The sequence below is a fragment of the Spermophilus citellus genome (genome assembly GCF_964194105.1).
Source record: "Spermophilus citellus genome assembly, chromosome: 3".
Taxonomy (NCBI): domain Eukaryota; kingdom Metazoa; phylum Chordata; class Mammalia; order Rodentia; family Sciuridae; genus Spermophilus; species Spermophilus citellus.
In genome coordinates this window covers 777,378-830,878 of record NC_138184.1, presented here as the reverse complement: position 1 = coordinate 830,878, position 53,501 = coordinate 777,378, and the positions used below count along the sequence as shown (strand labels likewise).

At 59.8% G+C, this 53,501-nt stretch overlaps 4 protein-coding genes across 18 annotated transcripts; 1 reads left to right on the top strand and 3 right to left on the bottom strand.

The window, feature by feature from the left end:
• Positions 1-4,803: 4,803 nt before the first annotated feature.
• Positions 4,804-15,068, bottom strand: MIDN (midnolin). Of its 6 annotated transcripts, none has more exons than XM_081285278.1 (9): positions 14,055-15,068; positions 12,117-12,776; positions 10,970-11,057; positions 10,713-10,775; positions 8,581-8,709; positions 8,192-8,494; positions 7,892-8,048; positions 7,372-7,644; positions 4,804-6,741 (listed from the first exon to the last, which is right to left on the bottom strand). In XM_081285278.1, exons 2-9 carry the CDS (start codon positions 12,347-12,349, stop codon positions 6,464-6,466), a joined length of 1,524 nt encoding a protein of 507 aa, XP_081141404.1. In that variant the 5' UTR covers positions 12,350-12,776; positions 14,055-15,068; the 3' UTR covers positions 4,804-6,463. The 6 variants fall into 6 exon arrangements, with proteins under 6 accessions (XP_081141404.1, XP_081141401.1, XP_081141403.1 ...); XM_081285275.1 differs by having other exon boundaries at positions 7,892-8,051; positions 14,055-15,066; XM_081285277.1 differs by lacking the exon at positions 14,055-15,068 and adding an exon at positions 13,487-13,641 and having other exon boundaries at positions 7,892-8,051.
• On the top strand, positions 13,480-30,553 carry CBARP (CACN subunit beta associated regulatory protein). 5 transcript variants are annotated; one of them, XM_081285272.1, is made up of 11 exons: positions 13,480-13,615; positions 24,496-24,596; positions 24,675-24,814; positions 24,945-25,009; positions 25,149-25,202; positions 25,460-25,537; positions 25,658-25,829; positions 26,004-26,144; positions 26,599-26,839; positions 28,211-28,391; positions 29,272-30,553. In XM_081285272.1, the coding sequence occupies exons 1-11, from the start codon at positions 13,608-13,610 to the stop codon at positions 30,221-30,223; spliced, it is 2,133 nt and encodes a 710-aa protein (XP_081141398.1). In that variant the 5' UTR covers positions 13,480-13,607; the 3' UTR covers positions 30,224-30,553. The 5 variants fall into 5 exon arrangements, with proteins under 5 accessions (XP_081141398.1, XP_081141396.1, XP_081141397.1 ...); XM_081285270.1 differs by lacking the exon at positions 13,480-13,615 and adding an exon at positions 13,694-13,825 and having other exon boundaries at positions 25,197-25,229; positions 25,393-25,537; XM_081285271.1 differs by lacking the exons at positions 13,480-13,615; positions 25,149-25,202 and adding an exon at positions 13,694-13,825 and having other exon boundaries at positions 25,393-25,537.
• Positions 17,035-19,483, bottom strand: ATP5F1D (ATP synthase F1 subunit delta). The gene is made up of 4 exons (XM_081285282.1): positions 19,259-19,483; positions 18,359-18,512; positions 17,600-17,688; positions 17,035-17,452 (listed from the first exon to the last, which is right to left on the bottom strand). The coding sequence occupies exons 1-4, from the start codon at positions 19,397-19,399 to the stop codon at positions 17,330-17,332; spliced, it is 507 nt and encodes a 168-aa protein (XP_081141408.1). The 5' UTR covers positions 19,400-19,483; the 3' UTR covers positions 17,035-17,329.
• A 116-nt stretch (positions 30,554-30,669) lies between the features above and the next one.
• STK11 (serine/threonine kinase 11) lies at positions 30,670-53,185 on the bottom strand. 6 transcript variants are annotated; one of them, XM_081283630.1, is made up of 11 exons: positions 52,164-53,180; positions 39,777-39,860; positions 39,235-39,324; positions 38,447-38,579; positions 38,228-38,364; positions 37,599-37,726; positions 36,832-36,889; positions 35,227-35,423; positions 34,783-34,842; positions 32,401-32,615; positions 31,403-31,541 (listed from the first exon to the last, which is right to left on the bottom strand). In XM_081283630.1, the coding sequence occupies exons 1-10, from the start codon at positions 52,451-52,453 to the stop codon at positions 32,419-32,421; spliced, it is 1,374 nt and encodes a 457-aa protein (XP_081139756.1). In that variant the 5' UTR covers positions 52,454-53,180; the 3' UTR covers positions 31,403-31,541; positions 32,401-32,418. The 6 variants fall into 6 exon arrangements, with proteins under 6 accessions (XP_081139753.1, XP_081139754.1, XP_081139755.1 ...); XM_081283631.1 differs by having other exon boundaries at positions 31,406-31,541; positions 32,382-32,615; positions 52,164-53,181; XM_081283627.1 differs by lacking the exon at positions 34,783-34,842 and having other exon boundaries at positions 30,670-31,541; positions 32,401-32,610; positions 52,164-53,182.
• Positions 53,186-53,501: the final 316 nt, after the last annotated feature.

Here is a 53,501-nt window from a genome sequence, read left to right as displayed (position 1 = left end):
AGTGGCTTCTGCCTGGGGCTGGGTGGTTTCTCTGTGTCAACAACGGAGGAGGGACAAGTGGAGATCCAGTCCTCTCCCCCACACCCTCAACCTGGGGCAGCTATAGGGACTCACAAACAAGCCAACGCTGCGTGTGGCAATCCAAAGTCACACAGCATCTGCCCACCCCAGAGGCTGCAGGGCCCCCATACAAGCAGATGCCTAGAAAATATGTCCATGCACCCATAGATCAGGATCTTTCCCTCCAGGGTCACACAGAACCAAGGGCCAGCTGAAAAGTGGGTGACAGGCAGCAGCACCTCTGGGGACAGGGGAGCTTGGGTTCTCTCTTCTGCATGTGGCAGTTCACAGAGTACTGTCACTCAAGTTAATTTCCTTCTTTGTCTGTATTTCCAACAGTAACCAAAAGGCTCCTGGCTGAAGTCAGGGGACAGCTGTGAACCGCCCCCCTGTGTGCACCTGTTTCCCACCCAGACCAGAAGACTGCAGTGGCCAGGGGGGGGGGGGGGGGGAAGGGAAGGGGAGGGCCTAGGGCCTAGGGCCCAGAGCTAGTGGCCAGTGGTTCTTAGCCCACTTCTCCCACTGTGTTTGTTGGAGGGTGCTGCATGGTGACTTTTAATACTAGGGTTTTAAGGGAGGTCTTGGCCCAGGGCAAGAATGGGGATACCCTTCGTTTTGAGGGTCACAAAGTTGATTGAGGGATTGTGGAGGAACCAGTGCGGGCCTGGGGCAGGTTTATGGGTGTGTGTGTGGGTGTTGTGTACTTAAGAGCCTGGCAAACAGATGGCACTCAATAAACACCCTTAGAGCGCTGAGGGGTGTGCTGTACACACGGGTCGTGTGTCTGGTGGCCGGGCGGTATGGGGCTGTTTGGGGCGTACTGCTTATTCTCCAGGAGGGCTGAGTGTGGGCAGCGTCCTGGGTGTGGGGTGGGTGCTGGGCAGTAGCAGCCCGCATTCTGCGGCAGCCGGCAGGGTGGCCGCCTCCTGGGTGGGGGCCCCGCACACATTCCAGAGGGGTCGGGGTGCCCTCCGGCCCACCCGCTCCAGACCCGACCCGGGCCAGAGCCTACTCCCTCCCCGGCACCCGAGGCAGCAGCTGGCTCCAGGGAGGGGCGCGGGGCGGGGGAGGAGGCTGGAATGTGAGCCGGGGGTGAGGGAGGGGGCCGAGAGGGGGCGGAAGTAGGGGAGGGGCGGGGCGGCCGAGAGGGACGAGAATAGAGGGGGACGGAGACCGGACAGAAATAGAGTCTGGGAGACCGAGGAAGACCCACAGAAAGAGAAACGGGGTAGACTGACAGCGCCAGAGGGAACCGGACGCGAGCGGGAGGAGGCAAGAGGCAGACGCGAGGGAAACAGAGGCAGGAGGCAGTGGAAGGAGGCGCGCGGCCCTGCCCCACCGCTGGGCTGCTCACCTGCTCCCAGCGACACTGGAGAGAGCCAGTTCTCTGCCCTCCCAGGGCTGGGCAGCCGCGAGTGGGGCTGGAGTCACGACTCCGGGGTAGGGCCCCCACGCCCTCGGCCGCGGGAAGTGGCAACTCCCATTCCCAGGGCTCTGCGAAGGAGGGCGGTTCGCGCCAGGCCCCGTGGAGGCTGCGGCGACCCTCAGTCCCATCTCCCCAAGGTTTCTGGCCAGGGGCCTGGCTTCTTCCTGCCACCCACCGCGAGCCACCTCCTGACCAGCCGTGGTCTTTGCCATCCCCAGACCTTGGAGCCAGCTCCAAATGCTCCTTTGGCTACCCCCAGGGCACTCAGGCCTCTGCCAGAAAGCCCTGACCTCCAGTGCCTTCACATCCCACAGCTGCCTTCTCACCCACAGAGCCTGCCCACCTAGGAGGTCACCCCCTTAGCTGAGGCAGGCAGGTCCCTCCTGCTTGGGCAGCCACTTCGTTCCACTAGCTTCAGTCTCCCTCTTTACTCCTCCTCCTGGACTAGCGCCAGAGGCCAGCCTGGGGCCAAAGCTTTTGGTTAACATCCTCCCCACTTGGCAAATACCCACCCCTGTTCACTCTGACTGCTGCCTCTGTAAGCCTAGTTAAAACCAAAACTGAACCCAAGGCCGGGGGCAGCTGGCCCGGAAATTCCACCTCCTGGGTCCTCAACAACTCCTGAGCCATTGCCAGCCTCTCAGCCAAATACTCAAACACACAGGCAAGCAAACCTTTCCCCCTTCCCCAAACTCTAGGGCTCTCAGCAGCCCTTGCCAGAGGCCTTCTGTGGACAGGAACCCAAGCCAAGCCCAGGTTCTCCTTCAGGAAGATACTACCAGGGTTTCCACCTATCCCTTACTCTGGCCAAGCGCCTGTCCAGCCACCTCCTGGATGTCCTGGCCTCTGTTCCGGTCTTCTCAGGTCACAGACCTGGGGACAGCCCTTTTGGGTCCTTGCCAGCTTGACCTTTTCCTCTCATCTTTGCTTTCTCTCCACCAACTTGCCTTCCCCGCTGCCCACAAATGCTCCTTCTTTCATGTTTCCAGGCCTCTGCACACACCGTACTTCCTACCCTGGGCACACCTTCCCTCTCCCTACGAACTCATATTCCTCCAGCAAAGCCTCAACCCCTTCCTCCAGGTAGTCTCCACTCCCTGAGCTCCGACTCCTCCCTCAGCCTGGGAGTTACAGGAGGGCTGGGCGCAGGGGTGGGGCACTGGGCACTGGAGAACACGATGAAGAATTAAGTAGAAAATGCCTGAGCATAAAAGGAGAAGTGCACGTGAGCGTGCCCATGCGGGGGGGGGGGTCCACGTGCGGCGCCCTCAGGTACGCCCCCTCTTCCGTCCAGGCCCCACCGCAGCCATCAGGCCTAGGTTGCATTTCCCGCCCCCAAGCTTGCGGGTGCGCAGGGAGAAAGGAGGGGCTGCTGTGCTTCCTGGCTCGGGCTTGCGCATTCGATCCAGCTGGGCTGAAGTCCCGCCTCCAGGTAACTATGGACGCTACTATTGGCCTTTGAAAATAGCGAACGGCGTGTCCGCCAATGAGACTTTCCCGAGGGTGGGCGGGGCCTGGACCTCCCCACTAGGTGACGGGGGTGGGCGCGCCCTCCCCGCAGTGACGTCAGGCTCCTTTCGTGATGCGTTGCCCTGGAAACCGCGTTTCCATCTCCGCGGGTTTCCGGGGGGCCGCCCCCTCCCATTCAGTTTTTTCCTCAATGGGGGAGAAAGCGGTGCAGGGCCAACTCCGCCCCCTGCGAGCCTGGTAACCCCCTGCGCGTTTTGTACCTCAGTTTACCTCTTCGCTCCTCCAACTCAACGCAAGGCCACCACTTGCTTCACCGGGCCGAGCACCTCCCTGGGCAAGTGTGTGTAGGTGCTGGGTGCACGTGCAGGGTGCACGGAGGGCTGGGGTTGTTTCTCTAGGACACCTAGAGATCTCTCTCACGCCCTCCGGGAGTTTATTCCTCAGAGCCCCAGAATACAGCCAGACCTGGGCCTCCACCCCCAAGGCAGGCCCTGTCCCCCACTCCCCAAGGCTTGGCCTTGACTCCCTTGGGGCCTCAGGCTGGCATGCTAGGGGGCGGTTCCTGGATTGTAGGTACAAACATCTCCTGTGAATCAGCAGGCCCATTGTGGCATCCTTCTTCCTCATCCTCTCAGTCCTGGGCGGCAGATGATGGCCAGGGTGAGGCTCCTGACTCAGGGGCTGGGGCTGGGGCTGCTGTTCCTCCTGAGCCTTCCCTTTGCACCTCCACCCCGTGGCCTCCAACTTGGGCGTGGGGGGAAGAGGACATTTCACCACGACCTTGAGGCCTGGGGATGGGCTGACGGGGCATCTGCCTTCCTGCCCTGGGTGTGGGATGATCTGGGGACTGAGTGGTGGGAAGGTCAGAAGGTCCAGGAAGATGTGTCCTAGGCCACCCTGTAAAAGGGACCTGCCCCTCCCCCCTGGGGGTTCTTGGATCAGGGCTGGGGAGGGCAGAAGCTTGGCCATGTGGACCTGGAGGAGGGTAAGGGGTCACAATTAAAAAAAAAGAAATCCTCTCACCCTGTTGGCCAAGTGCTGTTTCTGGACCTCTTTTCTCTATAAAATAGGAGTGTAACTACTGGTAACTCACAGCTTGCCGTGCTTTTTAAATGAGGAAATGCATGTGAAAGATTAGGTGTGGGATGATTGCTCCCTCTGCCCAGCCCCAAAAGACATAGATGGAACCCCAGAGGACCTTAGCTGGGTCCTTGGGGAGCCCAAGGCTGGCAGAAGGGAAGACAGAAGGTCAGGGAGGGGCATTCTGGGTAAGTTCCTAGGCTGAGTATGGGGCAGCCAGGAAAGAGGTGTTCCTGCTAGGGCCTTTGTTAAGGCCAGGGCCAGAGGTGGAATACAACACTAGGGTGTGGCCACAGGGGCCGAGAGGCCATCCTGGGCTGGGTCTGCTGCACACCTGACTAGTTACCCAGGTGAGGCCTGGGGCTGTAGGAAGTCTAGCTCCTGGGAACAGTGGCTCACCCTGGTGCTCATCCCTGGGCAGTCTCAGGATCAGCAAACCAGTGGTGAGACTCCAGAAGTTCTGGCAGGGCTGGAGCCACTAGTGTTGGGGTCAAGCTCAGGTCTCCCTAGACACAGACTCCCAAGTCCCTGTTCCACTGCAGATGGAGGAATGAGAGAAGCAGGGTCCCTGACTGGGTAGGTAGAAGTGGGCAAGCAGGTCCATGCCCACACCCTGAGGGACTTCCGGCCCTGGGTACCAGGAAGTGGCCGGCTCCTCCCTTCACTGCCCTAGTGGCTTCCTGCCTACCCCAGAGCTGGGGAGAGGGTGTGAGAACCAGGAAGGATACCAGGGCACCCCCCCCACCCACTGACAGGCAGAACCAGACTGTTTCCTTCTGTTTATTACTTGAAGTCCTGTTGCTTCTGCAGGTCTTTTCAATTTGTTTCATACAGGAGACTCACGCGGGGCGGCACCCCCACAGCCCCATCTCCAGGGCAGGTAATGCTTGCTTGGGGGGCCCTGGGAGGGCACAGGGCTATGGGCCATTTCCTGCCTGGGCCTCCACCCTCAGACCCGCAGAGGCACAGACGTTATTTAAAAATTGTTAAAAAACAAAACAGAACACACATTTAAATAGGTATCCAAGACAGTTCTTCAAAAAACAAAATGTATCCCTCCCTTCTCCTCTTTTTTTCTTTTTTCTTTTTTTGGAAAAAACAAAAATAAAAACAAACCAAATCCTTGACCTCTACCCTCTGGGATCCCTCCCTACCCACCCCCCCCACAAAAAAATTTACAGCTACAGTTAACACGTGATGTTCACATCTGAAACCATTAACTTTGAACACAGGAAGGGACAAGGACCTGGGGTCTCACCTACAGAACAAGGGGGGACAGGCGGCCAGGACTAGACTGACAGGTGGGGGCAGCAGGGCCAAAACACCCTGTCATTAAAAAAATAAAAAGTGTGGGAAAAACAAAAATCCACCCCCTCTGAAATGGCCCCAGCAAGGGGTTTCTCCCTCAGTCCCTAGGGCCAGAGACCCGAAGGGCCTGGGCGCTGAGTGGGGAGGGTCCCAGTTAGACCAGCAGCGGACCCCAGGGGGGGTTAATGCTACACTTGCCCCCATCAGGGCATTCACAGCTCAGCACCCCCTCCCCATGCTGGGCAGGAGAGGCCCCAGAAGTCCACAGTCCCACATCCCTCAGGTTGGGCTGGAAGGAAGGTGTGGGGGTGCCCCCCACCCACCACCATTTCTCTCCCAGTTCTTCAAGCTCCCAACCACTATTGGCTCAGTCAGAAAATTAATAGTCTATAAATAGTCCCCAAGCTCAGGAGGGAGGTCAGGGAAAGGGGTGGGGCAGAACAGCACAGCTGTGGCCAGTGACTGGAGAGGGCGGGGTGGGCTCTTCCTGGTCTGCTCTCCAGCCAGGAAAGAGTCTGAGGCCCGGCCCAGACCCAGCACAGCCCCTGGCCAGACCCAGGCTGACCAGCTTCACATGGAGAAAGACCAAGAGGAAAAGGGCAGAGGTGGAAGAGAGACAGTCCCCTGTGGCTTCGCTCCCCAGTGTCCCGTCTGTCTGGGTCCTGTGGGGCCCGGGGTGGAGGCCAGAGTCTGCAGTGGGGGTGGGACGGACTCTCCTCTCCACAGCCCCTCCCCTCATCTGTAAAGTGCATAATGAGGCATCTACTTTTTTTGACTTAAACCTGAATAGGGTGGGGGGAGGTGAGGGTGGGAGGGGAGGAAGGCAGAGCGGAAGGGGTGGGGGCGGCTTCCTCGTCTCCCTCTCTCAGCCATCTGGAAAGGCTGCTACAGATTTGGAGCTGGGGAAGGTGGGAGGGGAGGACCCAGCAGAGAGGCTGGGGATGGCGAAGGAGGAAGAGGTGGGAATGGGAGAGAAGCAGGAGGTGCGATCAGGGTGAGGCTGTGAAAAAGAAAGGCTGGGGGGTGGGCGGGGAGGTGGCCGCCTGCCCTCCAGAGCCGAGCTGTGGCTCTGGGTGTCTGGGCTGCCCGGGCAAGGCCACAGGGCGAGGGTGCCAGATCCTAGGCCACCACGAACTCCGACTGGATGTCAGGGTTGACCTCTGGCTTCCACACCGAGTCCTCAAAGTCGAGGCCCAGGCCCGAAGCCTCGCCGGTGCTGCCGCCTCCTGCACTGCTGCTGCTGTCACTGCGCCCGGCCTTCCGGGTGGGTGGCCAGTGGTAGGGGCCACGGGCATCCCGCCGGGCCTTCCTGCGCAGCCTCTTCTGCTGCAGCAGGAGCTGCAGCCGCTCCACCTTGCAGCGCGTGGCTCGGTTCTCAGTCTGCCGGAGTCGGTCCCCTGTAGAGGATCAGCATCCTGTGGTTACTAAGGTCCAGGCCCCCCAGGTGTGCTGTGGCCTGGGGGCCAGGGCTCTGATGGGGAGGGCTCTGCACCATGTCCCTGGTGGAGCACTGCACTTAGGTAAGAGTCACTCAGTGACCCAACTAGAACTTGAATGCCTCTGGCTGCATCTGTGGCCCAGGAAAACACTGGGCTCATGCCTCAGTTTCCAGTTTTGATTCCCAGGGCTGTGGAGACTGACTGATGGCCAGAATGCCCGATGGGCAGAACAGTGGCCAGGATTCATGGAATTTTGATGGGGAGTAAACCAGCCGCTGGGGAACAGTGGGTGGGGGGCGGTGATTAGGGGGGCTTCTTGCTTTCCCAAGTCCTCAACGCTGGGGGCCCTTTTGCCCTGCCTCGCCTGCCAGAACTGAGTCATTCATGCAGGCGCCAAACACCATCTGGACAGGGTGCCTGGGGGGTGAGGAGGAAGCGGGGCCGGAGCCCCCTCGGGAGCACACAAGGACACTTTGTGCCCCGACACACACATGGCTCCTTCTCTCCTGGCTGGGCGGAGCTGGGGGGTCCGGCAGCTGCTGCCTGTGCCCACCAGCACACAGAGGGGCCTTGAGAGTCAGCACTCACCAGGGGGCTTGCACATGCGGATCTGGCTCTGACCCTGCAGCAGGGAGGCCGGGGGCACTGCCGCCAGCTTCTCGCAGGAGGTAGTTTTAGGGGCAAGGTCGGGGGCTGGTGAGGCAGGCGAGCACTGGGCATGGCAGCGGAGCTGGGTCAGCGAGGGGGGCATGCCCTGGTAGTGCCTTGTGGCGCTCAGGAGGTCATTGAGGATCTGCAAGATGGTGCCGATGTCCCGCCGTGGCCGCCCACTGCTGTCCTGGCAGTTGGGATGCAGCGTGCCTGCAGGGGAAAGTGGCTTTGAGCTGGCAGGATGCCCCCGGGGCACCTGTGTGCAGGCATGAGGTGGGTCTTGGGGTCAGGTCACCTGACCTGCCCAGGGACAGGCACTTGTGTGCCTGGAGGTTCCTGGGGAAGGGTGAGGCGCGTGCAGCACGCTCAGCCCCGCGTGAGTGCCATGGTGGCGTGGATGTGACTGCATGCGTACGTAAAGTTGGGCATACACAGCCTCGTCTGACATGACACCTACCAGAGAAGGTCCCTGAGAAGACCCCTGGGGCATGGTTCACGAAGCTCTCAATGACGGCGCCAGGTTTACGGGATCGGGGAGTAGGGCTGCCCCCTGGGGTGGACGCAGTGCTGGCACCAGAGCTGACACTGCTGCTGGCAGCAGGGGAGCAATCCATCTGCTGGTGGGAGGAAGCACATGGGCACAGGGCCCAGGTCAGGTGCCAGAGCTGACGCACAGGATGCCTCTGGGGGCAGAGCTCTGTGGTCTCCAAGCCCACCCCTTCCTTCAGGTTCCAAAGACACCCCTCCCCATTTTCACCTCAGGGCAGGTGGAGGCTGCGTGGGATCGGAAGGAGCCAGCTGTGACAGGTGAGGGGGATGTAGGAGGGCTGGTGGGCACTGGGGGGACACGGGCAGCACTGGACACTGGCCGGCAGGAAGAGGACACCGGGGTGGCTAAGCTGGGGTCTCCACGGGCGGCGGCGGCAGCAGCAGCGGCGAGCACGTGCCTATGTTGCAGGGGGGCGTGCTGGGCAGCCAACTGCAGCTGGACGAACATCATGTGGTCCCCCACGCGAAGAGCCAGGGTCAGTGGTGAGCGACCAGACAAGAAGTCACTGACCTGCCGAAAGAGGGACCCTTCAGCTGGGGGGCCCTGTCTGTAGTGCCCCCAGCCCAGCCCAGCCCAGCCCCCCCTCATCGTGTGACCTGGGGCCTCTCGCCGCCCCTCTCTGGGCTCTGGGGTCCCTGTCGGTGCCACGGACGCTTAAATAAAATGAATCTGTATTTCCGGAAGCCGCCTCCGCCAGCCCGGCCCGGCCCAGGCACCGCTGAGGGCTGTGGGGGACAGAGGCGGGTCAGACGGGGGCCTGGCTCTCCCTGGCCAACTTGGTTCTTTCAAGGGGAAACTGAGGCCAGAGGGGGTGGGGCCCAGCTGGCGGTCACTGTCCTCAAATAACCCTCACCTCATCTCCTTCCCCATCCTCCTGGATCCCCAAGCCCTTTCTTCCTGAGAATGTGGAAGAGGGGCGGGTCTCAGGGCCCCTCCTAGCTAAATCACCCAGCCAGTGAGTGGGCGGAATTCCTGGACAATCCTTCCTCCTAACCTTTGCTTTCTCAAGATAAATATTTATCTGTCCTGGGCGGGGTGGAGGCCAAGGGGGCCTAACGAGGTCCCCAGAGCCTATGTCCCCAGGGCCCTTAACACACCCTGGTGACCAGGAACCCTCAGACCTGCCCCTCTGTGGCGGGTGGATTCATGAGTAAGTATATCTAACCCTATCTACAACAAACCCCCTTCTGGGGCCGGGCTCAGTGCCTTGTTCTCCCCAGGGACAGGGATGGGGGGGCGGAGGTTTCTGAGAAGTGACATAGACTGGATGACTCAGAGCCGACCGCCTCCCAGAACTCCCTCCCTGCTCTTCTGGCAGTGGCTGGCTGGCGCAATCCTCTCTGCTGGGGGCTGAGGAGGGGGAGAGGAGGCAGGGCACAGCCCCACCCTGACCAGTCTGCACAGCACCCTCTGCTCAAGACCCCTGGCAGGCAGGGCCCTGGGGTGGCTTCCCAGAGCGGCTGGAGCCCCCTAGCTCTGCCCGCCCAGCAACTTCCTCCCTGGGGAGGGCGAATGGACGGGCATGATTTGGTGCCAGGCAGGGAAGCAGCCCGGGGAGCCCAGTCACTCGCCCAGTGCCCCCCCATCTCCCTCCTGACGCAGGCACCCAGGGAGGATGTGAACCAATCATGCCCGGCCCCCCTGCCAACCCAACCAACCGCAGCCCCCAATGGGTAGCAGGGAGCAGTTCACACTTGCCCCAGGAAGTCACCTGCAGCCTCCACCCCGGCCCCCGACCCCTGGACCCCTGTTACCCCCCATCCCACAGCCACCCCCATGATGGCAGACCACCAGCAGCTCCTAGCCCCTCAGCCCCCCTCCTCTGTGCTGCTTGAAAGGCAGGATGCTACGTGTCAAGAAGGGGGCGAGGGCCTTGGGGCAGCAGGAGGGAAGACCAAAGCCGCCGAGCAGGTTTCCTGTGGCCAACAGGGAGGCCCGGGAACCTGCCCACCCCCTTGCTGGGGCGGGCAGTAGCCTGCTCCCCCACCCTGGCAGCTTGCTGAGGCCTGTGTCACCCTGCTGGGAGGTGGCCAGGGCCCTTTTCTGGGGAGTGCCCAGCCTCAGCCAAGAAAATGAGGAGAGGAGGAGGGGGAAAAGGCCTGGGCAAGACCTGGAGCCAGACTCAGGCCGGCCCCAGCCCACCTCCTGGCTGCCTACTAAACGTTTCCCAACATCCTGTGGAGGCCTCCCTGGCCCTGGGCTGCCTGCCCCTGCCCCCACCTTGGGGCAGAGAACAAAGGCCAGAGAGAGGAAGGGGGGGTGCTGTGGTGACTCCCTACCCCCTTGCAGTGGGGGTCAGGAAAGCGGAAGGAGTGTCACCCTGGCTGGCCAGCACTCTGCACCACAGCAGAAATGTTAAAAAAAGAAACTGGCCCATCCCTTTGGGAAAGCCTCACTGGCTTGGGGACTGGGTCTCTGGAAGGGGAGGGACCTAATGCTAGGCTGGAGGGACAGGCCCCGAGTGAGCTCGTAGCTCTGGGCCAAGGTCATCCCTCAGGCAGACAGGCTCAGAGAAACTCAGCCCCTTCCCCCTCCTGGCAGCCACCGTGGGAGAGAACCTCAAGGTCAGGTGGCTAGTGGGGGGCAGGAAGAGGAAGCAAGGTGACCAGGCCAAGCTGGCACCAGGCGGGTGTCCCTCCCCACCCCCACAGGCCTCTGGGGAGCAGACAACCCAGTCTCTCTGGGATGGCCGGCCTGCAGATTAGGAAGGGGCTGGCGCTGGTCTTACCTGGGTCTCGGTGAGGCTCTCTAGGGCTTGCATGACAGACTGCTCCGGCCTCGAGGCCTGGGACTACAAAGAGAGGAAGGAGGACCCGCCTAAGTGTGGGTTTGGCACAGTGGGTTTGAGCAGGGGTGGGGAGGGCCCTACAGAGGAGGAGGCTGTGCACTGGCAGTGATGGTGAACAGCCCACCACCGTCTGTGTGTGTGGGAGCAGGGTCTGAGGTCTGTAGGGCCTCCAGGACACACCGCCCACAGCCATTTACCATGAGGCCCGCTTCCACGGTGGGCACCAAAGTCAGCTTGCTGCCATCCCCCACGCCAAACTCCTGCAGCTTCCCCGAACTGAGCCGGCTGCGGGGAGGAAGGAAGACGGTGAGACGGTAGAGACAACACTGGGACGCGGAAGCAGCGGCAGCGGGGGAGGAGGGCTGTCCGTGTGTGTGTGGGGGGGGGGAATAGAGAGACTGGAGTCCTTTCTGCCTCCACCCGTTCCCAGCTTCCAGATCCCGGCCGCGCGTGTGGGGAGATTCCTTGGCCTTAGGAGCTCCCATCCTGGAAGCTCAGATCTCCCACGATCCCCATCTTCCGACTGGGGCACCCCTTCTGCTGCTCTACAAGGCACTTTCGCATCAACTGGGCACTCACATGCCCTTTGCCACAATCTTCCGCACCCCTCAGGGCAACCCCTGCCTAGGATTCACTAACTCTTGCCCAGACCTCTCTTTATAGGCACCGAGGGCCTTCAGCTCTGAGTGAAGCCTTGGGGGGCTGCTTGGGGCGAGGCTACCCCTCCATCCCCTCGTTGGCGCAGGGCGCCGCCGCTCAGACAAAGGAGACCCTCCTCCTCCCGCCCCTCCCCCACCGGGGCCCCTCCGCTGGGGATGGACATTGCCTGTCCCCGGAGGCCCGCGGTGGGGGGGGGGGTGACTGCCGGGCCTGGAGACGATTTAAATACCAGGAGGGAGGGGGAGGCTGCAGGGAGCGCTCAGAATCGAGAACAAAGGGGGGCAGAGACACAAGGTGGGGGGAGACAGCCAGACGCAGAGGGGGCAGCTGAGCAGATACGGAAGCTGGTGAGGACGCAAGCGAAAGAGAGAACGGCTGTGGCTCTCACTCCCGTAGCTGAGACCTCCGTGTTGCCCCAGGACGCCTGCTTCCACCGAGGGGAGCCAAGGAAACCCCTCTGGGCACTCTCGCCTCGGCTTTTGTGCGGCGACCCCCGGCGAGGGAGGAGGCCGAGGCAGTCAAGGCCGAGCAGAGGGCGCCCGAGAGCGCGCAGCGCCCCCCCTCCAGTCTGGCCGCCCCCTGCTTCCTTGCGCGGCGCGCTCTTTGTTCCCGCCCGGGGGCCCGGGCCGGAGGGGGCGGCCCGGCGCCGGGGGCGCACGGGCGGGGGCGGCGCGCGGTACCTACGTGTCTTTGTGGAGCAGCGCCAAGCGCTCCTTGGGCACTTTGAGTCGCTGGGACAGCCGTTTGCGCAGCCCTTCCACTGTCTCGTCCGGCGGCACCGACAAGTCGTAACGGGTCCCGGTCGTGCTGTGGATGGCCAGGCTCATGGGCGCCGCCTCGGCCGCAGGGCCCAGCTCGCAGGCGCCGCCGGGGGCACCGCGCCGGCAGCTCCGGGCGCCGCCGGGCTGCGGCTCCATCCCCGGCGCGCGCTGGGGGGACTGGGGTCCGCGGGGTGCCGCCAATCCTCGCCGCGTCCACAGGGCCGGGGCGGGAACTCCCCGGATTCGCGTTCCTTTCTCCCGGCGCTTGGGGGCTGGAGGGGGCGGCACGCGTGACCCTGAAGATCCCAGTGGTGGAAGGCTGATCAGCAATAAAGAATCCGAGAGGCGTTCCGGGGTCGATCGCGTCGGCTTCTCGGGGTGCGCTCCGGGTTGGGGTCTGCGATAGAGGCTTCTTCAAGAGTGAAAAGGGATGGGGAGCGGCCGGGATGAGGCGCGGCGCGGGGAGGGTCCTGGAGGAGGGGGCTCCCTGGCCGTGTGCGCTCTGTGCCTCTGCAGTTCGGGTCGCGCTACCTCAAGCGTCCCCTCCCTTAGCAACAGCCGCCGCAGCCGCGGCTCACAGGATCTGGGGGTGAAAGTAACAAGAAAAAAAAAGTTATAATGTATCAACGTTTCAAGGGGCGGGGCTGCCGCCCCCTCCCATTCACTACTTACTCCGCCGGCCCCGTGCCGACCAATCAGCACGCACCGAACGCCCAGTCGGCCGCGCTCCTTAGCCAATGGGAGCCGCCGCGGCGCTGCCCCACGTGGCAGTACAGCCAACCCCTCGCCCTGCCCCCGCTGCCTGGGCAACCAATGGGAGCGCGGCGGGGGTGGGGCTGGCACCGCTCCGGTTCCGCCCCCGCGTCCCCGCCCGCGCCCCCAGCCATTCATAAGGCCCGGAGTCCGCAACAAAGGGCGGGCGGGCCCGAGGGGCGCGGACTCGGGCCCGGGTATAGGCTTCCTCCCCCACTGGTCCTCGCGGGAGCCGCCAGGGCGTGGGGAGGGGGCGAGGGCCATTGTTCCCGACGCCGGGAGGGGCAGGAAATTGTGGGGCCGCCCCACCGCGTCCGTCCGGGAAGCAGCCGCCAGCGGAAGCGGGAGCGGGAGCGTGAACCCCGCGCCTCGTGGCAGGGTTCCCAGGCCCAGCGGCCCTCCGGGACCCGCCGGGACCCGCCAGTCCCCTGTACTGCCCCTTCCTGGGTGGGTGCGGAGAACTGGGCGTGGCCGGGGACTAGGCCTGTCACCTCGGTGACGTGGCCGCAGTCTGGTGTACCCCTCTCGAACCGGTACTACCTCGCGTTCTGGTGCCCTCCTCCCAGTTCCCTCGGCCCCGGCCCGTTTCCCGAGACGCGCCCTCCCGAGCCGTGACGTGACGCGACGCGGCGTCCCGGGCTGCGCCCGAGCGTAGCGCTGGATGCTGCGGTGAGTCAGCAGCGTCAGTGCGCCCTCTGCCGGCCCTCCCGGGAGCGCTGCGCCAAGTCCCGGGGGAGGGGGCTCTACGGAGCCTGGACAGGATAATGGACACCGAGACTGCGAGTCTGCAGGTGACCCCGATAAGGGACCGAACGTACTACGTGCGGAGAATAGAACTGCAATCTGAGAAACTGAAACCGGAGCAGCAACTAGTTCAAGGTCACTTGCGGGGGAAAGGGGAGTGCCCCAGAGGGGGCGGGGCGGGGGTTGTGGTCCCGCCCGGCGATGCCTATTGCTAGGAGCCCCTCCTACTCCACAACCGGGTGGGCTAACCACGCCGGGGGCATCTGAAGCCCTGTCGGCCCCAAGAACAAAGAAAAGTAGGGGCGACCAGGTAGTCTAAAGTAGATACCCCTCTCCGAACAGCGAGGTCCCGCCCCCCACTCACCGGGCGTGGCCTGTCCTGTGTCCTACAGTTCCGAGTAAACCCACGCGTGAGGCCTTGTATGAAGTGCCCGGGCCAGTCTGGGGCCGACCGGGCGGCCCCCGAGCCTTTATCTGCGCCGCCTTCCCTCGGGGTGGAGTTTGGGCGGGTAGGGGGCGGGGGGGCCTGGCGGGCGGTGACGCAGCTGGCCCCCGCCCCTGCCTGCTGACCGAGGCCCCCGGGCGCAGTCGTACCGGGACACCGGTCTCCAGGCTTCTGTCTGTAAATGGATGTTTCTCCTGGAATGCCACTGAGCAGGGGGCCGGGGCCATGAACTCTGCACACCCGTAGGCTGGCTTTTGGGGAGAACAGGCGGGCTTCCTGCCCCGCCCCCTTCCCGACGGCCAGGACCGGTGCTTCCGCCTGGGGGCGCCCGCGTGGGGGGGAACGGGAAGAGGTGCCTGAGTCAGCGGCCACGATCCAGGAAAACAGGCCAGTCACCTGCCAAGCAGTGGGGTGCTCGCGCCAGCTGCCTGGCAGCTTGTCCGCCAGCATCTCTCAACGGTGACCTCAGAAGGCATTTCTGGAGAGATTATCCAGCGCCAGGTTCACCTTGGACCTAGTTGGTCACCCCTGGCTGTGTTGTGTGAGCTCAGTAAGAAACTGACCTCTTTGAGCCTGTTTCTACAGGATGGCTAGACAGTGAGATATGAGTCCAGCGGCTTACTCTGGGCGCTGGAGTTGTAGGGACCACATATTGTCATTGTTCCAAGAATGCATGCACACATGCTTGCCCTAGCCTTTGTAAAGGTGGGCATTCATCCATTTCACGGATAAGGAACCTGGCCACCCAGCAGAACAAATGGCATGTTGCAGTCTGCAGATTCTCCATGGATGCCCTGGCCGGTAGCTTTGAAGCCCTCTGTTCTGCTCCCTCTGCCCTTGCAGGGAAGGGAGACCCCAGGCTCCACCCCATCACCTCTGTCCACTTATCTGTTTCCTTCCTTATCTGGCTTCGCCACCTCCACCTCATCCACCCCTACCCTGGTCTGGGCACCCCTCCCAGGGCTGTTCCTTTGCAGGTTTCCCTCCATTTCCCACCCAACTCTCCCTTGGCCTCAGCTCCCCCCAACACACAAACTGGGCACACCCAGACACTCCCAGCCCTGCAGGATCAGAGCTAGTCTAGAGGCAAAGCTGGGAGGATCTTTGAAAGTAGTCCTGGAGCTGATTTTTAAAGGATGAATAGGAGTTTGTCTCACAAGACAGATGCTCAGGAAATGGGAACAGCTTAGCATGGTCCCAGAAGCCACTGCATGCCCAGGGAAACGGGGCTGAATTGGAGGAGGGAGGCAAGGCTGGGTCAGGGAACTGGCCCTAGGACCTTTTGGTGGCAGAGGAAGTGGGGACCCCGGAAATCAGGGCCCATTGTGTTGGTGTATCCCTGGCCCCATTAACCTTATTCCCACCCTCCCTTCCATGGGTGGGCAGTTGGGGGACTGCTGGTGGGGTAGACGGGGTTCTGCCTGCCTGGTGGTGACACTGCCACCCGAATGCTGTAGGACCTCAGGCCAGTAGGGAATGGAATCAGATTGTGTTGAGGCACTCAGCCTGGAAAAGAGAAAGGTCCTTTGGGAATAAGATACTTTGTGCTGTTCCAAATTTTATAAAGGCCGGCATTCTACTTCCTGACTTTCCTTCCCATGTGGTGCCCCTTTCCCTGCGTCCTTTGTCCCAGGAATCCCTGAAGCACTGAGTGTACACTTTCTGGGTAGGAGACAGACCCGTGTTCTGACCTGTCCTTATCAGGCCAGACCCTACCATTGTGAAAGGATCTTTACCTCTACATTCTGACTCTACCCTGCTTGTCCCCAAAGCCTGGCTCTAAGGTGTATTCTACCTCATGTGGGGACAGGGGTTCTGCCGGTGAGGGGTATACTAGCTTTCTGCTGCGCCCCTGCTGGGCCCCAGCTATCATGTAGCATGCCGGTGGCCCATCAGGACCTGAGCAGCAAATAGCTGGGGTCTGGGTAGGGAAGACACACACATGACTTCATGGCCAGCACAAGGCTCCCAAGTTATTAGGGAGTGGCTAGCTCCTTGCCCCAAAAGAACAAGACATAGATGGATGCCAAGGCCGGCCCACTGACCCTCACACTGGGGCTTAGTGCATGTTGAAAGATCACCCCCAGGGCCCAGAGCATGCCAGGAGGCCCCAACCCACCAAGTTCAGACATGATGTGGAGTCACTTGCACGAGGCTGTGACACACTGTGAGCTGCCCATGTACTGACAGGCCACGGGTGACTTCCCTGTCACTATTGTGGCTGCGATGACATGAGCAGGCCCTGACTCTCCATATGCTCACCCTGCACTCCCCTCCCTATCCTACTGAGATAGCACTGGGTCAGTCAGTCCCCCAGGGTTTCAGAGCGGGTGGGGCAGCACCCTGGCAGGACAGTGCTAGACTCACCCCCTTCTGTCTGAAGCCAGCTAGGAGCCTGGATGCCCACAGAAGTGCTGACACCACCCAGATTGGGCAGCTGGGTGTGCCCAGAGTGGGACCTCTGTGGGAGCAGGTAGGGCCAGCCTCTTCCCAGGGCCCTGCAGCAGGAAGGCTTGGAGTTGATGGTGGATCACAGCACTGGGCCTGAAGACCCAGAACCTGGCAGAGGCCTGGGGAACCTGTCCCCTAGTTGAAGCCTGATCCCCCAAGAGCTCCCTCCCTCCCTCCCTATCCTGGTGGTCAACCTCTGCCTATTCCCACCCTCTTGGGGTGAAGGTTGGCACCTTGCCCACCCCCACCCAGCCAGGCAGGCTGTGCCCTTTTGAGTTGACCCCCACACAACCAATGTTCCCAAGCCTCTGTTTACTGAGTATCCTCAAGGGACTATTTCCTTAGGTTCAGACATGCATTTCACAGAGCCACAGGAAACACTCAGGATGAACTAGGGAGGATCCTGACCCCACAGCCTTAAGCAGAGCAACAGAACCAGTGCACACAGTCAGGCTTCCTGGCCTTTAATGTGGGCAGGGGAGCATCAATGTCTCAGGCTCTGCAGGGGCAGGGGTGGTGAGTCGTTGGCCCATTAGGATGGGGGGACTTGGCAAGAAGAGCCTACAGGGTTACAGACCCCACATCAGGCCTGCCAAAGCTGCTGAGGGCTGTAGTGGCCCCAGGTATAACCTGAGGGGCAGCCTGAGAGCCTGAGCAGAGCCAGCACCACACTACCCCCTGGTGGTCTCAGCAAGTGAATGACCGGGACCTCAAATTCCCTGCTGGTGAAGGGCATGCACCGCCTATTCCAGGGCTTTCACCAGGGCCTCATTGGCCTCGATTCGGATCTGGATCTCTGCCCGAGTGGCCTCATCTGCTGCCCCTGACAGCTCCGACTGGGCCTTCTCCAAGTTGGCCCTGGCGGCCTGCAGGAGGTGAGTAGGGGATGAGAGATGAGCCAGCATGCCAGTCCAGCACCTGCCCTTCCTCTGAGCTCCCTCCCCAGCAGCCAGGGAACCCGTGGACAGCTCCTACCTGCTCCAAGCTGCAGTGTCCACCCACTTCATACTCACCCCCAGGTCCAACATGTCCAGTGTCACAGCTTCTTCTGCCAGTAACTGCACTGAGGAGTCTGCATTAACTGTGATAGAACCGCTGCTCACTGCAGGGTGGGGGGGAGCAGGAGGGAAGGCCTGAGTCCACCACATCCATGCAGGCAGCCTCACCAACTCTCTGATAGGAGCTCCATAAACACCCAAGTCTGCATCCCAAGCGTGCCAACAGCTGCTAGCCCAGGTGGTCCCATGGGACTAATCCCAGGGCCCAGCACACCAGGTGGCTGAAGAGGAAGAAATACCCCAAGAGGACAGGAGACAGACCCAAGGACACCCATGACACCATAGAACTCTGCAGGGAAACCAAGGCCATCCCTTGAGCCTACCAGCCCATAAGCTGAACCTGGGTCAAGAGCCACGTCAAATGCACTCTGGCTTTGAATCCCAGTTCTACTCATGGTGACAACTGGTACTGGGGAAAGGCTTTCACAGACTCAACTCCTTCCTATGCAAACACATTTCCTTCCCTAAGCTGATTACCCCTCCCAACACAGCTACCTCTTCCAGCACCTGTTCACCCATCCCCACTCCCACCCGAAGGAACAGGGCTAGTTCAGAACTAAGTTGGCTTCCTGCTGCATTTCTGAGGATCACATCAGTGCCCATACCCATGACAAAAAAAAAAAAAAAAAAACCACCAAACTTTGCTTTTCTTAGCTCAGACAGGCTGCTCAATGGAGACCCAAGGCCTCTACCCAGCGCCCCCCACAGACTAACCAAAGTATTTAGTAGTGCTGCCATCTTCTGCGTGAACCACGACCAGCCCTGGCCGTAGGACCTGCAGAGTGGGCACATGGGCTGCCAGAATGCCAAAGGCTCCAGTCAGCGTGGGCACGTCCACCTGGCGGACGTTGGCACCATTGAAGAACACCTGGAGAGAACAAAATGAGCAAGCATGTGTCAACTGAACAGCCTCAGGAGCGGCCAAATACCTGACCTTCACTGCTCTGAAAAGCATCAGGGAAAGGTCGAGCCCTGAAGAGGTCACAAAGACTGTCCAAACTACCCGTGATCTTGGGGCAGTTTGTTCATCTGGAAGTAGGACTGTTTGCGACTGGGAAGCACCCGGTTCCTTTCCCAGAGAGAAGCATCCATGAAGGCTGGACAGGGAGGAGCCGGAGACAACTTAGTTTCGGGAGAAGAGAAAGTCTGGGAGCTGGGTGAAGGAGGGAGCCAAGGTGGGGGCGGGGTCCAGCTACCTGCCCCATGAAGGTGGGGCATTGGGCTCAGGAAGGGGCGGGGGTTCAGATTAAGAACCACAGCGAGAGCGCCAGGTCCAGCAACCCCGCCGGCTCCGAGGGTGGGAGGGCTCAGCCTCGGGACCGCACGGAGGTGTGGGGACTTGAGTCCGGATCCAGGGAAACAGGTCGGCCACCAGTCAGCGGCCTGGGGATACGAAACTGGGGTGCCGACATTAGAGGAGGGGGCGGGTCGGGCTTTAAAGGAAGTTAGGGCGCCCGAGGAGCAGGACAGTGTTCCTGCGACCCCGCGAGCTGGGGGAACCTCGATCTCGGGGCCGCTCAGGAGTTGGGTGGGCGCGAGGGCCGGGAAGGAGGCCGGACCCCTGGGGCTGGATCTCAGGTGCCGGGTCGAACGGCGAGGGCGCGGGATCCGGACCTGCGTCGGGGAGGCGAAGGTGAAGGACATCTGACCCGGGCCGGCGGCAGGGGCCGGGGCGGCGGCAGCCTCAGCGAAGGCGCGCGCCTGGCGCACGAGGCGGCCCAAGCCCGTGCGGCGGAGCAGGGCGGAGGGAAGCATGGCGACGGCGGCGGCAGACAGCAGACTTGGGCGGCTGGGACAGCCTGGAGGGCGAGAGGACGACGCGCAGGGCTTTCTGGGAGCAGCAGTTCCAGCGAGTGCGCACGCGCGCACTACGACGCCCAACAGGCTGCGCGCGACGTCGGTGCTGAGACGTCACCGCTCAGAGCGCGATGCTTGCTGGGGGCTGTAGTTTTCTTGAGGTGAGGCGATGAGGGCGATAAAACGATTCTCACCGGTAACTGCGCGGGGGAAGGGACAATTGAGCACCAAAATTGCTAAGGGGAGGCTCACTGCAGGGACATCTGAGAATCTGTTCTCCTATGCGGTGGGGGAGGGAGCGTTCAACAGGCGTTGACGTCGAAAGTAGGCAAATCAATAGTATGTCAGAAAATGACACGAACTGAAATAAACACGAATTGCATATGTGTAACTATAATGCACTAAAAATAAATCCATATCGCAAGCCGAGTAAAAGACTGAATGGGACAGTCACGAAGGCCTTATCAATACACGCAGTGCAGGTGCCAGGGAATGGCAGCCCAATAGGGTTGCAGCAGCGGACAGGCGGGCACACAGACGTCCGCAGAGGGCGCCCTGTGACCGGCGATGCGCTCGCCTCTCCCCCCCCCCCACCCCCACCCCCCACCCCCACCCCCCACCCCCCACCCCCCCGTCTGGCCACCGCCCCCTCCCGCCACTGACGCAGGAGCGCGTGCGCGGGCGACTTGGATGCCCCGCTGACGTCAACCAGGTGCCGCGCAGCCTCGCTTGGGGCCATAACGTCACCGCCCCGCCCCCGCGCTCACGCAGGTCCTTGGCCCCCACCCTCCCAGAAGATGCGGGGTAGGACTCAGGCTGAGGAGGGTTTTTTCTAAGAGGAGGAGGGCTGGGCCCCAGGGGCACTGGAAGCCCGAGAAGGTCGTGGTCGCGCCTGGTCAGGGATCTGGGGCTGGTACCCTAGTCCAGTGAGACCCAGCAACTAATGCTTTCCGTGGGACCCAGCAACTAACGCTTTCCGTGGCTCCCCACACCCTAGAGCCAGCGTACGCCCTCGCTCATGCCAGAGTTCAGACCCTTTGGAGACCCGCGCCCCTGGACTTAAGAATCTGGGCAGTTGGAATAGTTGGAATACTTCGGAAGCCCCAGGCCAGCACCATGAGGAACACTTAGGGCCTCAGTCCCCATGACCTAGACATTCTGACCCTGAGAGGAGGGTGCAGGGCGAAGCTTTCAACTCCCCTTCCCAAGTGCGTTTTGTCTGCATTTCTAAAGTTTCTTAGCCCCCGGGTCTTCATAAGCCACCAACTACTTCATAATACAGGAGAAGGGTCTTCATAAGCCACCAACTACTTCATAATAAGGGAAAACGTAAGGGGCTCCTCAAATCCAACCAGCTGATGACTTCTGTCCGGTCCCCACTCCTAGTATCCTATGGGTGAGGGCAGCACCATTATTTGGGGCCCAAACCTGGGAAGACATGAGAATTCCACCCTGTCTTTTCCTGTCCACCCAGTAGACCGTTATCTCTGGCCCTAATTGCCCAGGCCTCCTCTCTGCCTCACCACGGGTGCCAGAAGAGTCTGTTTAAAAATCTGAAACCTGCCGGGAGCTGTGGCACACGCTGTAATCCCAGCGGCTCTGGAGCTGAGGCAGGAGAATAGCAAGTTCAAAGGCAGAGAGCAAGGCACTAAGCAATCCAGAGAGAGCCTGTCTCTAAATAAAAAATTGCGGTGGGGATGTGGCTCAGTAGCCAAGTGCCCCTGGGTTCAATCCCTGGTACGCCCCACCCCCAAGAAACATCTGAAACCTGACCATGACCTTCCCCTACTGGGACCCACACCACCACCTGTGGTCTCCTTTCTCGGTCTTCTGCAAACACACTTAACCTATTTCCAGGCCTTTGCTCATGGGGTTCAAGCTTGCCTGGGCATTTTTCACTTGGCTGCAACTCAGTAAGAGCATGCCCACTACCTCCTGTGTACCTGCCCTGTGCTGAGACTGGGACACAGTCAGAAAATAAATTCTGTGCCTGGAGCTCCTAGGATTAGAGGGGAGACAATGCACAAGAGCAAATAGGATACTCAACTGTACTAGATGGAACCAGGGATCCAGACTGTGTGTGGCAGCTGCTGTCAGCAGAGGTAGCCAAGGCATGGGTCCTGAAATGTTGACATTTGGAAAAGCTGAAGACATAGACTGTGTATGTGTGTAGGAGGGTGAATCTTTCAAGGACCCATGTGTGTGGGGGGGGGGGGGGCATTTGCAAATAGGAAAGCTCTGAAGTTGAACAGGGCTTGCCACATTCCAGAATAAGCTTTTTTTTGGATGAAAGATGTCAGGTGTGGAGGGCAGGCCCTAGTAAGCTGGGAGGAGAGTCCACTTGACCAAGCTAGTGGCAGATTTGGTGGACTGAACAATTAAAAAGATCAGGCATATATGTCTGAAAGGAAGAACAGAGGCAGCTTTGAGGGTTGGCTGTTGGGGCTCCCAGTGCATGCAATTAACATGGTAGAGGCCCTTATTTTGGTCCCCAGCACAAAAAATGTGGGGTTTCTGCTTATGTGTCACCCACAAGGCCTTGGTACAGTAGTGGGAACTCAGTTCAACTTTGAGCAGCTGTTATCATGTGTGCCATGAAGTGAGAACGGGGGAAATCTGCAAAGGAGGTATGTATGGCAAGCTCTTGACAGCGCCCACAGGAACCTGTACAGGGGAAACTGATGAGGGAAGTGCACCAGATCACCTGGCTGGTACATCCTGGGGACCCCCAGACTGGGGAAATTGTGTGTCACGAGAGGCCATGGCTGTGTGCCTTCCATACTCCCAAGGGAGGAGAAAGATGGTCTGTCTGTGCACCCCAGGACTCCCTGGCCCACCAACTTGGGTTTTCCCAGGTTAGACTAGGGGGAGTCCTGTGCCCAAGGGGAGGCTGTGCATCTCATATCCTCTGGCTTTGTTTCTTGGGACCTGGGGTATGGGGAGTCGTGCACCCCAGGCCTCCGCGCTGGCGCTGTGTCTCCGAAAACCCCAGGACCCAGGGTAGATGAGTTATGCAGCGGTGCTGGGGCTGCTAGTCGGCCTCTGCGGGAAGAGGCAGCTGCACTGGGGGGTGGGGGCGGGGAACAGGAGCGCAGGCTCCGCCCCCCGCCCCCGCCGGAAGGGAAAGGGAGGCGGTGGCCGGCGCAGAACTAGCCAGACGCCGCGGCCAGAGCGGCGGGGGCGGTCGGCTGGGGACCCGGCTGCGCCCGGCGTACCAAGTGGGCCGGAGCGGGAGCGCCGCCAACGCGGTCACGTGCACGGCCCCTCCTCTCGCGCCGGCCTCCCCCGCGCGCCGCGTTCTCCATTCATAAATTCTCCGCCGGCTCCGCGGCCACCAGGTGCCGGAGCCAGCCGGGAACGCCGCTCAGCCGCCGCCCGCAGCGCAGCCCGCAGCCCATGGGCCGCACGCCTCGGCGCTGAGGTAGGCGCGCCGGGCCGGGGCGGGCGGGGGCGGGCGGACCGCGCGCGCGGCCGGGATGGCGGCCGGCTTCGGGGCGCGCCCGGGCTCCAGACCACCCGCCTTTTCCCGCATGATTGCGCCTGACGGGTGGGAGGACGCGGAGGAACTGGTTGGGCCTGGAGGCGGCCAGCGCGGCTCCGCACCTTCCCTTCGTCTGGCGACCTGGAGAGGGACCCCGCCCACGCCCTTTCCCTGGCCTCAGTTTCCCCGGTGAGGTCGGGTGAGGGCGATGGCACCTTAGCCTCCCCGCTTAGCCTGCTGTCAGGTTCTCTGCTGTCTAACCCCGGCCGGCTCGGGGTTAGGGCCAGGGACCGCCCGTGGGGACCTCCGCCATGAGCTCTCATCCCCCCCAGCCCATCTCCTGCCTGCGGCTTGCAGCCATCTTCTGTGTCTCCTCCCATAACCATCCCTTCCTTCTGCCCCACCTTCTCCAGCCTGAACTCCTTTCCCGACCTACATAAGCGCCCCCTCCCCCCAAATAGGCGATCCCCCTTCTAGCCTATGACGGGGACCGCTGAGGACACCTGGTCTTGCCCGGCACCTTCCTTTCTCTGCGCCTGTTTCTCCGCGGTCCAGGGGATTAGAGCCCGAAAGTGGCAAGCAACTCCGGAGCCTGCGCGCCCTTCTTCCTTGGGAAAAGGGGCTGGCGCGTGGCGTGCCGACTTGGGGCCAGTATGAAAAGCGGGACTACCCTCGGTCCCTGAGCTTCACGGGTCCTTCCAGCCCCGGGGTGGGTCAGGTGCAATTTCCAGGCAGCCCCTTCCCGAGTGCTGACCATCCGCAGCCTCAGTTTCCCCCAAGCGCAAGCAGCCATGGAGGCGGGTCCACTGGGCTGGTTTCTGCGGGCGCTGGCTGGTGGCGCAGCCATCTTGCCGCCGCGACTGGGGTGCCCCTGCAGGAGGCCTCCTCCCCCGCGTCCCCTTCCCGCCCTCCCTCTGCCTGGCAACCCGCCCCCCATCTCGGCCTGCGCGCACCATCACCATGGGAACAAGATTCTCCGGGCAGGAACAGATGTGCCTCCTTTGTCCTCTCCTTTCCCACCAGCGTGGGCAGGGGGGACCTTTACCTCGTGTCGTGACTTGGGGGTCACTGGTGCAGCCATTCCGTGCCCCCAGAGGTGGGGGGTCCACTTCAAGTTCTCTGCCTCATCTGCACTGCGCATCCTTAAGCCACCTTTTCCTCTCCCCGAGGAGGGCCCTGGGTCTCACCGGGGTCTCGCCTGTGTGTGCGACATGGCCTCACTTTCTCCGTGTCTTGAGGGGCACTTTCCTTTGCCTGGCAGGCCCCCACCTGCCCTACTTTGCTGGGCTGACCACATTCCCTGGGGAGGCAGTTGTAATACACGGCATGCACAATCCCACCTCCCAAGAGGTAAACGTGGCAAAATGGAGGTTCCTAGAGATGTCCTGCACTGGGCCCACCCAGCACTGGTCAGAGCAGGTGGGGGCTGCTGCAGGGCTCTGCTGCCTGCCCATGAGTCATTGGCCTGTGTGGGCTTCTGCTCCTGGGAGGGAAGAGGGGGCCTGTTTCCAGCAGCTCTGGTGGGAAGGGGCGATAGAGCTGGAGCTGAGCAGGCCCTGCCCTCCTGTCCCAGCCTTCACAATGCAGCCTACGGCCACCATGGCCACAGCCGCGGCCACCACCGCCACGGCTGCCCTGACGACATCGTGGGACAATGCCACCAGTCATCCCACGGTGGGTGACCTGGGGACGTGGGGTAGATGGGATGTCAGCCCAGTGGCGGGACCCTGACTCTCGCCTCTACATCTGCAGGCTGCGCCAGACCCCATACTGGACAACTATGTGCTGCTAGTGGTGGTCATGTCGCTGTTTGTCGGGGGCACTCTGGTGGTCTTGTCCGGTGTCCTGCTCTTGTGCAAGCGCTGCTGGGAGGTCCACCAACGCTTCAACAGGTATGTGTCCCCATTCCCAGGTGCTGGGAGCTGACTGACTTACAGGTGGGGCCTCCAAGAATGGGTGCACAAGCTTGGGGCCCTGGGGCTGAGGTCACTGTCATTTTATATCCCGGCTCTACCTCCCCAGGGCCATGGAGGAAGCAGAGAAGACCACTACTACCTACCTGGACAACAGCACCCACCCTGCCCAAGGTGAGGGGTCCACCCACCTCTTCTCCCCCAACCTCTGGCCATTTGTCTGTCTGCCTACCCACCTGCCTGCCCGCCCCTCAGCCACTGCCTGCCCCCTCGGGCCGCCTGACCGTCTGTGTCTGTCTGTCTCCCCCACCAGACTGGGCGCAGCTCGATTCCGACTCATCTCTGTTTCCTTAACGCCCAGGCGTAGGTGCGCACACGCGTGCTGAGCGAGTGAGTGTGTGAGCGGATGAGCGAGTGCCCGCCCGGCCCGCCTCCCCAGCCCACCCTGTCCTTCGGTCACTCCACCCTGCGCCCCTTCCTGTCCCACCCTGCCCGGAGGCCCACCCAGGATGAAGCCTGGCCCACCCGGGGCCCACCCTCTTTGGCTCTCCTCGCAGACCCCGACTTCAGGGGGGAGGACCCCGAGGGCCAGGATGTGGAGACAGAGCGCTTCCTGTCCACCAGCTCCACGGGCCGCCGGGTCTCCTTCAACGAGGCTGCCCTGTTTGAACAGAGCCGGAAGGCACAGGACAAGGGCCGCAGGTGAGGGCCTGGCAGGGGGCTGCTGTCCAGGGAGGGCCTGCTAGTCAGCTGAGGGCGAGGGCCTCCTGTCTGTGGGGCCCAGCAGCATGCAGCAAGGGGCCTGGTGGGTGCTCCTCGCAGGTACACCCTGACAGAAGGGGATTTCCACCACCTCAAGAACGCCCGGCTCACCCATCTGCACCTGCCGCCCCTCAAGATCGTCACCATACATGAGTGTGATTCTGGCGAGGCCAGCGTGGCCACTACCCCCCACCCTGCCACCACCCCCAAAGACAGCCTGGCCATATTCCAGGTGAGGGAGGGGTGGCAGCCCACCCCAGGGCTCAGTGGCAGGGGGGCCTCTGAGGGTGATGAATGGTCTGCTGGGGTGGCTGGTGATGGTGAGGCTGAGCCCTCATGCCCCTTGCTGGCCACCTGTGCTCTTTGACCTGTTGCTGCTTCCTCCCCACCTGGCTCTGTCCCACAGCCCCCGGGGAAGGCCCTCACTGGCCGCTCTGTGGGCCCCAGCTCCGCCCTGCCAGGTGACCCCTACAACTCGGCCGCAGGCACTGCCGACTTTGCGGAGATCAGCCCCTCGGCATCCAGCGACTCTGGGGAAGGCACTTCGGTAGGGGCTCTCCTGTGTTTTCCCAGAGTGCCCAGAGAATGGGCTCCTGCCCTTCCCTGCTGTCCATTGGGACTGACCAGCCTGTGGCCTCTCACCTGCCATGGCCTTCTTTGCCTTGAACGGTCCTCACACCCAGGAGGAATGCCCAGGTGCTGGAGAGGGTATGGCCAGCCACCTCTAGCCCTGGGAAGAGAGCTAGCCACGCACCCTCAGAAATGCCTGTGTTGGAGGTCTTTGCCTGGGCAGGAGCAGAGCTGGCCTGAGGGAGGCAGGGTCTCAGAGGGAGGAGGCCACAGGCCACAACCCACCAAGGGCTCTGTCCTACCTTTTCAGGCAGGTTTCACCTCTCCATTTGGTGGGTCTGGGGTGTTGGAACACTCTGTCTTGGCAGGGGCTAAAATGCAGGACCAAGAGGGGGGGAATATCCCTAAGAACTGTCCCTTTTCCCTCCCAGCTGGACATAGGTCCCAGGAGTGCCAAGGCTGGCGGGCCTGGGCCAGGGCCAGGGCCTGGGGCTGGGCCTGGGGCTGCAGCAGAGCCTGGGGAGGCAGGAGCAGGCTCTGGGGCAGGCACCATGCTGCAGTTCTTCACCCGCCTGCGCCGCCATGCCAGCCTGGATGGAGCCAGCCCCTACTTCAAGGTCAAGAAGTGGAAACTGGAGCCCAGTCAGCGAGCATCCAGTCTGGACACGAGAGGTGAGCCTCAGTTCCTGGTAGGCAGCAAGGCCCAGGAGGTGTGTTGGTAGGTAGTCACAGTGCAGAAAGCTCTGCCCCAGGGAGGGCCACGGTCCCTAGCTAAGCCATCAGCCCTGTGGGCCAGTGGCTGGCATGAGGACCCAGGGCCTGGCTTACTGTAGAGGGGCTGTCATGGTTCCAAGGTTCCCTGCACCCTGGCTGGTTGCCGTCTGGTGACACACAGGCCACCTGGCACAGAAGTTCTGAGGCAAGGCCTCTGCCCAGCATTCCTCCCTGCATGCCCCAGGCCCTGTGCACAGGCCCAGCTCTCAGCCAGAGGTACGGCTGTGCTGTGCAGAGATCTTCTCGAGGGACTCCTCCCTGGGAAGAGTCCTTTCCCTAGTGGGACCCTGACTCCCACTAGGACTAGGCCAGGATCAGCCAATGTTTTCTGTGAGGTCCTGGACTGTAGTATTTGTGTCTTACGGCCAGATAGTTTTGTCTCAACTACTCGGGCGCTACCGAAGCTAGGGAGCAGCCGGGGAAGAGTCAATGAAGGGGAGTGCCAGTAAAACTTCATTTCCACCTGCAAGTCGGGGGCAGGTTAGGCTTGTGGGCAGCAGTTTGCTGACCCCTAAATGGAGGATGTGTGCAGGGTTGTGGGGAAAGAGGTGCCCTGATGGTTTAATCCTCCCTGCCCAGGAGACCTTAGTGGGGCACGGCAGCTTAGAGGGTTGGCCAGTCAGGCCCGGGGTGCCTTTTCCCCTTGTCAAGGTAAGGTAGTAGGAGTCATCATCCTGAGAGGCCTCCTGTAGCAAAAAAAGGAAGGTGTGGCTGGGTGATGTGGTTAAGACCTGGTGGGTGACTTCTCTTTCATCCGGTCCACCCAGGCAGCTTCTGGCAGGGGGTATGGGGAAGGCGAAGGCCTGTAGGCTGCCCTGTTTCAGCTGAAAGAAGGCATTTTGAGATGGCGCAGTTGGGGTGTCGCAAAGCTAACCAGGACTGTTTGCTGGGAGCCTGCCCCTGGGTGAGGGTGGAACAGTCCCCCAGAACTCCCCAGGCCAGGATGCCGCCTCTTACCCGGACTCCCACAGCCTCCACTTTGCACTTTGAGCTGGGCTGTGCCTGCTGCTGGGTGTCTGTGCACCTAGTTGCATCTGTCTGGCCAGGGCTGCTCTGGGGGCACCACTTCTACCTAAAACCTTTACATGGTGCCTGCTTTTTGGTCTTCGTCTTTCTGCCCTCTGCCTCAGTTTCCTCACCTGTGCTTCAGCATGCACAAATCCTGGGACCCACTGTCCACAGCCTGAAGCCTGGGAGCTGCCAGCTGGGGTCTGACATGGGCATGGGGGACAGAGGCACAGACAGACTGACCATTCTTTCCCTTTATAGGTTCCCCCAAGCGGCACCACTTCCAACGGCAGCGAGCAGCCAGCGAGAGCATGGAGCAGGAAGGGGACACCCCCCATGCAGACTTCATCCAGTACATTGCTAGAGCTGGCGACGCCGTGGCCTTCCCACCCCCCAGTCCCTTTCTGGCCAGCCCCACCAGCCCACCCCCCTCTCTCGGCAGGTATTTTTCAATAGATAGAGGTGCTAGGGGTGGACCTGTGGGCCCCTGCCCTGCTCCATCCCCCCTAGGTGGCTCAGGGAGCTCCCTCCTGGTCCTGTGGACTCCCACTCGCAACCCCCTGGCAGCCTTGCAGGGGCTACCTCTCCAGCGAGGACCGGAGGAGGAGGGAAGGAGGGAAAGACTGGGTAAGGGCAGGCGGGTGGGCATGGCCCTGGATGATGGCCCCAGGGTCCCCAAGATGGGACACCTGCCCAAGCAGGGCCACCATGGACTTCTGTCCATCCTGGTGTTGCTATTTCCCAGTGGAATCCTAGGCCTGAAGGGCTGACGGTTCCAGGCCTTCTCCCACCTGCCCATGCTCCTGAGGATGGACAGTTGTTTCTCAGAAACTATTTTGACCCCTTTCTCCAGCAACGTCCTTTTCCACCCCAACCCAAAGGCAACTGTCCTGAAGCCCCATAGCCCAACCAGTGGGATGTGGGAATGGGACCCAGAAGTGCAGCCTTCCAAGCTTGGGTCACTCCTGTGTGAGCAGGTGACCCTTAACTCTTGTGAATCACCCTTCTGGTCCTATATGATGGGTGAGTGAGGTGACCCACTAAGGGACAGAGGACAGGCTGAACTCATCTAAGTCTAGTTCGTCTCCTGTGGCCCCCACTTCCACCAAGAGCCCAGGAAGAGGGACTCGGGAAGAATGTTAACTGTTGGGGTGGCCTGTTTCTGCAGCCTCAGCAGATGCTGGGGACCTACATCAGCTTTTGGGTTGGCAAGCAGCCCAGTCCCCCAGTACCTCTGTGCCCACCCTCCCTGACCCAGAGGCGGGTGGCCGGCTGGGAGGGGTTCAGCTGGTGGGCTCTGACAGCCTTGGCCTGGCTTGCAGGCTAGAGGCAGCCGAGGCGGCGGGAGGAGCGAGCCCCGAGTCGCCCCCAGAGCACCGCGTTGGCGCGGGACTGCAGCAGCAGCCACAGCAGCAGCAGCAACAACTGGAGCCAGACCCCGAGCAGACCCAGGCCAGCTACCGCGACCTGTGGAGCTTGCGCGCCTCCCTGGAGCTGCACGCGGCAGCTGCCTCAGACCACAGCAGCAGCGGCAACGATCGCGATTCGGTGCGCAGCGGCGACAGCTCTGGGTCCGGGGGCGCGCCCCCGGCCTTCCCGCCGCCCTCACCTCCCGCGCCGCGACCCAAAGACGAAGCGCGCCGGCTGCTGCAGATGGACAGCGGCTACGCCAGCATCGAGGGCCGTGGTGCAGGCGACGATGCTGCCGAGCCACCCGCCGCTCCCGCCCCGCCACGCAGCCCACGCGCCTGGCCACGCCGTCCGCGGCGCGACTATAGCATCGATGAGAAGACGGACGCGCTCTTCCACGAGTTCCTGCGCCACGACCCGCACTTCGACGATGCACCTGCTGCCACGCGCCACCGCGCCCGCGTGCACCCGCACGCACGCAAGCAGTGGCAGCGCGGCCGGCAACACAGTGACCCCGGTGGCGCCCGCGTGGCTCCAGCCACGGGTGGCGTGGCCCCGCCCCCCGGAGCGCCACGGCCCGCGCGTGCGCCCTTGCGCCGGGGCGACAGCGTCGACTGCCCACTCGATGGCCGCGCGCTTGCCAGCACTGGCGACGACCCAAGCATCCCCGTCATCGAGGAGGAGCCTGGCGGGGGCTGCCCAGGCTCGGGTCTATGCGTCGAGCCCACGGGGGCGCTGCTGGACAAGCTGGCGGCCAGCCTCGATGAGAGACTCTTCCCGCCGCGCCTCGCCGAGCCTGTCGCCGCGGCCCCAGCGCTGGTCGTCGCCGCGGCCCCCACGTCCCCCGACCACAGTCCGGCCTAATCCCCGTGTCCCCATCCCACCTCGGCAGCTTTTCCGGCGCCGCCCAGGACCAAGCTGGGGCGTGAAGTCCAGCACCTGTGCCGGGCGCCCTTAGCTGCCGCGCCCAGCCCGCCGCGTCTCGCAGCCCTGGGTGTGCGCGCACCGCTCCCTCTGGGCGCTTGGTGGTCACAGGACATCCCGAGGGGCGAGGCTCGAGTGGCGGGAGAACCATAAGTTCTCTTAGGACTAGTGAGCAACCTCCAGCGGCCCTGGCCCCCACGGGCGGAGGGTCCGTGGCCCAAGGCCCGTGTGAGGACTTCGAGCTCGGGCTGGGGGCCGACGCGGGCCGGGTGCACGCGGGAGTCACCGCCCGCCGAAGTGGTTTACCTCCCCCACGCCCCACGCCCCCACCCTCCGCATGTGGCCCGCCAGTGTTGAGACGTGAAGGAGACACCCAGGTGACACGGTTTCAAGTTTCCCAAGCTTTATTTATTGCCAAAAGATGGGGCAGCCCGCGGCTGAGCAGCCCCCGCCGCTCCTCCAAGCTCTCCGCCCTGTCCGTACCATCCAGTGATGGGTTTCCTGTTGTGTGTGTTTTTCTGGTTGATCATAAATATTTACTGCATATTCTGATTTGCTCTGGGTTTTCTCTGAAGACCCGAGACGGCAATGGCCTTGGGGGAGGAAGTTCACGGTCTTTCACAGGCCCTGGCCACTGAGTCCAGAAGTCTAGATCCCACTGCCTCAGCAGGAAGCCATGACCATCTGTGGGCCACCATGCTCCCACCTGCCAGCCCCACCTGCCTCCCGACAACTCCCAAACACCTGCACAGCCATAGCTCAAATCCACCTGTTTTATTTAAAAAAGAAAAGAGAAAAGGAACCAACCAAATGACAAAAACAAGGCAGCCAGCGGCTCCCTCGGGTGGTTCTGCATGCAAGGCGGCTGCCAGAGAGGCCTGATCTCCAGTCCGCAGGCATGGGAGGCCCTGACAGGAGCAGAGTGAAGACCATGGAGGTGGCTGGAGAGCCAGTAGTCTAAACATAAAGTGCATCTCAGAGGCCAGGCCCCTCCCTCCCTCTCCCTGGGGAGGCTCCACACAGGACGGCAAAGTCAGGTGGTGTCTACTGTCCAGCGGTGCTGTGTGCAGGGGGGTGAGGGCAGGGCCAGGCCCAAGTCCCTGCCAACCCCAGTCCTGGCCCTTGTGCTCCTGACGTCCTGAGCAGTCAGCACAGAGGCATGGCGGCCACCTTCCTGGGCAGGCAGTGGACCAAGAGCTGACAGGAAGACTGAGGAGGGCCTGGGCCATGGCACCTGGCCAGGGCTCCTGGAAACAGGCTGCGGGAGGACAGAGGCAGGTCACTCTGGGCACCTGGACCTCTTTGCTTCCTGAGGGGCAGCCTGCACTAATGGCCCACTGCAAAGATGGGGAAACAAGCCCATGGACAGGGGCTGCCAGGTTCCTGGGCCCTGACCCAGGGAGCCTACCCTGAGAGTCATTCCCCAGAGTAAATTGACAGCAGGCCTGGCCCTTCCCCAAAAGCAACTTCCCACCCTGCAGGCGGCTCTGGACGGACGCTGGGTGGGGTGGGGTGGGGCAGGCAGAGCTGGAGGAGGTGCCCTGGGAGTCCAGCAGCATTTAGGATGACTCAGCCCCTCAGAACATAAGCAGCCAGGCAGGGCTGGTCCCCTCTGCCACTCACACAGCCACCTCAAGAGCCTCTCTCTTGGGAGTGGCCTGAGCACACAGAGCCAGTGGCTCCAGTTAGGCCCTGAGTGGGAAGGGAACTTGGCCCAGTAAAGGCCACAGGTGCTGGTGTGGCAGGACAGCACCCTTCAGAAAATGGCCTCTACTACATCCCTGGCCCTGCCAAGACAGGCCATGAGCTGCTGAGCCTGGCCCCATAGCTGCACAGGCTGCAGTGACCAGCAGGACCAACAGAGACGGGGCTTGTTAAAGCTCAGGGCCGTGAGCCGAGTAGACTGGGAGTCAGGCACTGACACCAACCTGCCCTGATGGAAACTGAGTACATGTCAGCTCAGGGGCCATTGCCCAGGTCTCCTGTCCCACCTAACAACCACTTCTAGGCCCTGGGACTCAAGAGCCCAGGACTGCTGGGGACTGCACCAACAGGCTGAGTGCCAGAATGGCCCTGGCTGTGGTTGCCATCCCCCCACCAGCTGGTTGGGCGCGTACCACCTGCAGGCTGGGCCCTCACTGCTGCTTGCAGGCTGAGAGTCGGCGGATCTTGCTGCTGGAGCAGGCTTTGCGGGCAGGGTTGGTGGCACTGGCCCGGCACTCCACCTTGGTCTTGGAGCTCAGCTGCGCCGACTCTGTGCCGTTCATGCACACAGCCTTGGGCAAGCTGTGGCTCTGTCCATTCTGACTGGCCGCCTCTTCTGGGACCTGTCCTAGGAGGAAAACCACAAGTGTGGCCTAAGCCAAGGGGCAGCATCATCCAGAGCCCCAGGCCACCTGCTGCCCACCACCAGGACAGACCAAGGACCTGTGCACCCTCAAAAGCCACCTTCGGGTTCTGGGGGCCCTCTGTGTAGCCAGGCCAGGTACCTCCCAAAGGCAACAAAAAGCACAGGGACTCCCTCTGCCCACCATATACTGCACCCGCCTGGACCCCTGACAGGATCTGATGGGTCTCCTGAGGGAACCTCACTCAATGGAGGGGGAAGGCTGGTGGGACAGGGCCCTTGCTCATGCTCACCTGCCTGCTGAGGTGTGTGCTGTGGGTGTCTGCCTGCAGGTGGGCCTGGGCTGCCCTCAGGCCCTCCAGCCTGTTTGGCATGCTCACCAGTGAGGACACCTGGCACAAGCCCACTGGGGATGAAGCTCAGCAGGCACACCACCAGGGTTTCTGCCTGCCCCAGGCCCGCTGGCTGCCAACTGCCCAGCATCCTGGGGTACCACAGGCTGGATCACTGCTAGCCCTCCCTGCCCAGTGGGCACTGACTGGGAGCCACTGGGGCCACTGTCAACACAGGACATGGCTATGCCCACCCTGCACACGTGGTGGAAAGCGATACTACCCACGGCTCTTGGGCGCCAAGAGCACCTCATGGGAGGAACTTCCAGAGCTTTGGGAACTCACTGTGAACCCACTGTGTGCAGAAGCCATCAGTTCTAAAAGGCACCTTGGTAACAGCAGCCCACCTGTCCTAAGGTCTGGGCCATGAGCTGGAATGTGAGTGGGCGTTAGACACAACGCCGTCTTGTCTGCCGGAGTACTGAGCACCTAGGGGACATCTCCCCTCCCACACACACACACAAGCTTAAGAGCTACCTCCACAGGCACAACCCAGAACTTGTGGTCTGGGAGCAGCCTACAGAGTGGGTAACTAAACCCCCATTCTGAGTGGGGCAGTCAAGGAGCTCAAAGTAGGAGGGTCTTGGGGCAGGTGAAGTGACAGGGCTGGCCCAGGAGCAGCTGAGAGAGGGCTGTGGCCAGACCCAGAGTGGCTGTCCTGCTTCTGTAAAGGGTGGTCCAAGGTCAGGGGTAGGGCTCCAACCACAAGGGCACATCCGGAGCCACCCAGTCAGTCAGGCACAGAGGCAGGGAGAGGGTGTCCACTGACCGAGTCCTCAGCCCCTCCTCTGCCAGGTCCACCTTCCTTAAAGTCAAAGCACTGGGACTGAAGGCTTGAGGGGTCCTCAGGTGGACCTTGGGAGCAAGCATAGACCCAGCCAGAGAAGCCCTATGCAGAGGCCTCTCACTGGGTGCTGGGCACCAAGGGCTGTGGAAACTGAGGGGTGGCCTAGGACCCGTCTCCAGCAGAGGCTCTGGGCACCTGGCTGGGCTCAACCATACTGTCACTCAGTCCACCAGTCTGACACAAGGCCCCAGTGTTCTGGGAAGAAGGCCATCAGACACCAGACACAGACCCCCTCCAGTAGGGTCTCCCGGGGCGGGGGGGGGGGGGGGGGGGCGCACAGTGCACACCTCTCCTCCCAGGACAACCCGGGTCCCAAGAAAGTGCCTAACACCCAGTAGCTGGCAGGAGGCAGTGTGCACCCAAGTGCCCCAGGGCACGAGAGGCCTCCAGGACACTGTCCTGCCTGCTAGGGCGCAGGGCTCCTGGCTGTACCTCCCTGGCCTTGGGCCTGAGGGCCAGCTGCCTGGAGCTGGGTTACTTGAGGGGGCCTGGAGGGCGCAGGTGCTGCTGAGCACGGTGACTGGCCTGAGGGCAGGGAGGATATCAGGGCCCACCCAGGGACTCTAACATTACGGGACCCTCCTCTGGCCAGTGGGCATCCCATGCTCCAGGGACCTGCCTTCGCACCCTGCCCTGCCTTCTCGGCTCGCCTCAGGCCCCTCATATACCAACTCTTTCTCAAAAAGCCTGGAGGCCACAGCCCCAGTGGGACCTTGAACGAGAGGGCCCAGGCCACAGCAAGCATCCACCTGCAGACACAGGGCCAGGCAAAGCTTTATGGCAGGACACACTCAGGAGGACTAGGGATTGGCCAAGGCGGCGTGTGGAGCAGGCTACACTAAGGCCTCAAGCTCCTCCTCGGGGGCCACCGCAGTGCCAGCCTCCTGGGCCTTCTCTCCACAGGGGTCTGCACCCTGGCTCTTCTGCACGCCTCTCTCCTCGCTAAGCCCTGCCTCAGACGCCTCCTCGTCACCTGGGGAAGAAGGCAACATGGGGTCAGAGTGCAGGCGGCTCCAGTGACTGGGAGGGAGGACTGCAGTGAGAAGTCCCTCCCTCCACCCTGTAGGTCTCCCCACCTGTTCCCACTGGGCTTGGGCCAGGAGGGCTGACAGGAGGCAGATGCCCAGGGAACCCTCCCAGCAAGATCAGCCCCACGGGTGTCCAGCAGCTCCTATGGCCTGTCTGCTGTGCCTTGGCAGCCGGGAACGGAGGTGGCCTGCACCAGGCTGGAGCCTTCAGGGAGGAGGGACCTGCCACCAGAACACAGCTGGCCCCCCTGCATACTGCCAGGTGCCCAATTGAAGAACATCCAGGCGGGGCTGGCTCTGCACCCACAGCATGGGGTCTGCCAGCTCACCAGGCACGGTGAAGTCCTGGGTGTAGATGATGCCATCCTCAATGTCAAAGAGGTCCTCATCCTCATCCTCATCAGTGCGGCCATGTAGGTCCTCCAGGTAGGGCACGACTGTCATGCTGCGCCAGCGGTCCTTGGTGTCTGGGCTGGGCGGGATGGGCACCAAGGCCTCTGCCAGTGGATGCTTCTTCCGGAACCAGCTACAAGAGCCCATCAGAACAGGCTCCTCAGTGACCACTGGTCCCACCACTCATGCAGGAGCCAGGGACTGCTGTGACCCTCAGCTGCTTCCCCTACCGTCTGCCTGCCACAGTCTTTGCAGGGTCAGGCCATCTGCCAAGACCACAACACTGTCCCCTGCAGGGGAAGCAGGCCCTTAGCTACCTCCATGGCTCTCACCCCCACCACAGCAGGGGGTTAGACTGGGCTGTCCACTGGCCTAGGAGCCAAGGCCAGACAGGAGTGAAACAGGTCCCCCGGGCACTATGGCCTGCCCCTTGAGGCAGAGTGGCACAGAAACCCAAGCAGTGGTCAGGAGACACGAGGGGAGCTGGTCCCAGACCTTCCTCAGGTATTTATACTAATACCACGGCCACCAGAGACCTAGAATCCAAATGCTAACACAGCAAATGGCAGGCCTGGGCTGGCAGTGGATACCCAGGAACTGGCACACCCCACTGACACTGGGCCCACCCTGCCTAACTGCTCTCCAACCTCCTCCACGCCCTCTGCTCACCAGGGAGGAGCCCTTCAGGCCCACAGCTCTTGACCCTTAACAGAAGTTTCTGCAGATTGGTGTGTCCACTTGCTGGCTAACAGCCGAGGCCCTCGAGGCTGTCAGCAGGGTCAAGATTCTGTGGCCAGCCCCTGCCAGCTCCAGCACAGACTCTGATAAGGTACCTCAACCCCTGAGGCCCTGTCCTCTTGGGACCCAGGGCTCTAGACAGCTGGGGTATCAGTGAAGTCTGGGGTCTCCATAGGGGCTTCTGTGGCCACCCCGATTTACAACTGCCCACTGTCGTCACATCCCTCTGGGCCTGCCCAGGCCTCTAGGTATCCATTCCAGAAACTCCCCTGGCAGGGGGCCACTCCTTAAGCCCCTAATCCTGACTGGCTGCCTGTAGCTTCCCGGACCCCAGACCAAGCTGGCGCCAGCTCTTGGATGCCAGACATCCTCACCCCTGAGTTTAGAGGAGTCTGGCAGGAGGAGGCAGCTCTGGCCAGAACCTCTGACCCAGCCACCCTGTCCCCTCTTCCTCACTTGGAGCCCCTGAGCTGCTGGGGCCCAGGCTAACCTGTTGCCACTCTTGGGAGGAAACCAAGGGCAGAGAGGGGGAGGCACACTTCACACACACCCCATCAGGCTCGCACTGGGACGGGACCTGCACAAGCCAGCAGTGGGTGCCTACTACACTCACAAGTGGCCCCATAACACCCAGCAAGGTGGTCATGGGCCTGCCCTGCTGGGCCCACCCCAGCGTCGTCTTCATCACATCCCTGTCCTCTCGACCCAAACATCCAGCTGGCTCATCTCCCCACGAACTGGTCACTGTTGCCCCAGCAAGCCAAGCAGAAGAGACCTGGGCAGGAAGGGCAGCCCAGGCTCACCTGTGCTGCCGGATCTGCCGTATGGAGAACCTCTTGGTGGGCTCGTACTCCAGCATCCCTGCGAAGATCAGCAGACACCAGGTCACCATGCTGGGCAGGCCCCTGCCACTCCCTGCTGCCTGTTCCACCTCAGTCATCCATATGCCACCCACCCTGCTGTGCACACTGAGCACCAGGATGGGCTGCTGTGAATTGAGCCAAGAGCGCAGCACCTGGTGGCCTGGCAGGGCCTCCACCTGGGGGAGGGACTGGCTCAGCACAGATCCTACTGGCCACAGCACCTATGAACTGGCCCTGCAGTCTGGACAGGAATGCCCCCATGCTCTACTGGGCCCTGGCATGTGTTGGGCAACCAGCGCCACCTGCTGCACTGCCTGAGCAACAGTAGGCAGAGGCCCCACAGACCCTGCTGGGCAGAGAAGGGATGTGGGTACAGTAGCCAGTGCCTTCAGGGTGCCTTACCCCGAAGCAAAGGCTCAAAGCAAAGAGCAGAGTCTGCGGGGGAGGGGGGAAGCAGCAAGCCAGGCCCTGCATGCAGAGGAGGCAGGTCTTTCTGGGCGCTAAGAGCCACCCTGTAGCAAGATCATTTGGGACACTGCTCACAGGAGGCAGAAAGGGTGATGAGATCACAGGCCAACCCAAGACCCATCATCCACTGGCAGCCTCCCCTCGGGTCTGTGCCTCCAGCCCAGTCACCGACAGGACACCCTCTGGCCGACACAGGCCCAAGTGCCCCACACTGGGCCACAAACAGGGGCAACGCCCACCTTTGAGCAGGTCAGAGAGCGGGGGGCCACAGTCACCCGGGATCGTGTAGTCCCCCTTCCCAATGTTCTCGAACAGCTTGTAGATGTTGTCCCCTTCAAATGGGTACAGGCCCGTTGTGATGTTGTAGCTTTATGTCCAAGGGAAGGAAGAGGTGGTCAGCTGCCGGCTGGCACCCTCAGACCCCCAGTGAGGCTGCCTGTGGGGGCTGTACAGGCTCTGAGACAGGCCCCATCACCACCATTTCATGCTCCTGGAGGCAGGAACTTGCCCTGACCATGGCCAGGTGAGGTGGGAGAGGGGCGCATGCCCTGAGCCCATGGGGCCAACAGTCCTGAGGCCATGCTCGCTGGCAGGGCTCCCTCTGGGGTGATGTAGAGATGGGGACGAGCCACTCTGGACACACCAGAACCCAGTGACTGCACACTGTGAGAAGGGGAACGTGGGATAGGTGAACTGTGACCTCCACAAAGGTGCACACCTACCCAGGAGCTGTCTGGAAGTGTGAGGGTCTGGACTTACAGCCACACCCTGTGCCTGACAGGGCCTGTGGGTGCCAGAGAATCACTATAGCCCCTCAACGCTGCACACACTGCACGTTCAGGGTGGGACTAGAGTCCAGGGCACTTACAGTGTGACTCCAGCTGACCAGATGTCCACCTTGAAGCCAGAGAAGGTGTCCAGGCCATTGGCAATTTCAGGCGGCTGGAATGCTGGGGAGCCCTGGCTTGTCCGGCAAGTGTCATCCGCAGCAAAAGGGTGCAGGGCCTGCAGCAGTGCCACGTGGCCCTCAGGGAGTGCCAGGGGAGGAACCCACACCCCGACTCTCCTCGCAGAAACAGGCGCCTACCTCCGCGACACCCAGGTCAGAGATCTTGAGTGTGCCACTGGTGGTGAGCAGCAGATTGCCGGGTTTGATGTCCTTGTGCACGATACCCTGGCTGTGCAGGTACTCCAGTCCATCGATGAGCTGGCAGAAGTACCTGCCAGGGAGGCACATGTCTTAGCTGCCCGGCCTCCTGACTTTCCACTGGTGCACCAGGACCACCCAGGACGAGATCTGTGCAGTCCAGGAGGCTCGCAGAGACCAGAGGCTATAGGATAGCTGCTCAGGGTCCAGGCAAGCAGACCAGGGAACCTCAGAGACCACTGGCTGAAGCTGAGCCCACTGGGGCCCCACATGGCTGTGCCACCTCCCCCACAGGCCAGGACCCCAGGCTCACCCCACTGGCCTGGCTGGCCCCTGATATCCCAGGCTCCCTGGACCCTAAAATCTTGCTCAAACCTTGATCTCTCCTGACTGCTGCCACCTAGCAAGACCAACCAGGCCACAGGCAGCCACCAGGGCCTTCCTGACAACCAGAGGGTCTCAAAGCCACAGTGCTTCCCAGGGGGAGGGGCTGCAGGCCTCGGGAGTGGGAACCCAAGTTCTGATAGGCAGGAGGGCCCCATGATGGGCAGTTCTGCAGCAGCTGGGCTGTGGATACGACACTCATGCCCCCAAAACTACTTTTAAAAAACCTGGGTTTTCACTCCCGTGGTAATCAGGAAATTCAGTTTGAACATGGGACTAGATGGTCCAGGCCTTGGACCTGTGTGTGCTGGGACTGCTGGTGGGCTCTGCCACAGCTCACTCACCCGTGGGCTTGGCACACAGGGAAGCGCTTCTCAGGCACACTGTCCAGCATCTCCTGCATGCCACACACGCAGTACTCCATCACCATATACGTGGGGCACTAAGGAAACACGCTCATGGGCAGGGCCCACCCACCCCAGACCAGGGCAGCAGCCAGGAGGGACGGCTCTGCAGCTTCCACCCCAGAGAGACCCTGGGCCCAGAGTAACTGAGGTAATGAAGATGAACAGCCATGCTTAGGGCAGGGAACAAGGAGCACAGGTCCCTACACTCTCTCGGAGTCCTGGCTATCACCAGAGCCCACCGGGGCCCTACCCCTGCAGGACCTCAGAAGAGCCACCAGAGGGCAGTGCTGGACCTGCCAGCACTACACACCTTGATGGAACAAGGACTTGGCACAGCTGCTGCCCCAGGGGCAGGACTGTGGGATAGCGCTGTCCACAGGGACTGTCCACAGGGAGGGTCTCCAGGATGTGGGGTCAAAACGTTCTCAAGGGCCTGCACACAGGACACCCACCCCAAAGTCCCTCAGCAGAAAGGATATATCTTTTGCTTCTCCTCGTTGTATAGCACGTCTACCAGCTGGATGACGTTTCTGTGCCGCAGACGCCTCAGGAGCTGGATCTCCCTGGAGTGAGAAGGCGGGTGACAGCAAGCCTCAACCTCAGTGACCCCGGCCCGTCAGCACAGGCTCCACGACAGCACAGCAGGGCCGATGCCAGGCCTGCCGTCTCACCCCTTGCCCCTTCCCCTGGAGTCCCATCAGCTACAGAAGTCAGGTCGGGTCTCCCTGGGCCACCTCAGGGCCAGGGCTTGGGCTGAACACCTTCCACACAGGGACCACACGTCTGCCGAGGCAGCCCCGTGGCCAGCAACGTTGAGCCATCTGGGAAGGTCTTGCTGCCACTGCTATGTATGGTCAGGTTTGCTAGGGTACCAGCGTGAGAGGACCACCCACTACTGGTGCCAGGACTGAACCCAGGGACATTTAACCACTGAGCAACATTCCCAGACCTTTTATTTTTTGAGACAGGGTCTTGCTAAATTGCTTAGGGCCTCACTAAATTGCTGAGACTGGCCTCGAACTTGTGATCCTCCTGCCTCAGCCTCCTGAGCTGCTGGGATTATAGGTGTGTACAACCATGCCCAGCTCCAGCCAGACTTTTTCAACTCAAGAATAATAGTTGTGCTTCATAAATAAATAAATAATAGTTGTGCTTCGCCGATGTCAGTGCACGCACACTTGCTGTGTGCTGGGGGTGGGCCACATTGGCTCCATAACCCTCCTTGTACTAAAAGGCCACACACCTCCAGGCATCCTACCCACAACCCCCTAGGTCCACTCCCTGGGCACACCACCCAGACAAGCCAGGTGGAAGGATGGTCCAGAGAAGAAGGCATGGGCAGGATGACTGTGCCCGTGGACCCCCACAGCAGGGCCGGCCTCCAGCAGAGACCCTGGCACTGCTCCACTGCCGCAGACCAAGTCTGACCAGCAAGGAGCCTCCTACCCAGGTCTGTGAGCTGGCGACCTGGGAACCCCTACCAAGCAGCTGTCCAGAAGGACCAAAAACGTCCTTCTAGGCACCTATGCAGGACACTCATAGCACACACAAGGTGAGCAGCCCAAGTACACAGGAGGGTGAAGGGACACACAGTTGGCACATCCACACCTGCAGCATCCTCGGCCAGGGCGGCACAGTGACAGCTGCAGCGAGGATGGACCTGAGGATCTTGTGCTTGCTCAGTGAGAGCCAGACACACAGGCCGCAGTATGAGCCCAGTGACAGGAGGGCCCAGCGTCGAAACATACATGAGTGCAGGACTGGGGGGATTGGGGCAGGGGGGGAACGACTGCTTTTAGGAATGGGAGTTTTCTTTGTTCCATACAAAAGGTTCTCACACTGGATTGTGGCAACACTCATAATATGTAGTATATAAGCTTCATCCCGATTAAAGTCTTAAAAAAAAAAAATCCTGCTGTTGAGGTAGCACACACCTGTAAATCTCAGTGACTCAGAAGGCTGAGGCAGGAGAATCCCAAGTTAGAGGCCAACCTCAACCTCAGCAACTTAGCAGGACCCTGTCTCAACATAAAAAATATAAAAAGGGCTGGAGTAAGTCAGTGGTAGAGGGCCCCTGGATTCAACCCCCAGTGCCAAAAAAAATTTCTTAAAAAAAAAAAGTAGGGACTGTGGCTTAGCAGTAGCGCACTTGCCTGGCACACGTGAGGCACTGGGTTCAATTCTCAGAACCATGTATAAATAAATAAAATAGAGATCAATCAACAAGGGGAAGAAAAAAAAAAAAAAACCTAGGAAGCCCAAGCATGACACACAAAAAAGAGAGGGTGTCCCCTGAGTTTGCCTGGCCCCCACCCCCAAGGTTCTGCCTCTTCCAGGAAAGCCTGCCCCCCCGCCGCCCCTGCCCCTGGGTGCCCTTGCCCCCACCCCAGTGCAACAATCCTGTGACTCTGTGCTGCTCATCCCTCACTGAATCGAGGGAGGTCAGTCTCCTACCAGGACAGGGTAGGGAGGGGCCTCTGGAGCAGGCTCCAGCAGCCTCCAAGAAAGTGTGCAGCATGCAGTTCCACATGTGCCTGCTCCTCAGAGACCAGAGAGCTGGAGGCCTCCGACTCCCAAGTCAACACAGACCCTCTGGAATGTCCCCAACAGCTCAGGGGCTGCCCAGAGACCCACCAGAGAAGAAAAGTGGTCACCCCAATCCTGCACCCTGCCCTGTCAAGCATTCTGCCCAATTCTCATTGAGTGCCAGTATCCACAATCACTTGCCCTGCTAAGGCCCTAGGGTGCTGTCCACATTGAAACCCACATGCTGAGGTGGTCAGGCCCAGGAGCTGGACCCCGGTTTATACTGTCTGCAACATCAGGAGTGTATTCTGGCATCTACTGAAAACCAAAAATGGATTCAACACTTTTTTGCAAATAATTAACAGGGTTTTCCCTTTCGTACCATGATGGACACTGGGTCAGTTTGCCCTCTGGGGTAGGGTGTTCTGGGAACTACAGGTGCTGAGCAGTGACCCTGGTCTTATTCCACTGCATGCCAGGTGCACCCCAGTCCTGACATCATCCAGTTACTCCTGGGGCAGCACTACAGCAGGTGAGGCTCAGTGTTGTCCTCCCCAGGGCCTTCCTGGCCTGGCATCCAGTGCTGACCCCCAGACCCAGCCACTGCTCACGCATATAGTACTGTTTTCAGCATATAGCACTGTTTTCAAACGCTCCTCTGGTTCCATGGTCTCTGCCCCCATCCAGTGGACACACCCATCTGAGTGATAGTTGCTACCCCTCAGCCCCGGGGCACCTGGACCTGCCCAGTCTCCCCTTCCACTCTGTGGGACTTTGTCCACCTGGACTCCTACAATAGCCCTGGCTTCCTGGCTCTTCTGTACAGAAGACTTCCCATTTCCAGCTGACAGGAAACACCCTTGCAGGAGGGCCAAGCAGACCCAGGGCTTCCCATCTCCCCCAAGGCCTTTGAGGGCAGTGAGCTGCAGCTCTTTCTTAGGGTCTACGGCATAGTGTCCATGTCACCAGCTGCCACAGCCACAAGCCACAGGCATCCCAGATGCAGTGCAGAGCTGCCTTCTCTCAGAATTCTCCAGCACCTGCCATTCACTCCCCAAACCAACTCACCCTGAGGTCCTAGTGGGGCCACCAAGGGGCGGCATCTAACTGGGGCTCAGGTAGGCACGGGCACATCTCTGGAGAAGCGCTCCACTCGTGCAGGAGCATGCTGGGCGATGAGCCCTTACCAGCATGCCTCCGGGTTCAGTCCCAAGTACAAAAATGTGGCAATCATTTCACAGCAGGAAAGGCAATAGACTGGTTCTGTGACCTGTTTTGGTCCAGAAGTCACACAGCAGCAGACTTTCGATTATTGGGAAAGATCTTAAGAATCATGCCACTGGGCTGGGGATGTGGCTCAAGCGGTAGCGCGCTCGCCTGGCATGCATGTGGCCCGGGTTCGATCCTCAGCACCACATACAAACAAAGATGTTGTGTCTGCCGAAAACTGAAGAATAAATATTGGAATTCTCTCTTTCTCTCTCTCTCTCTCTTAAAAAAAAAAAAAAAAAAAAAAGAATCATGCCACTGAGGACATCCGAGCAAGGAGGGACCAGAACCTCTGGCGCTGTTCAGATTCTCTGCAGCCCTCCACTTAACACCCTACTGAGGCTGGCTGCTGTCTTCCTGAGGTGACTTCCTAACAGGTTGATGGAATAAATCAATTTTAAAAAATGAACTAGAGCAGCTAGGGTTGTGGCTCAGTGGTAGAGCACTTACCGAGCATGTGTGAGCCACTGGGTCAATCCTCAGCACTGCATATAAATAAATAAATGAATAAAATTAAAGTCCATCAATGCCTTAATTTTTTTTTTTTTTTTAAATAATGGACTTTGGGACTGAGTTGTGTCTCAGTGGTAGAGTTCTTGCCTTGCATGGGTGAGGCACTGGATTCAATTCTCAGCACCACATATGAATAAATGAATAAAATAAGGTCCATCAACAACTAAAAAACTATTTAAAAAACTGGACTAGAAAAAAAATGGACTAAAAAAACCCAAAAAACTCAACTGAAAAAAGTAACATAAGAAACTTTTCCAAAGAGACAATATTTTGTTTGTGCAGTGCTGGGGATGGAGACCAGGGGCTCACGCATGTTGGGAAAGCATACCCCCAAGCCCTTTGTATTTTGAAACAGGATTTCACTAAGTTTCCCAGGTTGGCCTTGAACTTTCCATCCTCTTGCCCCAGCCTCTTGAGTTGCTGGGATGACAGGTGTACATCACTTCACCTGGCTTAGATAATTTTAAATTTAAATTAAGAAAATGGGCTGGGGATATAGCTCAATTGGTAGAGTGCTTGCCTTGCATGCACAAGGCCCTGGGTTCGATATCCCCAGCACCACAAAATTAAAAAACAAGAAAGAAAGAAAGAAATTACTTGGGAGAGCCAGGCACAGTGGCACATGCCTGTAATCCAGTGGCTCCGGAAACTGAGGCAGGAGGATCACATTCAAAGATAGCCTCAGGAACAGTGAGGCTGAATCCCTGTCTCTAAATAAATTCAAAAAAGGGTCGGTGAGGGGCTGGAGATGTGGCTCAAGCGGTAGCGCGCTCGCCTGGCATGCGTGCGGCCCGGGTTCGATCCTCAGCACCACATACAAAGATGTTGTGTCCGCTGAAAACTAAAAAATAAAAAAAAAATTAAAAAAAATAAAAGTGTCGGTGATGTGACTCAGTGATATCCCAAAAAGAAATTACTTGATAGAAAAACTCCTTAAAAACATAGATTATAATTACCTTGAGAAAAATGCAGGGAAAACAAATTATGCAATTATCAGGATCGAGAGGAATGAATTCATGCGGGTGTGGTGGAGGCAGGAGGTTCTCAAGTTCAAGGCCAACCTAGGCAATTTAGTGAGATTCTGTCTCAGAACTATAAATAAATAAATACTCTTTCTATAGGTATAGTGTACATATGTGCGCTCTAATTAAGGGGACCAAAACATTCTGTGTCCATATATAAGCCACGTTATTTGTACCAAGAAAAAAATAGAGATGCTGGGGTTGAAGATTAGTGGTAGAGCACTTGCCTAGTATGTGTGAGGTCTTGGGTTTGATTCTCAGCACCACATATGAATAAATAAATAAAATAAAGGTTCACCAACCACTTTTATATATATATATATATATATATATATATATATATATATATGTGTGTGTGTGTGTGTGTGTATATATATATATATATATATATATATATATATATATATATATAAAGAAAGAAAAGAAAAACCATGTCCAACTTGAAGAGAAGTGAGAAGATACACATGTGTGCCAAAGTGAAGACAGGGTAATCACGTGGGGTTAGGCAGATCAGCTCAGGACCGTCCTAACTGCACAGCGAAAACTCAGCAGCAGGAGGAGCCCGCCTGCCCCACCTGCCATTCTCAGTGTTTTCCACAGATAAGGAAAGGAAAAGAGAAAAGGAAAAAGAAAAGTGATATTTAAAGCAGCAGCTCCACACTGGACAGAGATGCAGGAAGTGCTCCTGAGCAAAGGAAGCAGCGCCTTCCGTCCACCAGGAGCAACCTGCCTGGCTGCTGCCCCCAGAAGCCTGCCTCTGCTGCCCAAAGAGGGTGGCCAACTGACTTGATTAACCAGAAAAGGAACTAGGAAGGAGGGCTGTGAAAGCCATCTGAGATGACAGAGGAAGAGAGGAACCGGAAGCAGCTGCCTCCAGAGCTGGTCACAGGGGAGACCCAGGCCAGGCCCGTGGCCACACCCAGCATGCAAGCAAAAGAGGTCACCTACAGTCCCAGACACCCTCCCTCAGGCCCAGAAGCAAGAAGAGGCTCCCAGGGGTACACCAGAGGTGGTTACGGCACTGCTGATGGGCACTGAGAAAAATCTCCAGGCTTCAGCTGAGTCTCTACTGATGCTTTAAAAGAAAAGCCCACCTCTGAGGGGTGCAGCTCAGCAAGCACGAGACCCTGGGTTTCACCCCAGCACCAATAAACAAATCAATCAGTAAAGGCTCTCAGAGGTGTGTGAGGGGACTAGGAGAGGAAGCTGGCGAACAGCACAACTCCATATCAACGCCAGGACACACATTCATGACAGACAGTCCACAATCACCAAAGGGTGAGAAAAGTCAGGGTGTCCATCAGGGATGAATGGACACAGCGTGGTCCACACACACCTGGAGCATCCCTGGGCAGGGCAAGAGCAAGTTGACACAGATGCAGTGTGAGAATCAGACACACAAGGCCACAGTGTGTGACCCAGTGACAGCCCACATCCACGATAGGAGAGTGCAGAGACAGATGTGAACTTGTGGTGCTGGGGAATGAGGCTCATGGGGACAGGGCTTTTGTTTTGTTTTTTTGGTGCAGAGGACTGAACCCAGAGGCACTTTACCACTGAGCCACATCCCCAGTCCTTTTTATTACTGATTATAAGACAAGGTCTTGCTAAGTTGCCCAGGCTAGCCGAGAACTTGTGATCCTCCTGTCTCAGCCTACCTATGCTGCCAAGGAGACAGGACTCTTTTGAGGGGTGAAGGTCATGTAACATCCTGGAGCTAGACAGTGGTGGTGGCTGTGCAACTCTATCCATGTACTAAGTAAGTGCCACCGAGCCGGGCCCGGTGGCCTCACCTGTCATCCCAGAGATTCAGGAGGCTGAGGCAGGAAGATGCAAATTTAAGGTCAGTGTGAACAACTTAGCAAGACCCTGCCTCAAAATAAAAAATGAGGGGCTGGGGATGTGGCTCAAGCGGTTGCGCGCTCGCCTGGCATGTGTGGGGCCCAGGTTCGATCCTCAGCACCACATACAAACAAAGATGTTGTATCCGCCGAAAACTAAAAAATAAATATTAAAAAATTTCTCTCTCTTTAAAAAAAATAAATAAATAAATAAAATAAAAAATAAAAAGAACTGGGGGGTGCAGCTAGGGTTGCAGCTCTGTATAGAGTAGTTGCCTAGCACATGTGAGGCACTGGGTTCGATTCTCAGCAGCATACTACAGGTGTAGGTCAGTGGTAGAGCATCCCTGGATTTAATATTCAAAACTGCAAAAAACTAATAAATAAAAAGGTGGACTTGTTTCATAATATGTGAATTATGCCAATAAACCCTAACCCTAACCCTAACCCAATAAAATTATTTAAAGAGGTTGGGTTATAGTTCAGTGGTAGAGCACTTGCCTAGACTATGTGAGTGAGGTACTGGGTTTGTTCCTCAGCACCACATAATAAATAAGTAAACCAAAAGTATTGAGAAAAGAAGTTAGCCAGGCAAGGTGAACAGGTAAACACCTGTGATCCTAGCGGCTCCGGACACTGAGACAGGAGGATCACGAGTTCAAAGCCAGCCTCGGCAATAGTAAGGTGCTAAGCAACTCAATGTGACTCTGTCTCTAAATAAAATACAAAATAGGACTGGGGTGTGGCTCAGTGGCCAAGTGCCCCTGAGTTCAATCCCCAGTACCAAAATAAATAAATAAAAAGCTGTTTAAAAAAAGAAAGTCCTGGGGCTGGGGTGGTGGCTCAGCGGTAGAACACTTGCCTCGCACGTGCAAGACCCTGGGTTCAATCCTCAGCACCACATAAAAATAAATAAGTGAAATAATGGCATATAAATAAGGAAGGAAGGAAGGAAGGAAGGGAGGGAGGGAGGAAGGAAGGAAGAAAGTCAGTCCAATTCAAGGGATATGGTGGACTGGGTTCCTAGTAGTTGAAGCTGGATTCCCAGACATACCTCCAGTGGGCACCCCAGGCAGCACGACAAGGATCAGCATTCCACGCCTTTCACACCTGCCACAGCCTGGCATAGGTGCCCAATCCGCTGCACACCCCACATGGCTAAGGGCACAACCTGACCCCCAGGCAATTAACCCATTTCCTCTGCTAGCTGTCCGAGAGCCGTACAGACCGGCCTAGTTTCCACCTCACTCCAGAGGCACCCTTGGTAGGGAAGAAATCAAGCAGAAGCCTATGGGGGCACATGAAGGTACAGAAGCCCTGTGCCCTCTGGTGCCAGCTGACCTGGGCATTGCAGTGGCACTCTTCCCAATACAGGGCAGTGGGGACACAAGCTTCCATAGACTCCAGAGCCTCCTAAAGTCCATTCCAAATGTTCTGGTAGAAAGCCCACAAAGTCCAAGGCTCTGATTCCCAACTTGCTAAAATCCTAGCTATTTACCATCTAGATCCAAGTATCCACCAGCCAACCTCAGGGGAGGGCCCTGCCCGTGGAGGTCAGGCACTCAAATCCCCCCACATGCATTTTCAGCTGGCCCTGGGGAGAGGCCAGCCTCTACCCCCACCCCCACCCCCACCCCCAGGGCTCCAGCAGTGGCAACAGGTGCTTTGGGATAATGTGCTCACTTACAGCCTGAAGCTCCCGAGACACATGAACAGCAGCACATGGTGTGCCCCTCACCCCCATCCCCACCCCCGCCCAACTGTGTCCCACAGAAACAGGACTCCACACTACAGATGCTTCCTTGCCCCAGACAGGTGGTCGGAGCAACACTGCAGTATGACCAACCACACTGGCAGGCTGAGGGACCAGGCCCCAAAGAGGTGTCAACAGCAGCTCATTAAATACATGCTTCCTCTGGCTCCGAGTCCCACCCCTGGTGGTAAGGCCTGCAGACCTTGGTGCCTGCTTGTAAGGCGTAACTGGTGGAACCCAGCCTGGGCTATGCAATGGCACTGGAACATTGGGAGCACAGGCCAGTGGGAGCTGGTGCCACACAGCCAACCAACACCTGCAGACAAAGTGGTCTGCTGGGCTGGAGGGCAGGCATCGAGCAGCACTGCCTGCCTCTGCACCACAGCTGTGGCAGTCACTTTTACATGTCTCTAGACGGTGAAGGGGAGCCAGGCGCAGAGTGGTTCCAGATACTTGAGAGGCTGAAGTGGGAGGGACCACTTCATGAGCAAGGGCCTTTGGGGTCAGCATGAACAAAGCAGAAAAAAAAAAATCTCAAAAAAAAGTTTGGGGGAAACATACAGAATTACCCTCTGTGTCACACGTCAACATCACATGAAACAAAACTGTAATCTCACTGTCCACAAGTGTAGTGGTGTGGGGCCATGGCCTGCCTTGTCCCTAGCTGCCCTGCATTGGGATGGTGAGGTTCAGAAGCTATCTCACATCCCACAAAACTACCATCCAGCAAAGACAGCACATTTCCTGTACAAGAGGAGGAATTACCTACTCATTGTGGTCTTTGCCTGCACAAAGCCCCTCGCCCCCAGAGAGAAGACTGCATGGGTCCTTGCCCAGTCCTTGTGTGTCCCACCTGTGGGAGTCCACCACCCACTGTGAAAACAAGTGGACACAAAGTATTAAAATGATCCTCAGGAGAATTTTACCTTTCATCAAAGCCTGCTTGTGGCTAGACATGGTGTGGGGTGAGCTTGCCTGGCATGCATGGGTCCCTGGCTCCACCCCCAGCATCGGAGCAAAACAAAAAACAGGTAAAACATGATTAAAAGCCAGGTGCCCCAGTTTTTAATCATTTTTTAAAACTTTCTGAAACTTTGCTACTTTGGCATAGTAGTTCTCACAGAGTGGACCAAGCACAGGTTCCACAACAGCCTTCCAGGTTCCAGGAAAGGGAAGAGGGAAGGGAAGAGGGAAGGCAAGGCAGGCTACCCGACCAGTTCCATCCATCTACATGACCACCATCTTGGCAAAGATCCACAACATCGTACGCTAAGAAAAAGCTTTCAACGCAAACTGGGGGACAGGACTTCCAGGCATGTCTGTGAGGTTCTAAACACTTCATCATGAGAGAGACAATCTGAGTAGAGTTTATTGAGCTTCCTGCAGACAAAGAGGCCTTTTTCCCTGCAGCCAGCTGGCGGTACAGCACTGACTAGAGGACAGTCCTTCTCCTTCCCAGAGCTCTGTGCAGAGCAGGCCCCACTTGCACTCTTGGCTCCCAGAGCAGGGTGGCTCTGATGGGGCTGCAGTCAGGAGGCACAGCAGTTTCTGCCTCAGTTGCAAACCCAGACTCTAAAGCCAGATGTCCATGGCCAGTGTGTGTGAGGGGGTGGCCAGGACCGGACAGACAGGGCCTTCACTGCATTCCAAGGGCTCCCCCCCGAGGATACCTCCACATCCAGGCTGATAGTAGCTCATCACCAGGCTGGGGTCTACAGCTGTGAGACTAGCTGGGTCAGGGGCCATGTGTGGGGGACCTCAGTGAGAGCCCAGCCTCAGTTCCCTCTCCTGTTCTTCCCACAAACAGCCACCTCCGCTGCCATCCTCAGGTTCTTCCCCATGGCTCTGGGTGCTCATGTTTTCTGGACCTTCAGTGGCCAGTCAAGAAACCAGGGGCTCAGACACGTATGGTCCAGGACTTCTCCCCACGCCCCTGTATGCAGTGACACACCCTCTAACTGACCTTGCCTGTGACTACTCAACACTGCACACCTGGACACATCAAACCTTGGTCTGCTGCAGGCAGAACCTCCTGGCCCTTACCCACCCAACAAGTTACTTCCAGTGCTGAGGGCGTGGCCCACTGACCCACTGAAAACTACTGCCACCAGCCAGGCATATACCTGAAGACCCAGAAACGCACAGATGGCTTCCTCCCGAGCACACCAACACACGGCCAGAAGGGCCCAGCCCTGAGGAGTGAGGGGTACACTGGAGACACCTAGAGGGAACTTTCTGGGAGCCCTTTGTCTCCCACGACATCAGTCCCACTCCTGCATGGTGGCTCTGGAAAGGCAGAAATGGCACAGTGAAAGGTACGCGTGTGGCATGTGGCGTGCAGCGTGCTCTGGGGCGCTCTGGCACTCCCCACACAGGCAGGACCAGAGGGCAGCACACGATTCCCACTAAGGGGAGGGGGCCTAGGCTCGGGCCCAGGCCCCTGCAGCCAACAGGTATCAGGCCCTGGGACAAGTGCTCTCAGGCAGTTTCCTGGAGTTCCAAGGTGCAGAGGCCCCAGCCCTCAGTGCGACACTCCCCAGACAGGTGAAGCCAGCTAATATGGCCCACACTGGCACCTCCTTGGCTTCCCAGAACAAGGACAGACTGGCAGACCACAGGCCCACTCCACACTCACAGGCTTCTGGTTTAATGGAACAATGGCAGCATTTAAGCTCAGATCTCAAACTCCTGGGAGAAGGGCATCACTGGCCCCTGGAAAGAGCACCAGATGTCTCTCTCCTGATCCCTCAGACCCTCTTCACCCCAAAGACACCCTACAGACAAGTGACCTAACTCAACCCCAGGACACCTGGTGTCATCTCTTGGTGTCCACATGCTGAATGCCAAGGCTTTAAAAAAGCCTAGTGGAAAACAGCCCTCCAGTGGGTCACAACTGCAATCTTCAGTCCACAAGGCTGTTAAAGTGAGTGAAAGCCCAGCTGGGCACCCCCCCATGACATGATGGGGACAAAGAGGTGATCACAAGCAGGGATCAGTCCTCCCCAGGACTGCTGTCCAAGGTCACCATCCACCATGCACGGTGTCCCCGCCAGCTCTGCAGCCCATCCCAGCAGATAAGGCCCCTTCTTAGAAATGGGGGCTGGCGGGAGTGGGGGGTAGTTCTGAAGTTAAGAGGATGGGGAGGAGGAGCAGTGTTCGGTAGAGATAAGGAGGCCACCCCCAGCTAGGGGGAGCAGTGGCAGCCCTGGGGAGGAGCTGCTTCTTCATAGTCCCTGACTGGGAGGCCTGGGACAGCTGGGCACCTAGCGGAATCTGTTTAAAAAGTACAACAGAAAGCCCACCACTGCTCAGGGTCCAGAGCTCAGGTCAGTGGTCAGAGCTCAGAGTCAGCATGCTTGCAGCCTCACATCCTGGGGAAACAACAAGGGCTAGGTTCCCCTCCCGCTGACCGATAAGCTGGTGCAAACAATTATTTTTGGCAACCACAGGGTTCCCCTCTGACAGGATAAACAAATCACATTTAGCCTGGCCCTGGTAACCACCACACACTGCGCAGAAAACCTGCTGGCGGCAAGCACACAAACTCGATGGGCCCAAATAAACACAAGCTGGTTCCACGGGGTGCCTGTGTTCTCTGGACTGCTACAGGGCCATGGGCACTGGGCAGAGGAGAGAGGCAAGCTCCCTTCCCAAAGAAGCTGACTACCGGGCGTGTTAGGAGTCCTCCTAGAGGGCCCCAGGAACTCTTGCCCGTCTCCAGGACCCACTCTGACTTAGGGAAGGTCCTCCCGCGGGCTCCCAGCCACACTGTCCTACGCGGGGAGGATATGGTGCTGGCACATCCTTGTTAGCAGCGCGGGTCTTTAAGAGAAAAGGAGGGAGGAGAGAAGGAAGGAACAGGAGGAGGGAGAGAGGAAGGAGGGAAGGAAGGCAGGAACCGAGGGAGGAGCGCGGAGGGCAGGATCCCGACGCCGCACTTACTTCTTCACGTTGGCCTCCCCGTTGGGGATCCGCCGCAACTTCTTCTTCTTGAGGATCTTGACGGCCCTCCGGCACAGCGTCTCCGAGTCCAGCACCTCCTTCACCTTGCCGTAGGAGCCCTCCCCCAGCAAGTCCCCCATCAGGTACTTGCCGATGAGTTTGGCCCGCTTGCGGCGGGGCTGGTAGATGACCTCCGTGGAGTCGATGCGGTGGATGAAGGTGTCCATGCCCACGGACATCAGCTCGCCCTCCGTGAACATGCCCAGCTGCTGCGGGTCCGCCACGTCCATCCTGGACCCGGCGTCGGGGAGCCCTGGTCCCCCTTGTCCCCTCTGTGGGCGGCTCTTCTCCGACCCCCACTTCCCTCCTCCAAACGTTTAACAAAAAAAGGAAAAGGCAACGAAGCCCCCCACCCCCCACCCCCACCACAGTCCACGGGAGCTCTTCTGGCGTCGGGGCGGCTGTCCACTGGTCAGTCCGCGCTGCGCCCGCGGGCCCGAGGGCGGGCGGCGGGGCGAGGCGGCGGTCCGCGGGCCCTGGCGAGGCGGGCCGGTGCGGGGCGCTAGGTCATCGTCCAGGCGCTCCGGCCCGCGGTCAGGCGCCGAGGCGGCCGCGCCGGGGCCCGTCCGCGCCGTCCATGCCCGGCCCGCGCGGACGTCCTCGCGGCGCCCTCCCTCCGACCGCGGCGCGACCGCGCTCCCCGCCGCGCGCGCTGGGCGTCCGGCCTGCGGGCTCCGGGCGGCCGGGACGGCGCAGGCCGCAGGCTCCGGGTCGGGGGCTTTCCGAGGCTGACAAGGCCTGGGCGATGCGTCCCCCTCGCCGCGGCCGCCGCGTGAGAGCAGGAGGCGGGGCGGCGAGGGGGCCCCAACCCATGCAAGGCCACCCGCGGGGCCGCCGGCACCGCCCTCACGGCCCGCGCCTCACTCGCGGGCGCCCCGGGCCGCCTCCCCCTTCCGCGCCCGACACGCCGCCGCCATCTTGTTTACCGCCCTGCGCCGCGCCGCCGCCGCACGCCCCGCCGCGAGACACGCCCCCTCGCGGCATCGACGTGCACGCCCGTTGGCAGCCGCGGCCGGCCCCGCCTCCTAGGCCAGCCCCCGGGATCTTGTCCGATTGGACCGTTTGGATCTGGGCGGGGAAATGAGCAGGGATTGGCCGGCGCTCTGCTCCGCCCGAGGGCGGAGGCGGCTCGTTCATTGGCCGACGGAGGCGCCGGTCATGCGAAAGGTGGAGCGGGAAGTGGGTATGGGTTGGGCGAGGTGTCGGCTGTGACCTCGGAGGGGTTGCTCCTGCGGTTGGGGGTCTCGGGCGCCAGCGACCTTTGCGGAACCGTCGCGG

Bases quoted from the DNA above. Each gene is read 5' to 3' on its own strand.
- MIDN (XM_081285275.1), bottom strand. From the start codon at position 12,349: ATGGAGCCGCAGCCCGGCGGCGCCCGGAGCTGCCGGCGCGGTGCCCCC. The intron at 11,058-12,116 runs GTAGGTACCGCG...TCCTCCCCGCAG, and splicing joins GCGCTGCTCCACAAAGACAC to CCGGCTCAGTTCGGGGAAGC. The intron at 6,742-7,371 runs GTGAGTGCTGAC...GATCCTCTACAG, and splicing joins CCGCATGTGCAAGCCCCCTG to GGGACCGACTCCGGCAGACT.
- CBARP (XM_081285270.1), top strand. From the start codon at position 13,711: ATGGACACCGAGACTGCGAGTCTGCAGGTGACCCCGATAAGGGACCGA. The intron at 25,010-25,196 runs GTGAGGGGTCCA...CTTAACGCCCAG, and splicing joins CAGCACCCACCCTGCCCAAG to GCGTAGGTGCGCACACGCGT. The intron at 25,830-26,003 runs GTGAGGGAGGGG...TCTGTCCCACAG, and splicing joins ACAGCCTGGCCATATTCCAG to CCCCCGGGGAAGGCCCTCAC.
- ATP5F1D (XM_081285282.1), bottom strand. From the start codon at position 19,399: ATGCTTCCCTCCGCCCTGCTCCGCCGCACGGGCTTGGGCCGCCTCGTG. The intron at 18,513-19,258 runs GTCCGGATCCCG...TGTTCTCTCCAG, and splicing joins CCTTCGCCTCCCCGACGCAG to GTGTTCTTCAATGGTGCCAA. The intron at 17,689-18,358 runs GTTAGTCTGTGG...CCCACCCTGCAG, and splicing joins CAGCACTACTAAATACTTTG to TGAGCAGCGGTTCTATCACA.
- STK11 (XM_081283627.1), bottom strand. From the start codon at position 52,453: ATGGACGTGGCGGACCCGCAGCAGCTGGGCATGTTCACGGAGGGCGAG. The intron at 39,861-52,163 runs GTAAGTGCGGCG...TTCTCACTCCAG, and splicing joins GGGGAGGCCAACGTGAAGAA to GGAGATCCAGCTCCTGAGGC. The intron at 39,325-39,776 runs ATATCCTTTCTG...TTAGTGCCCCAC, and splicing joins AACGAGGAGAAGCAAAAGAT to GTATATGGTGATGGAGTACT.